At 38.0% G+C, this 72,089-nt stretch overlaps 2 protein-coding genes across 2 annotated transcripts; one reads left to right on the top strand and one right to left on the bottom strand.

Annotated features, from left to right (window-relative positions):
• Nucleotides 1-10,833: 10,833 nt before the first annotated feature.
• Nucleotides 10,834-36,039, top strand: ptgs1 (prostaglandin-endoperoxide synthase 1). Its single transcript, XM_053480955.1, has 11 exons — nt 10,834-11,133; nt 11,242-11,337; nt 13,052-13,168; nt 19,366-19,506; nt 21,872-22,015; nt 22,196-22,377; nt 22,554-22,637; nt 23,552-23,798; nt 29,063-29,349; nt 32,763-32,910; nt 34,098-36,039. Exons 1-11 carry the CDS (start codon nt 11,127-11,129, stop codon nt 34,439-34,441), a joined length of 1,797 nt encoding a protein of 598 aa, XP_053336930.1. The 5' UTR covers nt 10,834-11,126; the 3' UTR covers nt 34,442-36,039.
• Nucleotides 36,040-36,562: 523 nt separating this feature from the next.
• LOC128509705 (uncharacterized) lies at nt 36,563-40,674 on the bottom strand. Its single transcript, XM_053481537.1, has 13 exons — nt 40,615-40,674; nt 40,430-40,527; nt 39,872-40,046; nt 39,661-39,779; nt 39,414-39,575; nt 39,196-39,312; nt 39,066-39,091; nt 38,808-38,874; nt 38,140-38,722; nt 37,899-38,056; nt 37,679-37,748; nt 37,381-37,579; nt 36,563-37,222 (listed from the first exon to the last, which is right to left on the bottom strand). Exons 9-13 carry the CDS (start codon nt 38,661-38,663, stop codon nt 36,818-36,820), a joined length of 1,356 nt encoding a protein of 451 aa, XP_053337512.1. The 5' UTR covers nt 38,664-38,722; nt 38,808-38,874; nt 39,066-39,091; nt 39,196-39,312; nt 39,414-39,575; nt 39,661-39,779; nt 39,872-40,046; nt 40,430-40,527; nt 40,615-40,674; the 3' UTR covers nt 36,563-36,817.
• Between the last annotated feature and the right edge of the window lie 31,415 nt (nt 40,675-72,089).

A 72,089-nucleotide genomic window follows, 5' to 3' on the forward strand; every position in this document is an offset into this window, starting at 1 on the left:
GATTGTTTCTTCTGCCATGTCTGTGTCTACTACAGCATGGTTGCATAAATTGCTGTCAGTTAATCAGAGTTTTGACATTCATAATTGCTAGAGATATAAATAAAGGACTGCAATATAAATAAAGGACTGCAATATAAATAAAGGACTGCAAATTAAACCTACTTCAGTAGATATTTATCTTACCTTGGCTGGTCCATGTACATGTACATACAAGTTCTAATTAGTTTGATCTTAATTTACCTCTATGTACATGGTTTAGTTTAGCCACGCCTGTCAGTTTTTGCTTAGCTTGGGCCTCTAAAATGTGGTCTTAGGTGGACTGTATGTGCATGAGTAAATAAGGTGTGTGCTTTGATAAGATTTCTTAAAAACCCTAACTCAGCAATGTAAATGCAGTTAGGCATTTTTTTATTGATCTTGCCAAAAAGCTTAATATTAAAACTAGGTGTTACTAGTAATGTTATGACTAGGTGTGCGTATCCGGAATTAGATGCTGTTGGACAAAACAGATGACAAGTTTTGTCCACCCCCACTACATTACAGGTCACATACAAATCACACAGAAAGTGTCATAAGACAGAATATACTGTAGGTAGGTTTGCCAAAAATGGTCCACATGGAAACTGATTCAATTTCTGATTGTTGTTATCATTTGTAAGTGAAAAAATTACTTATTTTTTGTGCACGCTCTAAAAACTATTGCAGAAGTAAATCTATTGCAATGCGCACCAATGCAGAATGCAGACACACACACACAGACAAATGCACACACACGCACACACATCATGAGGCAAGTTTACTTTGACAGTCTACCAACTGGGAAGTATTTACTGGGAAGAATATAACCAAAGATACAGAAGCAGACATGGTGAGAACGGGCAACAACAAAAAAAAACTTATAGACAGTAATAGCATGGGGTTAAACATGGGCTCTCTGGCAGGACACAGACAAAGGGACACCAACTGGCACTAATACCTGTTACACTACGTTTAAGATTTGTAGCGAAACACAGGCTGAAGGGTGCCTAACACACGTCCTGTGGCGAAACACAGGCAGAAGGACGACTAACACGCGTCCTGTGGCGAAACACAGGTAGACGGATGCCTAACACACGTCCTGTGGCGAAACACAGGCAGAAGGACGACTAACACACGTCCTGTGGCGAAACACAGGTAGACGGATGCCTAACACACGTCCTGTGGCGAAACACAGGCAGAAGGACGACTAACACACGTCCTGTGGCGAAACACAGGCAGACGGACGAAACACGTGACAGGACACACAAACTACGCGGGGAGCTGAAACAGGACACATGACGAGACTAGACCCCCGACAAGACGGGAGACACGTAGAGACGAGAGACGCGTAGAGACGGGAGAGAGACCAGAGACAAAGAGAGACAAGTAGAGACCAGAGACAAGGAAAGACCAGAGACAAGAAGAGGCAGGAGGGACACATAGAGACATGTAGAGACAAGAGACAAGAAGAGAGACGGGACTAGGGCTAAAGACATGGCAATCAGCTAGTCATGGCATTTAGCTTAACATGGTTAAGGGCACTTAACCACGGCAGTCAGCTACACATTCACTTAGCTAAGCATGTCTTTAGCCCAACATGCACTAAGCTACACTTACCTAATAGCTCAACACACACTAGGGAATTGGGCATAGAAACACAGAGACGGAGGACACTCGGTGGACAGGCTAGGGGACACTCGGTGGACAGGCTAGGGGACACTCGGTGGACAGGCTAGGGGACACTCGGTGGACAGGCTAGGGGACACTCGGTGGACAGGCTAGGGGACACTCGGTGGACAGGCTAGGGGACACTCGGTGGACAGGCTAGGGGACACTCGGTGGACAGGCTAGGGGACACTCGGTGGACAGGATCACTGGGAAACTAGGGAGGCAGGAAACACAGAAAGGCTAGAGACACAAAGGGGCTATGGCTAGAAGCATGCTAGTTAGCTCAACATAGATTTTAGCTAAACACACTTCTAGCCAAACACACACCTATCTACTTACCTGCTCTAGTTAAACACACAAGAAAACAGGGGGACAACAACCACAATACTCACAACACCACACATGACATGACTGAATCAGCTTCACAAACACAGACAGAACATCGACAAAAAAACATTGCCAAACTGAGAGCCCAAGTCCACACAACTTAAATCAAAATATAAAATAAACAAAGAACAGAACAAAACAAAATGCCCACACAACTGACAGTAGTATTAACCAATACTGCTCGACCCAGTTTCCCAAACTAAACAGTTGGATTAATGGCTACCTTGGCTCAGGTGTGCACCCGCATCACCTGACCGAGGTGCCTTCTGGGAAACTGAGTCACCCAACAAAAACTACAAATGAAAAACAGCGACCTCTAGTGGTGGTCCCTTACAGGAACAAGATCAGGACTGTATGAGGGATGCAGCAATAACTCCTAGCCGAGTGCTCGTGAATGATTGTGTGTAAAGTTCCCACAGACAGATGCGTTTCTTTCTCAGTTTGGTAACAAGTTATCCATCAATTTTCACGGATCAGGTGTTCCACTGGCTGAATGTTCATTGGAACAACTTCGATGGGCACAGAGCCATCTTGGAGTCGGATTGTCATTCATGAACGTACTGCCTTCTTTAAAATGTTTGCATCATTCAAATGTTTTACAGTGGCTAATAGTCTCTGTACTGTGCTTGGTGTCTTTTGCAAGTGTCAATCGGTTTTATGCCCTTATTCACAAGAAATTTCATTGCAAGTTCCTCATACATTAAACGCTCCTCATACATTCAACACATGCTGTTTCCAAAATGGGGTTCTGCACAATAAATGCAAAACAAGCATAGCCAGAACGTGGTTTAATGTGCAAGTTAGAATGTGATGATTACATAAAGTTTTCCATGATGATACAGTATCTTGGACACCATGTGGCTTTCGCCCATACTGTACATGAAGGAGAACCCTCTTACATCGTGTAACATACTGTAAATCACTGGTATGATTCTGAGATTTTGTTTGTATCTGTTTGATATCTCTCTGCTCCTGTGTGTTGGACTTGTGTCTGTTTAAGTTTAAGTGTTATAATTTTTGTTGTCTTTGTAAAACCCAGGTGTAGTGGTTAGCACTGTCGCCTTGCACCTCCAGGGTCCGGGTTCGATTCCCGGCCAGGCTCGCTTCCCGTCTCTGTGTGCATGGAGTTTGCATGTTTTCCCTGTGCTTGGTGGGTTTCCTCTGGGTACTCTGGTTTTCTCCCATAGTCCAAAGATATGCAGGTTAGGCTGGTTGGCATTCCCAAATTGCCTGTAGTGTGTGAATGAGTGTGTGAGTGTGTGAATGTCTTTGTGCCCTGCGATGGATTGGAACCCTGTCCAGGCTGTACCCCACATCGTGCCCTAAGCCTCCTGGGATAGGCTCCAGGTCCCTGCGACCCTAAATACAGAATAAAGTGGTATAGAAGATGAGTGAGGGAGTGTTAAACCCAGTACGGAATGACTCTCCTGTTTATCTGGAACATTGCCTGTTTGACTATGATGTGAATTTCGATTCGGCTGAATATAAGCACTGATGCTTTGTAAATACTTCGTAAATAACTTGTTACCTCCTCTTTACATACAGGAAGTAGGGGGTTAGACGCCATTTCTTTTCATATATCTTTTTCACTCGTTGTTTACAGAGGTAGGTAAGCTAATTTGTATTTTATTATCCATACTTTCGTTTCAGGTTAATTAGTTTTAAAACAAAGTCTGTTTTGTTCATTGTTTTGGACTTGTTTGAGCTTGAAGAAAATCCTGTGTAGAAAAAACGCGAAAATAAACAATTGAACTAATCCCTCTGGTGTGAGCTCACTCAGTTCTCTTTTTCTGTTGTGGCCAACCCCTAGAGGTCATAACACTCTTTATAAAGTTTACTATTGATCAGTCAGAATCTTTTTTGGGACTCTGACTTGAGTTAACACTAAAGAGTGCCTTTGCAATACAGCAAATTCCTGTATAGAGGCACAGCTTCCAGGTATTGTATTGTGGAGGGTACTATAACTAGCACAAAGCAATGCCTACATGCAGTTCAATCCAATGTCTTCGAAGAGGTCTATGGTAGTTTTTTGACGAGGGAGAGGAAACAATGGTGGTTTTGGGGTGGATGATGGGGATTTACCAGCTAACATTCACCATCCAATGTTCCTAAATTATAGACGGACCACCCTTAAGCTTACTATGCACATTGCAAAGGGCCCTACATGTTACATAAGCTCCCGCAAAATAAACAAGCCCCTCCCCTTTAATGTCAAAACTGTCAGTGGACAAATTTTAAAAGGAAGAAGCGAAATTATTCTTTGAGTTCGGGCCACAAAAAAACACTACATGTACAGTAAGTGGACTGCAGGAACAGCAGTCAAGCAAACCAGCATTTTCCAGTTTAATATTGCAGTTTTCAATAGCTGCGTTGTTGCTTCTTAGTCTTTGTGCGTACTTGCTAGATAGTTTGTCGGCCTTATCCAGAGATTATGTGTGTGAAAAAGTTAAGATGAAGGACAACTATTTATTAAATTTGACAAATGCCAAATGGCAATGGTGTTTATATTGCAGCTGTAAAAGGTAACTGTGATGTGCATCATATGAATATGCATTCATGTTCGCCTGCACCGAATTGTGCTTTTCAGCAGCAAGGTGCTACACAATATTGCACTAAAAACACATTATCACTAGACTTATAAGGCTTTCTACATATTTTGAACTTTAAAATGACAAAGGATGTTAGCTGTCTTTTCTTTTCAGAGCCTCCCTGAAATTCCACTAGCTTCCACAAGCCTGGCACAATCCCCCCCCCCCACCCCCCCCCCCCCCCCGCCCCCCACCCCACCAGCACCCGTTATTATTATAATATAATAATAACAATAATAATATTATTATATATTATCGCCAAATATTCTTTGCATTAGCAAGAAAAGCTCAGTCAATCAGTTTCTGGAATCATTAGATGGCTGAGGTGAGGAGTAAAAACATTTATGCTTTTGTCTCCCAAATTTAATGATGACAGGCCCCAGAAGGGAATTGTGATCATCCCCAAGTACCCACCGCACCTTTTACAGCCTTGGTGGATTGAGATCTGATTACGACCAGGCCTTGGGGTACTCAGTAAGTAATCAGATCTCAATCCAAAGCACTTTTTGCGGCCTTGGATTATTGAGGTCTGTTTACGACCCGAGTACCCTAAGGCCTGGTATGTAGTCCTTTTCACATTGACCAGGACGCAGTATGTCCCAGCTTGTCAGGGGCCTGAGGCATGCCAGGATCCATTGTGGTAAACTCATCCTGAAAAAGCCTGGATTTTCTGCAATACCAGCAGACCGGTCTGGCCCACACCACTAAGAAAAGACTGAGGACAGAGAATGATAGACAAACACGTAGGAGGGGGCCACAGACCTTGGGACAACAGAGGGTGAAACCTAAGCGAACAAAGACAAAGACAAAATCCTGTAATCCTGTAATTAGGATTCATAAGTGGACAAGGATTTGTACATCTTGCTGGATCTTGCAGGTACACTAGCTTAGTGTACAGTTTAGCACTTATTAAGTGTGGTGGGTATGTCTGATCTACTCCAACTAACTGCTAATAGTTTATTGTTTTTTAACATGTCTTAACGTCTTAACATGTTAGACCCCTATTCCATAATGAGGGTTGTTACATAGACCTTATCTTAACCCCTGTCACTACATTCTCTCCTGGATTAAAGGTTAGTAAACATTGATTACTGACGCCTCTGTTCCTTTGCTATTGAATGCAGAGGCCTAATGAAGGAGTAATATTTCCGTTTTTAGCTGGCTGTGTGAATGGGTAAGAGACGCCATGTTTCCTCAAGCTGGTTAGCGAATACAAACATGTGGTTGTGCTTAGTAATGGTCAGGGTGCAGAATGTCAACTGGTAGTTGTTGAATTGAGCCTCATTGGTTTGGAGAGAATGCCTATAATGACTTGGGCTAGTTCTCTTCATGCTCCATGAATACTTCCACAAACTTCTCCACTATTGCTGCTCCCTCTGCTTGTTTTTTATTGCTTCCTGACTCACAACAACAGACAAACAACCCGCCCCAATGCTCTGTGCTGCAGCTTTAAGTACTGAATTACCCTAATAAATATAAATACAACGTTTTTAAAAAATATATATTTACAATACATTTCATTGTTCTTGTTTTTATTCATTTAATGCAGGAAAAGTTTAAAATGTCTATATTTAGTGATTGTTGGCTTGTTCTTAATTTTCCAGCATTGTTGTGCTTGTATTGGAAAATGTAAACAAATCCCATCTGTGTGCTCCCATTTTCTGAGGTAGCAGATGTTGTGATAATGCAAAGTGGTGTCTCATTTAAAGTAAAAATAAATAAATAAATCACTTACTGTATTGTACTCATTACTGTTTATTGATGTAGCCAAAGCAGGAAACATACCGCTGGCAAATGACAGTAATTACTGATAAAAAAATTTTTTTTCTTTTTTACTACAAAAATATCTTGCATTATCTAACAGTAATGAATTTTGCTCCCTGTTATTAAAACAGTATACTGAATACTTAGGTTTCAGTTTGTTTGTGTTGCATTTAATTCATTTACTTTACATATTACCCCAGTGCATGGTTCAGTCCTGTCACCTGGCCCAACATCCAGTCCCTGGGCCCCTGTTCAGTCTAATTGCTGAATTGTATCCAAAACAATCATTGTATTTGCATGAAGAACAGACTGGCCCCTGCTGTATGTCTATTGTCTAGACCTCCTGCTACATTCTTCAGGCCACTAATACTGAGATCCCAGCCATTCCTCATTAACAGTCCTAATTATGGCAGAACTATAATCAACTGTCTCATGCTCTTAACCTGCAGACCTCAAAAGTAATTACTTTGTACACCAGCCAAACCAAAACACAACAAAATCCTCAGCAATTAGCAGAGAATTTTAAAATGAGGACAAAGTTAGTGACAATGTGACAAAGATTTTTGGAAAATTTCCCAGTAGCACTGAGCACAAAAGCAAGAGTACACTTTGTACAAGATGCAAGACCATCACAGGGAACTGACACCCTCAGTCCACATAGAATGCCATCTTTTTCTGAAGAGAAACAGAATACATAAAGAAAACCCACATGGACAAAGTGAGACCATCTGAATCTCCTGGAGCAGTGATGAACCAACACTATTTGCTGTGCCACCATGTTGCCCTGTTAGACAACTACTTGGATGCAAGCAAAAGTTTTAGAGGGTTTAGAATTGTTAAGAATTTATTTTTTTTTGGCATTGCAGGTAAAAAATGGATCTGTAGAGGTCACTCAGGTTTTCACACTCCAGCCTTGACAAACTATGTTGTCACTCTGTGCACACAGCCATGCAGGAATAAGTATGAGTTCTTTACTTCCAGTGAAGGGATGTCTTAAGAAAAGAGCACATTACAAATGATAGCACATAAAAAATTGTTTTTGACAGTGTAACTGTTACATGTTATGCAGCAACTATACTCACTACTGTGAGTAATTTTAGCTTTTGTGGTCAGGTGAGCCCAACCTTAAACATTTAAACCATAATCACCAGTTGTATGTTTGACTTATCTTATTTCTTAATTATTTATTTAGTAAGAGTCAATTTAGCAGTTGATATGTTCTTTATCTGTTTATCCCTGAAGACGGCATTGCATGCTGTTAGTTTGACAAATTAGGAAATTATACAGAATTCAATTCAATTCATTGCCGCAAAGCAGCTTTACACAATCAAAAGAATTATTTAAGTTTGTATGAAATGTAAGTGTGTATGAATCAAAATGGTCAGTTTGTCCCTGGTGAGCAAGCCGAGGGCGACAGTGGCAAGGAAAAACTCCCTGAGATGGTAATAGGAAGAAACCTTGAGAGAAACCAGACTTAACAGGAAACCCATCCTCATTTGAGTGAAACAGAAAGCAGTAAATGATCTGCATTTATACAGTGTGTTAGGTGGCAGGCAGTTCAGCTACTGTATAATAGTTGATGTTAATTGATGTTAATATGGAGTCCAGGTAGTTATTGAAGACTCAGGTAGACTTGTAGGAAGTTCCAGTCCTGAACTATCGAACTGTCAAGTCCCCAGAGAAACAGTTGCCAACACCAGTCGAGGCCAGAACCATCTTCTAGGTAGAGAGAACCATCCCCAGACACCAGACGCATCCCAGAGAGACACATGGGGCATCCATGTGACGAGATCTTCAGCCAGAAGCGGGGCACCAGGATGGGTCAGACAGGTCTGGAGGGCAGAAGGAGTCTGGATCACTGGCAGCTCAGGAACGACATGTGTAGCTCGACAGAGAGAGAGAAAGAGTGAAAGGGGGAGACAGGAGGAGAGAGGAAAAGAGCAGTTAGGTATGGTCACAGTCACACAATGTATAATGTAAATGTATATTAACTGTAGAGTGCAAGCAGAGACTCCGGCAGGACTAACTATGACAGCATAACTAAAAGGGAGAGCCAGAAGGAAACACAAACATGAGGGCTTCCTGAGATGTAAAGCAACCAATCACCTCACCGTCAGGAAACCTGAGTGATCAATGAGAGTGAGAAAGACAGCATCCAAACATACCAGTTCACCATAATACTCACTGCCCATGAGTCCCCCAGATATGCTCCTTTACCTAAGGCAAATCTATTTATAAACATGCTTGGCTAAATAAATAGTTTTTTAGCCGCGACTTAAACACTGAGACTGTGTTTGAGTCCCGAACACTATTTGGAAGACTATTCCATAATTTTGGGGCTTTGTAAGAAAAAGCTCTGCCCCCTGCTGTATTTTTCATAATACGCAGTACTGAAAAGCAGCCTTCATCCTTTGATCAAAATAGGCGTGGCGGTTCGTAAGACATTAGCAGTTCGCTCAGGTACTGCGGCGCAAGACCATTTAATGCTTTATACGTCAAGAGTAGTATTTTAAAATCAATGCGAAATTTCACAGGGAGCCAATGCAGTAAAGATAAGGTAGGGGTGATGTGCTCATATCTTCTGGTTATAGTGAGGACTCTCGCTGCTGCATTCTGGCTGAACAACCAGACAGTAAGGCGTTACAATAGTCCAACCTAGAGGTGATAAAAGCATAAACTAGTTTTTCTGCATCGTTTAGTGACAATAAATTTCTTATCCTGGCAATATTCCTTGGTGAAAGAATGCTATCCTGGTAATATTATCTACATGAGCTTCAAATAAAAGGCTGGAATCTATAATCACACCGAGGTCTTTCACTGTTGCACTTGATGGAACAGAAAGGCCATCTAAAGTTACGGTGTGATCTAAAATTTTACTCCTAGCTGTATGCGGTCCTATGACTAGAACTTCTGTCTTATCTGGATTAAGCAGAAGGAAGTTCATTAGAAATTATACAGAATCACACAAGTTACTGAGTTTCTTTAATTGCGGTTTCAATTTTCAATCAAATTTCAGGATGCAGCTGATAACACATACAGCTGATGAATGATTTAATAGTTGATTGTATTGTCAGGTTACAGTAAATTAATCTTTTTCCTCTCAAAAATCACCCATATCTAATGTTGAACAAGTTAAGGGGATAAGGAGAATCTAATACACGGATATCGTTTGTGTGCATTATAGTTGAAAGGAAGCAAATCATCATAAACCAAACAATTAGACTGATATGAGTAGTACTTTGTCAGAGTTATGTAAACTATACCACCAAAAGTGACAATCAAAGCCACATGCGCCTTTAAGACATCCCATTTCAGATTAAGCCCACTTTTGGTGTCATATTAACCTCCAATCATCTACAGTAGTGAGACTTATCGGACTAGCTTTTGGAGCATGGCAATGGGGATTTGCTTACTCAAGTGCAGTTGCATTAGTGAGGTCAGACACTAATGTCAGGCAAGGAGGCCTGGTGGGAAGTCTGTGTTACAATTCATCCTAAAAGTGTTCAATGGGATAGAGCTCAAGGCTCTGTAGAGGTCACTCAGGTTTCCCCACTCCATCCTCGTCACAGACATCACTCTGTGCACACAGCCATGCTGGAATAAGTACGAGTTCTTTTGAAGGGATGTCTAAAGAATAGAGCACATTACAAATGAAAGCACATAAAAGCACATATGGGAACATTGATGGTCAGAACATTCACACAGTTTTTGGATATATAGTGTAACTGTTACATGTTACATGCTATACTCACTACCGTAAGTAATTTTAGCTTTTGTGGTCAGATGAGATCAACCTTAAACATTTTAACTATAAACACCAGTGGTGTGTTTGACCTGTAAGTGCTATAGCTTAAGAAGATATCCTAACAATAACAAGGGTAGTGCATATAGTATAACCCACTCCTTTATATCCGTTCATACACCAATTTATCTGACATCTTATCACTTTTAAGGTTACTACAGTATGTGATAAAGATGCATAATGTTTAAGACACCAAACCGAGAAACCAAACTTCAGAGTTTCCTTCCTGTACTGCTAAGTTGACCAATTTGCTATCTTCCTCTATAATAACATTGGCTTCTCTCACCAGCCGTCAGCTCTGAACCACAAGAAATACACATACTGTAAAAAGCCACATGTGCAAGAAATGCAGCAAATGCATACATTTGAAAGACACAAGGCCCTTGTGATTACTTGTAATCATTTGCAGCTGTTCGTGATTAAACAATTCCAACACCTTAACCACTGAGCTTAAAGCATCACAGCAAAAAAAAGATGCTTTTTATTCCTTCACTGCATTGGCCGAGGACAGCATGGACAAGACGTGTCGGAAATCCGGCGCGTGGTGGCGCTGTTAGTGCTCGAGTTTAAACCGCCCATGTAACCCGACACTCAGTCCTGCGCTTTAAGAGTTGCAGTCGGGCGATGCGCTCAGCTCAAGCATGCATGTGCTGCACACGTACTGTGTTTCTCAGCTGAAGGAGGAAGTTCAGTTTATCTTTGGTCATAAAGAAGCTTCGGTATTTACTGACTCGCTCGCTCGCGGCTTCCACTCGGCGGAGCATCTCAGTGTGACGGCGCGCAGCGAAGAACGAACGGACGGCAGTTGCGCACCAAATAGCCACCGTGCTTATTTCCATCCTTTGCACTACTCGCAGATCGGATTTGTTTAAAACTTATTTTTATTTCCTTACTCTACAATGAAAGGTAAGCACGGGCAGTCTTTCTTTCTTTCTTTCAATTTTTTTTTTTCGTTCTTTCAAATTAAAATTCTTTCTTTTTTAAAGCAATAACTTCTGTGTGCCTGATCCGCAGCAGTGAACAGTTTAATTCTCCTGTGGTTGTGCACTCTGCTGCTGGAACGGACATCATGCATCGCTGAGGAACAGAACTCACCCACGACAGAAAGTGGTAAGAGTGCCAGAAACCTCTATACAGCCTGTCTGGATAGCAAGCAAGAGATAGTTATCCTAACACATTTGAGGGGAAAAAAAAACATTCCTGCAGTAGGACATCTAATTATTATTATTATTATTATTATTATTAGAGCATTAATTTAAACAAGGGAATTTCATTGTGTGCTTACATACAGCATTTAAGAAAGAAAAAAAAAACCCAGCTAATTAATTCTTGACTCTTTAACCCACAATTGGTATGCATGACATAAAGAACGTGTCTGGTCTTGAGTGGGCTGGTTCAGATGATCATCGTCTGCCTAGATGTCTAACTTTCTCACCACTGTATCAGATCACCCAGCAACCGCCCCCCACCCTCTCAGGGTTGAAGGAATTTCTACACACACACACACACACACACACACACACACAGGTGTTCTTTGTACAGGGGATTGTTAACGGTTCTTACCTTCCAGTTTTTTTTTTATTTTTTTTATTTTGGACACCTTTCTGCTCGAAACATTGAGTTCCAATCATATTACAAGTTAGCAATTTTTTATGAACTGCTGTGGCACTCACAAGGCTTGCAGATTTGCAGGTTCGGGCTTAACATGCTCACTTTCCTGACTGCTTGCAAGTAGTTTGTAGTTGAAAATGCGAAAAATGCTATTGTCAGCTACTTGCAAAAAAGAATTATTACAATAACATATGATAATAAAGGTTGTGCTGCATATTAATCCTGTGTGTGTATTGTCCAAAAACATTCCAGTAAATGGATTGGTTATGCTTAATTGCCCATACGTAGGTATGAGTTTGTATGTGAATGTGTGTGCATGGTGTCCTGTGATGCACCGGCATCCCATCCACTGTGTTCCCCTTTGTCCCACTTGTTTCTTTAATATGTATTGATTTTTTTATTCCTAACAGTTCTTTCTAATATTTAAGGAACCATCCACTAAAATGTTCTAAGTACAGTTACTATAGTATTATATTAGTCTTGTAATAGTCCTATCTTGTTCCCTGAAGACCTACTGAACACTGGCAAGTTACTTCATCATTATTGCGATGTTCTCACAGACGGCCTATGTGACTAATAGATAACAGTGCACACAACCCAAGCCAGAAAGTTTGGGAAGCAGTAACATGTTGTAGGGTGTTGTAGGTGTTGTAGGTTTATTATGACATCATTTATCCTGCTAATGCATGCCTTTTCTATTACATGTGAAACTTGACACTGTGTTTTTCTTAATTCATTCACAAGTCTAGGTGCTAGACGGTGCCATGTGACCAGGGCAATAAGTAGCTGCACTTATCACCAAGATTATCACTCTTGAGCAGAGTTCCTGTAAAAAGTTTAGCAAGAGCAGATCCTAAGAACATGTGAGAGGAACTAGTTAGACAAACTGTAGGAGATTCTGGTTATCTCCTATGTAACGCATATAACCACAGTTCATTTGGAGGTTGTGCTATTTTAGGGTTATGCCAGAGAGGGGAAGTTATAAAACAATGTCAAGTGGGTGATCCATATGTGTTATATAATTTTATCAGGTTCAGTAATGCTTGTATTTCCATTTTCCCTATGTTACAATGGCAGTGTCAGGACAGTAGTATATTATTATTTTTTATATTATTTTTATATTATAATATAAATTCTGTAGTAAATGTGACTCTTAGGACATTGTTTGCAGTTAAAAACTGTTAAAAATGTTTATTATGTGTTTTGTTCACAGTGAATCCGTGTTGCTACTACCCTTGTCAGAACCGAGGAATTTGTGTGAGATATGGACTAGACAGATATGAATGTGACTGCACCAGAACTGGGTATTATGGGAAAAACTGCACTACCCGTAAGTAAACCTGAGTTCCTCTTTTTGTTTTCCTCTTTATAGATCCTGTTTTTGGTGGATTGATTCATAGAATATCTAAATATGTTCGAACACAAAATAATAAACATAAATTGCGGATTAGTACCTTAATTGTGTGTAAATTGATTTAGTATAAAATGGCTGAGAATACTTTTTAAAATACAAGGTAGCATTATTACCACCATAAACACAGAACACATTCATTGTTTCAGGTCTAACTGTAGTGTCTGTAGCAAATAAATAAATAAATAAATAAATAAAGATCAGCTCCCAATCGTAATGCTTCCAAATATATTGTAAGTATACATAAAGGACCTCACAACACTGATTGAGTGCTTGGTTAAGAAAGGAGGAGTTGATGGAGCTTGTCTAGGAAATGATGTAAAATAGTTATTAAGTACGTAGTCATTCTGCATTTTTGTTCTATTTACTTTGCTTTTAAGTGAGTAAGTTGGTCATGCTCAAATTATTCCTGAGCATTTTGGTGGGAACTGATGTAATTCTAATGAGATTCATTTGGACACAGAGAGAGTAGTTCAGATCAGTTGCGTAAGTGAAAGTTAAAATAAAACCAGCTGTGGATTTGTAGGTCAGGAAATAGACTTGGTAAAAGTATCTTTTTTGGCCTACAGCAGATCATGAGGATATTAAGAATATCCTGTTGTATGCAAGGTATTTCAGGTCAGGAGGTGAATTTTAAATTTGGTATTATTGGTTGTGGTGTTTCCTGTTTTTTTGTGCAAAGGTAACATGTAACATGTAACTCCTGGTTATCTGGTATCGAAAAGATGGGCATGTCTTTTACTTTTCAATTTTATTTTCTATAAATCTGCTTAGATAGCCATGGTTATACTTTTTTGGGGATGAGAGTAGGGCTGTACTCTGCAGCAACAAATTCCTCAGATGTAAATGTTGCTATGACAACGAAACAGTGTTCAAGATTGTAAAGTTAGGGTGTGTTTGGAATGTGAACAGAATTGTGAATAACTGTTTTTTTATTTTCTAATCTGCTTGGAGAGATTTAACAAAAACCCCAATGCTCTTAAGTTTGCTATTTTGTTATATGCAAAAGAAGCCTATCACAGGAGACTTGAGGCGCATGAGGCAGGGTACACCCTGGACAGGATGGCAATCCATCGAAGGGAACACACACATACACACACTCACACATTCATTTAAACACTACAGCCAATTTGGGAACACCAGTTGGCCTAATCTGAATGCCTTTGGGCTGTGGAGGAAGTCGGAGTACCTGGGGGAAACCCAGCAGGCATGGGGAGAACATAAAAACATAAAAACTCCATACTCCTTGAATCTAGCTGGGAATCAAACCTGGTTCCTGGAGTTGCAAGATGACAGTGCTAACCACAAAGTCACCGTGCCGTCCTATACTATAAAATATAATATTGTACAATATTACAATAACCTAATGCTAGCATCCTCAAAAAACCATCCATAATGATGTTTTGACAGAATTGTTTAATATAATTGACCATTTTAGCTGTTATTACCAAGTTTCCTTTTCAGATAAAAAATTCCATCGTTCCACTTGTAGAGCAGTAATCATAGAAATTTGATCACATGAACTGTGACATGATTATTTGTGATGTTGTGAACCACCTCTTAAAGGAATACAAAAGTAATACAAGCAAAAAAGCAGAATATTAAATAAGCTTGATATAGGTCACGACTGCATCCCTGCTGCATGTTCAATGCTATTAATGGTTCATTATGAAAATATACAGTATTTCACAATAAAAAACAATACAACTCGTAACATAAATGCAAGATATTTAACATTGAGCTAGCTAATTTACAGCGACAACATGCTGTTCATTTGCTGCAGCATAAAAAATAGTTTTGCAAATCTATACAGTATAAATGAAAGAAATGTTTTGTTTGTGAATTGGTCAGAACTCGCTTTTTCAATGATATCTTTATGTTTATACATTGGTGGACCGAACCCAGAAAATTTTTATGGCAGCACAGTATTGTACAGTAGTTAGCACTGTCGCCTTGCACCTCCAGGGTCCAGGTTCAGTTCCTGGTCAGGCTTGTTTCCTGTCTCTGTGTGCATGGAGTTTGCATGTTCTCCCCTGTGCTTTGTGGGTTTCCTCAGGGTACTCTGGTTTCCTTTCAAAGACATGCAGATTAGGCTAATTGGTGTTCCCAAATTGCCTATTATGTGTGTGCCCTGCGATGGATTGGTACCCTGCCTCGTGCCCTTAGCTTCCCGGGATTGGCTCCAGGCCCCCTGCAAACCAGAATACAGGATAAATCAGTATGGAAAATGAGTGAGTGTCTGTTTGTATGTATGTCTGTCCATCCAGATTTTGTCAAAGCATCATGCAAAACTGGCTCAAAAGAATTGAATGACACTTTGGCAGTAGTTAGATATTTGCCTGAAGTAAGACCTGCACCATAAATCAAAATGTTGAGTAGAAATTCTCAGCAATTCCTGTATGTGCCAGATTAGGCAACAGCATCTAGCACTTTTTTTTTTTTTTTTTATACAAATTAAGTGTTTTTTTCTCAAGGTAAGCATGGCTATAAGCATCAATCAACAGAGCCAACCAACGCAATAGTTTACTGTGTATAGGCAGAGTATGCAGAAGACACTGAAACAATGGTAATGCACCTAAAAGCCTACAACAGAAAACAGAAACAAAAGCGCAACACAGACTGGCTTACTTCAAATAAAGTAAACTGAATAAAAACTAAAACTTCAAAGATGAATAGACAGACTAGTGTATGATGTTTTTCCTGGAAGAAGTTTAAAACCAGTTTTTCTCATATGTTCTGAAATCGTGGCATTAATAAAGAGCAGTGATGTGAAGCGCCACTATGAGATAAAACATAAATTGTCAAGGAAAACATCCACAGCAGTCTCAGGTGAGGGCATGTAAAATACCTGAGAGCCCAGTGTTATGCATGAAAATGCCTGCCTGGCACGGATTGTTCCCCTACTGTATACAATCACACACACACACACACACACACACACACACACACACACACACACACACACACACATATATACTCAGCAAAAAAAGAAACGTCCTCTGACTTTCAACTGTTTTAACTTTCAGTAAACTTAATGTGTAAATATTTGTATGAACACTAAAAGAGTCAACACCATAAGACATAAACTAAAAAATGTTTCACAATGTGTCCCTGAATGAAGGGAGGCTCAAAATCAAAAGTACCAGTCAGTATCTGGTGTGGCCACCAGCTGCTTGAAGTACTGCAGTGCATCTCCTCCTCATGGACTGCCTATTGCGGACAGTCTGAGCACTGATGGAGGGATTGTGTGTTCCTGGTGTGACTCGGGCAGTTGTTGTGGCCATCCTGTACCTCTCACGCAGGTGTGATATTCGGATGTACCGATCCTGTGCAGGTGTTGTTACACGTGGTCTTCCACTGCCAGGATGATCAGCTGTCCTTCCTGTCTCCCTGTAGCGCTGTTTTAGGCGTCTCACAGTGCGGACATGGCAATTTATAGCCACATCAGCAGTCTTCATGCCTCCCTGCAGCATGCCTAATGCACGTTCACGCAGATGAGCAGGGACCCTGGGCATCTTTCTTTGGGTGTTTTTCACAGTCGGTAGACAAGTCTCTTTAGTGTCCTGCGTTTTTAGAACTGTGACCTTAAATGCCTACTTTCTGTAAGCTGTTAAGGTCTTAACGACCATTCCACAGGTGCATGTTAATTAATTAATTATGGTTAATTGAACATGCATGGAAAACATTGTTTAAACCCTTTACAATGAAGATCTGTAAAGTTATTTGGATTTTTACAACATTATTGTTGAAATACACAGTCCTGAAAAAGGGACGTTTCTTTTTTTGATCACTAGTTCTCTTACTTAGATATCATGGAGGGGTCTACAGTTTTCAGCATAGGTGAAACCCACTGTGAGAGAAAGAATCTAAAAAGAAAAATCCGGAAATCACATTGTATGATTTTTTTTAACAATTTATTTGTGAATTACTGTCAAATAAGTATTTGATCACTTGCTTATCAGCCAGATTTATGGCTCAAAGACCTGTTATTTTGCTTTTAAATAGTCCAGCTACACTCTGCTCATGATTCTAAATTGGTAGCACCTGTTTGAGGTCGTTAGCTGTCATAAAGACACCTGTGCACCCCACAAGTAGATACATGGGGTATCAATGATGCTAAGAATAGTGAAGAATCAGCCCAGAACTACACAGGAGGAGCTGGTCAATGCCGTGAAGAGAGCTGGGACCATCGTTTCCAAGGCTACTATCAGTAATACACTAAGACGTCATGATTTAAAATCTTACATCGCACGGAAGGTTCCCCTGCTTAAGTCAGCCCATGTCCAGGCCCGTCTGAAGTAGTATCATCCCACTAATCCCATACCTACGGTGAAGCATGGGGCTGGAAGCATCATGCTCTGGGGGTGTTTTTCTGCACAGGGAACAAGACGACTGCACTATTAAGAAGAGGATGAACGGGGCTATGTATTGTGACAAATTGGGCAAAAACCTCCTTCCCCCAGTCAGAGCATTAAAGATGGGTCGTGACTGGGTCTTCCAACATGACAATGACCCAAAGCACACAGCCAGGAAAACTAAGGAGTGGCTCAGTAAGAAGCATATGGACTATTTAAAAGCAAAATAACAGGTCTTTGAGGGTCAGAAATCTGGCTGATAAGCAAGTGATCAAATACTTATAAAACTTAAAACACAGTAATTCACAAATAAATTGTTAAAAAATCATACAATGTGATTTCCGGATTTTTCTTTTTAGATCCTGTCTCTCACAGTGGAGATGCACCTATTCTGAAAACTGTATCATATATATATAGTTAATAAAACTTTGTCAGTACTTGGGTATCTTACTGAAGTTTAACCTGCACCATAAATTAAATGTAAGTGTTGAGTAAAAGCGGTGTTATAAACAGTTATGTGGTGGAATTAATAATCTATTTTAAAAGAATCTACTTGCTCAATGTAAACAGAAACCTGCGCCAATAGATATTAATTAGAAAAGCTAAACTGAATATTTTTACTGGAATTACTTAATAATATTTTGATCGCTGATATACAGCGCTGATAATAAGTGGTATAAATGACGTTTAACATGCTGGAGTTATTTTAAGACAAAACTTAATCTTGATCTGATCTTCTTTTCTGATTTCTTATCACTGATTACTCTCTGAGTAACGAACGGGAAGTGGCTTTTAAGTTTATTTCTACGTATTAATAAGTTGGGCAAAGAGTTCTGCTGTACAGAAAGACTGGCAGACATGTACAGTATGTGGGCTTCAAGCTGAAATAGTAATATCACTGATTACATTAATGCTGAGCAGCTTATTTTTAGCTTAATGTTTTAACTATTTCTACAGCTAATTACTAAGAATTTGATTAAATGTAATGTTCTAACAGTGATCGTATTCCGACACCCAAACTTCTTAGGTAATACTGTATATGACCTTATATGACCATTGGTATTTTTGCAGCTTCTTGTTGCAAAATTATTTTCACTTAGTACAAGATAGTCACAATAGGGTTAGGTTAAACGTAGGCCAAAGGTGTAATTAAATAGCTTTTCCTTTGAGTGTAGGGTTTTTGTCTTTTTTCTGTAAGTTAATTACTGACTGTGTCTACACATTTTGTGGAATTTAGGTAACATATCTTAAAGCAGAGCAAAAAGCATATCATGCCAGTGGAACTTTGATGGCAACGAGAGTTCAACTGCAATATTAGAATAAAAGTTTACAAAAAAACTAACAAACTAGTAAAACTTTTTTATTAACTGAAAACGTACAAGTTAAGTACAGTATTTGTTTAACTAAAGCAGGGATCCCTTTCACACCACCAGTTTTTAGAATTAGTTTTATCACAGAGAAAAGTCAACCTCGAACTGGTAATGAAATTTTTCATGAATAAAGGTGTAAACATTTAACCTTTGAAAATGCCTAAGTCTCCTGGGCTAGGCTCCAGGCTCCTCTCGACCCTGAGTACAGGATGAAGCGGTACAGACGATGTGTGAGTTTTATATTTACTGTACATGTATTTTTCTAGGTAAAGTTGTTAGGATACATGTTACTGCAGTAAAAACAGCTAGACTCAGATCTCTGGTATTTACATGAAATTCATATCTTTAAAAATATTGTATATTTTACATTTCTTTCTTGTTTTCCTTATAGCTGAATTCTGGTCCAGAGTCTATGAACTCCTCAAACCCAATCCAGATGTCGTCCACTACATCTTGACTAATTTTTACTGGCTATGGAGCCTTATCAATAAAACTTTCCTGAGGGAATGGATCATGGCTAAGGTTCTCACAGGTCAGTTGTCCAAAACATGAATCCATTCACCTTTTTCTCTTTCCTTCTGTAAGATATAATTAGTATACCCTTTTACACGACATATAGTATAGTACTGTAACAATAGCTCTTTTACACAAAATATAACAACTCCTGGTGTGCAAGGATATTCCAATGTCATTAAAGCATGACTAATTTATAATGTATAAGATCTATGAGAAAAATCATGGTTATATAGTATTTAAGGTACACTGAACATATGCATTGTGGCACGGTGGTGTAGTGGCTAGCACTGTTGCCTTGTACCTCCAGGGTCCGGGTTCAATTCCTAGCCAGGCTCGATTCCCGTCTCTGTGTGCATGAGGTTTGCATGTTCTCCCTGTATGTGGGTTTCCTCCGGGTACTCCGGTTTTCTCCCACAGTCCAAATACATGTACAGTAGGTTAGGTTGATTGGCATTTCCAAATTGCCCGTAGTGTGTGTGTGTGTGCCCTGCGATGGATTGGCACCCTGTCCAGGGTGTACCCTGCTTAGTGCCCTAAGCCCCCTGGGATAGGCTCCAGGCCCCCGCGTCCTTGAATACAGGATAAAGCGGTATAGAAAGTTAGTGAACATATGCTTCACATCTGATGCACAGTACAATGGTTCAGCTTTTAGTCTGATACCCAATATAAATATTTGTAAAAGAAAAAGCTTAGTCATCTCCTTCCTCAGAGAACCATTGTGTAACTTTTGCTTAAAGTTAACTTTTGTGTAATCTCGTTTGCTACATTTATTTGTGTTTAATTCCAAATCATTCATCCCTACAGTACAGTAGATAGCAAAGTCTCAAAGCTTATACCTTTAAAAATGAAAAATAGTACATTATTAAGCCTTACAAAACACTAAATTGTGATTATGATGACGATTTTTGAATGAAAAAAATGTATTACTTTGCAAAGACCATAAGAGTATAGATGCCTTCTGGTTTTCAAACATTATGTGGATATCTTTTACAGATAATGTTCTAATCTGAAGCATCCTCATTTTACCAGGGCGAAGAGTGCCCTGTTCTTAAAATCATACCAAGAAAAGAGGAGGAGCAGAGATAAATTTGTGTAAAAGAGTTGAGATAACTGAAGGGTGTTGACTTCTCATGTATGCAGCTGCTTACAGTTGCGTTTCAATCTAACACAATCTAACCATGAAACCAAACACTATTTTAGAAAAGTGCAAGTAACATTTTTTTTTTTTTTTTGAGCGTCTGTTTCTGTGCTGGGCAGCACTTATTGCTTCTGTGTGGTCTGACACTGGCATTGCAAGATTTAGGCAGTTTAAATCTGGGTAGTAGGAAAGCAAAAGACCACACAACTGCACCTAGGGGATGAAAAACTGAACATCAACAATGAAGGGGCCTGTGTTTACATAGAAAAGAAGTATGCATGAAATGTCTGCAATGCTTTCTCAGTTTATTTAAACTTTCTCTTCTTTTTGCTACTGTGAATCTAGGTAGTAGACTACTTTATATTTTTCGTGTGCTACAGATCTGAGAAACTGTGCACATGAACTTCCTGCTAATATTTTCTCAGCTGCTGTCTGCTTTATCACTTCCTGTAACAAGTCCCTCCAATAAAAGTGGCCCCATTCATCAGCTTACATTCAATTTGGTGTGAGAACTATTATTTTCAAAGACTCTCACATAGGGCCTACAGCTTAACATAATTTACATGTTTTTTTTTTTAATCTTAGATAGTCCAGTGACTTTCAAGTCTCTACTGCAAAGTAATTCGTGTTGTTCTCAAACAAAAAAAAAAAAAAAACCTTTGTCGAATTCCTTACACCCCTCTGCTACTGCTGCCAAGAGTTTTTGGCACTTATGCCTATACATTCACTCTCCACTAACATTTCCGAGGTGTTCACAGGAGATGTAATGTAAACATAGTGGAGAGAGAACTGCATTGCTCTGAGTGAGGGAAATTAAAACACTTGCATGCTTGTATACATCTGTCTTAAGTTCCCCTCATACACACAGAATAAGAAAACCTACACAATTCGAGACGTTTCATCCTAAAATTGCTGCATTAGTCATAAGGTGAAAGCAGAAAAATAAGAATAGTAAGACAAGCACAAAAAAATTGAAATGACGTAGACAGGCCCGTAGTTTTTTATGTCGAAACTCTTCGTAGTCTTTTATTGTTAAACCCAAAAAATAAACATATACCTATGATAATGACAAGACAGCATGCACAGTGTTCAAACCTCCAAAGTCTATTAAAACAGCAGAAGAGGGGCAGCATATTTCAGAAAGGGGGGTTAAGTGGTTTGCTGGTTTGCAAAGACGCCACAGGATTGCTAGAGATGTGTGATTTTTTTGTTCTCGTTCCCATAACCCTGTTTGCTATTTCAGTGAGATCAGACCTGATTCCTAGCCCTCCCACCTATAACTCCAAGTATGGCTACCTGAACTGGGAATCCTATTCCAATATCACATATTACACCCGACTCTTGCCTCCAGTGCCACAGGACTGTCCAACACCTATGGGTACCAAAGGTAGGTTAATCCAAAGGAGCAACCATTAAGAATTTGTATGTAAAAAACAAGTTCTGTACTACATTAACTTTAAATGTGTTTTTTATTTATAAATGTATGTAATTATTGTTTGTTTGTTAATTATCAGTGGTGGCCCAGCTTAATTATTTCCCCAGGTGTTAATGTTTCTTTCCTTGGCAGGAAAAACTGAGCTTCCTGATCCCAAGCTGTTGGTGGAAAAGTTCTTACTGAGAAAAGAATTCAGGCCAGATCCTCAGGGTACCAATTTAATGTTTGGGTTTTATGCTCAGCACTTCACTCACCAGTTCTTCAAAACACACAATCGGATGGGGCTTGGTTTTACCAAAGGTCTTGGCCATGGGGTGAGTTTTTGCAGAAGATCTGTGAAGAAAATGATTTTTGATTCTAAAATAGTAACGAACGGTTAATAGTTAATCTAGATTTATTTTTTTTCCATTCTGAAAAAAAAAGCAATCCCACAAATAATTATATTGTAAGTGAGTAAAAAGCTCATTCTGACATTTGGTTCCATAAACAGGTGGATGCTGGACATATCTATGGAGATAACCTTGCACGGCAGCTGAAACTTAGACTTCACAAAGATGGGAAGATGAAGTACCAGGTACCGCTACAGTTGTGAAATGTCTGGCATGTTTTTAAATCCGCTTAGTATTCATTTTTGTTGAGGATGTTTATGCCAGCTCTGCATTAGCTTATCATCCACATTTAGCTGATATAACCATATCTATCTTGTAGAGATTATTATCAAATGATGGTATTTTTTGCCTATAGCTGTGACCCACTTTCAGCTTGTGAATCTTGTAGGCATGGTTAAACTTCCTTCTGAGGTCTAAAGATTAAAGTTGGTAACCTCCCACAAATAAATCCAAAGATAAGAATGATAAGCGAAGGTTCCTACACCAGTCTAATACTTAATTTTTCCATCCTCACTTAGAAAAAAATTGATAGGACAGTATAGTTATTATATATAAAAATAAGCTTGAAGATCAGGGCCACAATGATGGGAAAAAAACCTCCCTGGAGATGTCAAGAATAAAGTCATACTTTCCTATAATTTACATTATAATATTACAAAATAAATACAAAAAAGTCATATAGGTTGTAAAATACTAGCAGTGAGGATTTGATTTAGGTTTAAAAACAAACAAACAAACAAAAAAACTAATCTTTGGAACACCAACACCAGATTTTCATAAGCATTAGGACTTGTTCGGATTATGCAATAAGAGTATTCCAGAGAAAGAACCATATGGGGTTGGAAGAAATTGTCTCTTTTCTAGAGGACAAATTAGCTGTCAGGGGTTGAATTTCTGTTGTAAAATTTTTTTTCTGTCCTATTATAACCTTTTTTTCCTTAGAATATTAAACATTTTTGATTGTTAAATTATATATTTATCGTCATAACATTACAAAATTATTTTTTTTCTCCAGCAATAAACTTTTAGTAAAATTATAACCTATTTTCCACTTCATTTTTAAAACGTCCCATTTTTCTGTTATTCTTTATTGTTACAGATGATAAATGGGGACATGTACCCACCTACAGTGGCAGAGGCCAATGTGAGCATGCACTACACTCAGTCTGTTTCACCAGAAAAGCAAATGGCTATTGGACAGGAGGTGTTTGGCCTATTGCCAGGCTTAACCATGTATGCCACCCTTTGGCTACGTGAACACAACCGCGTGTGTGACATCCTTAAGAAAGAGCATCCTACCTGGGATGATGAGCAACTCTTTCAGACCACAAGGCTGATTATTATAGGTGAGGTTTTATCATACATCACTTATTATATACTGTATACTGTTGGAAGCAAACAAGATACAGAAGTTAACGAAGGACATCATTAGCGCCATTATCGTAGATAGGTTAAACACATATATAGTGGAGAAGATTGAAAATTGAAATTATATATTATATAGGGTATTATAATATGGTCTAGGATTATTAATTAATAACATTATAAATTCAGACACTGTTCAGGCAGTTTTCAAATATTTGCACATATGGAGCAGTGATTGACGGAGGCATGTCTCATATTGAATTTGAAATTATATCAGCTCTGGGGAGCAATATTAAGACCAGTGGCACTGTGTGACAGCAACAACACTATTTTACCCTGATATCAAAATTTCCAGCATAAAACTCACAAAACACTAGGGAATTCACGCAGGACTTCTGAGAAGATACCGTCTAAGATTTTCAGTTTCATGATCTTTATTTTGTGTCATGTTTACATTAAATTGTATACATAGTTAGGACAGTTAAATTGAAAATGTAAAGATATAAAATATTTTTAAAAATATAAAATTAGAGGTGGTGTAGTGGTTAGCACTGTCTCCTTGCACCTCCAGGGTCTGGGTTCGATTCCCGGCCAGGTTTGATTAATATCACACAAGAGGGAGCACTATAGGCATCACAGCCATGCTATATCCAGCAACATAGCATGACCTAGAGTGTAATACTGCTTTTATACTTAAGTTCTGTCAATCACCATTTATTATAAACAGATCATAACTAATGAACTGTGACTGTTGGATCTGGCAACCAACAGGTAGTGACTGACAGTTACAGGGTAATTAACAGAATTTGAAGTTTTTATAATTGTATTATAAAAATAATAATTTTCTAGCAGCTCTATATAGATTAATAAATAACGGAGGTGGTGGAAAGTCCTGTAGACCTTGTACTGTAAGTTTCTCTTTATACAGTACTTCATCTTATATTGAGAAAAATATATTTATAGAAGATAGGACAAAATATACAATGTTGGAACCATATAAGAAAACCCAGCTATACAAATATGGAAAAGAGATGATTTCTGTACAACTATAGCAAAATATAAAGACTTTTTAAAATAAAGAATCTTATAGGGAATATCAGCCGTTCAGCAAATTTTATTCCTTAAATAGTCCACAATTTATAGTCCATATTTTAGTGAATAGACTTAGGAAAAGGAGGATTATTAAAACATTTATTTGTGTGTGAGGGAGAGAGAGAAAGAGAGCGAGCGAGAGCCTTTACCACCACTTTTTAGGACCCAATTTTGTGGATTAGTTTCAATTCTTTTATGTGGTTTTAAGATGAAGTTAGAATGGAACTTTAGCTAAAACCTTTCAGTCCTGCTTAATGATTTTACATCTGTGTGTGTGTGTGGGTGTGTGGGTGTGATGGAAACACACCTGACTCAAACACACTCACACAGTTAAACAATGCTAGGTCTGAAATGGTGCAACACGCTACTATAATCGTATGCAGGATGACTGTATGTTTTGAGTTAACTACCTCTTCGGAATTAACTTTAAAACGTACTCGTCCTCGTAAATCTGTTCCAGTATTAGAGCACGCTGTAGCTGTACACTTACTGTGCAACCAGTGTAGGTTTCTGAACATTATACAAGCCTATCATTATCGATAACTTCGATAAGAGGTAGAATAATCTTTCTGGGCTTGAAAAAAACAAAACAAAAAAAAAACATTATAAACTGCACTCAGGTCAGCTTGTGTTTCTCACTTTAACAAATAAAAGTAACATTACGTTGCTGTGTCAGCTTGGAATCCTTTTTCCAGTGGCTTTTTACGTTGTATGCATATTTTCAGATTTCTAGTTCAATAAGCTCGAGTTGGATCCAGGTTTATTACTGTATCGTGTCCAGGTGCTGAGATAAGGAAGTACAGTGGAGCTTTGGTTCACGAACACTTCTGAGTATGAACTGAGCATCAGTTTTGCTCAGCCTGCAGATCGCGCACATAATAAAAGAATTTTGTGCAAAGTGGAGTGACGTTTAAGTAGCATTCGAACAATGTGAAGTTTCATCAGAGTTCTACACTTTAGGAATGATAATGCAGTGTTCTTTTTGTGTAGTGCAGTTGTGCAAGTGTGTAGCGCAGAAGAAACAAATTTTTCTGGACAGATTTTTTGTAAAACATGGCAGCCACATACAGGCCAGAGGCCAAGAAACAAAAAAGAGAGAAAACCCCTGAAGGAGAATTACCCAGTGTTATTATGGAAGGGGATTCTCCTTATAAACACAAACCTCCTCACCACCTATCTTCCTATCTTCCATTCCTTCATGTCAGGAAGTTTTCCTGAGCATGAACATTAATTAAATTAAATTAAATTAAATTAAATTACATTAAATTACATTTTATTTGCTTTTAACAGTTGACATTGTTGCAAAGCAGGGAACCCATCCTCATTTGGGTGATAACGGATGGCAGGGATTGATCTGTAGTCATACTGTGTGAGACTGGAAGTTCAGTATAACAGGAGATGTGTTTAAGTTTAAATGGAGTCCAGTTTGTTATTGGAGGCTCAGGTAGACTGTAGAAACCTCCAGTCCTGAACTATTGAGCAACTAAAGTCACAAGTCCTCAGAGAACAGCTGTCTGCATTAGCAGAGGACAGCGCTATCGTTGTGGAAGAGTGTAACCGTCCCCAGTCTCCAAACGCATCCCAGGCAGACCACACGGGGCATCTACAGTGGTGTGAAAAACTATTTGCCCCCTTCCTGATTTCTTATTCTTTTGCATATTTGTCACACTTAAATGTTTCTGCTCATCAAAAACCGTTAACTATTAGTCAAAGATAACATATTTGAACACAAAATGCAGTTTTTAAATGAAGGTTTACGTTATTAATGGAGAAAAAAAACTCCAAATCTACATGGCCCTGTGTGAAAAAGTGATTGCCCCCCCTTGTTAAAAAATAACTTAACTGTGGTTTATCACGCCTGAGTTCAATTTCTGTAGTCACCCCCAGGCCTGATTACTGCCACACCTGTTTCAATCAAGAAATCACTTAAATAGGAGCTACCTGAAGTAGACCAAAAGCACCTTAAAAGCTAGACATCATGCCAAGATCCAAAGAAATTCAGGAACAAATGAGAACAAAAGTAATTGAGATCTATCAGTCTGGTAAAGGTTATAAAGCCATTTCTAAAGCTTTGGGACTCCAGCGAACCACAGTGAGAGCCATTATCCACAAATGGCAAAAACATGGAACAGTGGTGAACCTTCCCAGGAGTGGCCGGCCGACCAAAATTACCCCAAGAGCGCAGAGACAACTCATTCGAGAGGCCACAAAAGACCCCAGGACAACATCTAAAAGACTGCAGGCCTCACTTGCCTCAATTAAGGTCAGTGTTCACGACTCCACCATAAGAAAGAGACTGGGAAAAAACGGCCTGCATGGCAGATTTCCAAGGCGCAAACCACTTTTAAGCAAAAAGAACATTAAGGCTCGTCTCAATTTTGCTAAAAAAAAACATCTCAATGATTGCCAAGACTTTTGAGAAAATACCTTGTGGACCGACGAGACAAAAGTTGAACTTTTTGGAAGGTGCGTGTCCCGTTACATCTGGCGTAAAAGGAACACAGCATTTCAGAAAAAGAACATCATACCAACAGTAAAATATGGTGGTGGTAGTGTGATGGTCTGGGGTTGTTTTGCTGCTTCAGGACCTGGAAGGCTTGCTGTGATAGATGGAACCATGAATTCTACTGTCTACCAAAAAATCCTGAAGGAGAATGTCCGGCCACCTGTTCGTCAACTCAAGCTGAAGCGATCTTGGGTGCTGCAGCAGGACAATGACCCAAAACACACCAGCAAATCCACCTCTGAATGGCTGAAGAAAAACAAAATGAAGACTTTGGAGTGGCCTAGTCAAAGTCCTAACCTGAATCCTGTTGAGATGTTGTGGCATGACCTTAAAAAGGCAGTTCATGCTAGAAAACCCTCAAATAAAGCTGAATTACAACAATTCTGCAAAGATGAGTGGGCCAAAATTCCTCCAGAGCGCTGTACAAGACTCGTTGCAAGTTATCGCAAACGCTTGATTGCAGTTATTGCTGCTAAGGGTGGCCCAACCAGTTATTAGGTTCAGGGGGCAATTACTTTTTTTTCTCCCTAAATAATAAAAACCATCATTTAAAAACTGCATTTTGTGTTTACTTGTGTTATCTTTGACTAATAGTTAAATGTGTTTGATGATCAGCAACATTTTGTGTGACAAACATGCAAAAAAATAAGAAATCAGGAAGGGGGCAAATAGTTTTTCACACCACTGTATGTGACGAGATCTCCAGAAACGGGGCACAAGGACGAGTCAGACAGCTCCAGAGGGCATAGGGGGTCTGGATCACTGGCAGCTCAGGAACAACATGTGTAGCACGGCAGAGAGATAGGTAGAGGGAAAGAGAGAGGGAGAGAGAGAAAGGTGTAGAGAGACGAGGAAAGAGCAGAAGAGAAGGAGAGATGGCATTTGGGTATGGTCACAGTCAAACAATCTAAAACGTGAATGTATATTTAGTGCAAAGGTGTAAGCAGGGACTTTGGCAGGACTAGCTATGACAGCATAGCTAAAAGGGAGAGCCAGAAGTAAACACAGACATGAGGTCTCCCTGAGATGTAAAGCGAATTTAAAATGTAAAAATGAAGTGTTTGCCTCTTTCCTGTACAGTTTATATTTATATTTAGTATTAACTTTCTATAATTAAAGCTTTTATACTTTGTATTATATTTTGTAATATAAGCAAAATGAATCAAACATTAAATATAGTTCATAGTGACAGAGAATGGACAGACATTCTATTTACATGTATTTCTATGGAAAAAAACTGAATCAGTGTACGACCAAATCGGGTTACGAACTGACCTTAGGAACGAATTGTGTTTGTGAACCAAGGTTCGACTGTACTGTAATTTTTCTCTTGCTTGGTCTATCAAAATTGGTTTTAATGCATCACTAGTTTGTAGAGTAAATCATGTGACCTAGCCTCTTAATTTAATTAATAAGGGTTAACAGTACATAGTATTGCAAGTTACAGCAGAACACCAATCTGATTTATCAGTTTACAGTTTCTATCCCATAGTTTTTAGGCCTTAAACACAAATGTTTGATGTAAATGTGGTGATTAACCTTCTGAGGTATGAAAGAAAATAACAAATAGCAAAACATTAGAGACCCAGAGCTAGTCTCACTGCTTTTATTTGGTTATTTAATTCGCTCAATCTGCTTGCTTTCCAGGTGAGATCATTCGGATAGTGATCGAGGAGTACGTACAGCACCTCAGCGGATACCACCTTAAGTTGAAATTTGACCCGACATTGCTCTTCAGTTCCAAGTTCCAGTACCAGAACCGCATTGCTGTGGAGTTTAATCAGCTTTACCATTGGCATCCTCTCATGCCGAACAGCTTCTTCATTGATGGAACTGAGATCTCCTACGCTGATTTCATGTTCAACACCTCCATACTCACTCACTATGGAGTAGAAAAGCTGGTGCAGGCTTTCTCAACACAGTCAGCAGGACAGGTGACATTTGCAACTCTTTTGACCTTAAGGAAACAACTTTATTTATTATTATTTCTTATAAGGAGAGTTAATAAACTACAGTAAGTTAATACTTCAGACTCAGGTTTTGCTGGCATAATTACCCTGAAGTTTATGATCAGCATTGTGGTTGGTTTCGGTATAACTGGTGTAATGAGTGTTTTGGAAAGGAAAGTGCTTTCTTTGCTCTTTTTGAAAGTTCTAGTTGTTGTTGAAACAGACTGTGAAAACCCGAGGTGCTACTTGCTGGTTGTTCTTCCCGTGTTGTGTCTGTTCAGTGATCATGAAAAAAAAAGGGCACTCATGAAATTTTTAAGACTTTCACAAATCTTGCTTTGCCAACATTTGAGCAAACCAATTTATTAAAGTTGTACACTTTTTGAATAATTGTGAAGTTATTAAAAGAAGAAAATAAATATTGATTTGTGTTGCATCCGCACTTTCGCCCTTCCAGAAGCCCGAACTCTCTCACTCTATACTGTCAGCAAAGAATTTGCATATGTGGTATCTGATCGCATTTAAAAATCAGCGCGAGTGAAGATGGCAGAAAAAAAGCAGCCACAGAAGTCTTTGGTCAACAGAAGAGGTAGAAGCAATTCTGTTGTTTGGGAACAGTTTGGATTCGAAGAAACGGACGTGGATTAAAAACATTAGGTGCAAGATTTGCTACGCGGTTGTGTCGGCATTGGTTGGTAACACCACAAATCTGACATATGACCAACTAATAAAGAAACAGAAAGAACAACAAACAACCCCCACAACATCCTCTGCAACACAGTCATCCATTAAAGACAAACAGACTGTTTGTCTTCAGTGCAGCTCCGTATCCATCCAACTCAGAAAGACACAAAAAATAACAGACTTCAATAAAAGAATGCTTTTTAGCCAAAGATATGTGCCCTATTAGCACGGTTAAGAACGGAGGATTCAGGAAAATGATAAATACTCTGGACAAGCGTTATGCTTTGCTATCTCAACACCATTTATAATAATTTATTATTTATAATTTATTTATAATTTTATTTAATATTTATATTTTATTTATTAGTTTTTTTCTAAAGATTGTGGAGGTGCACTACATTGTTGATCTTGTTGGCCTTTATCTGTTTTATCTGTCTTAATCTGTTTTAAGGAGAATTCACTGTTCGTGATTTCAATCATGACCAAAATAATCGTGATTATGACTTTTTCCATAATTGAGCAGCCCTAGTATGATGGGGCATCTCCATTATATACCAATAAATATAAGCTCGTTAGAAAGTTTATTAAACTCTATGGCATCTACTGCAGTTTCACACAATATTGCCCAAATGAGAAGTGATATTAATGTCTGGCAATAATCACAGTAATCACCTTAATATTATATCTCCATTCTGCGAAGTAGTGCAGATATTTTCAACTCAGGCAGTCAGATAAAGTACAGTACATTTGCATTAAGGCCTTCTGCTAAGGGGCGATACACAAGGTAATTTTAAGTCAAACCAGGTGATGAGACTTTTAGCCACAGTAAAACATTTGAATGTTGCGAACACATTAAAGAAGACTGTATGTTCTTGATCGACGATTACTGCAGTCGTTCTCGTGAACGTTCAGAGAGTGAAATGCTTATACCTTGAAAATTGACAACAACTTGTCACCATCTTGTTGGGGCCATTAAAAAAGTTCCTGGGAGGCCAGTGTTTCAGGATTGAAGCATGTACTGTAGTTTGACCGTGGCTTCGGCAAACTGAGAAAACTGTCTATATTGATGGTGTCTAGTGTGGTGAAATGCTGGCGTTGGTCTAGCAGGGGATTATATAGCGTGATAAAGGTACTTTTTGCTTTTAGAACTGTGTTCTGTTATTCTGCACTATGAAAAGTGCCAGATTGACTTTAACGCCCACCGTAGATTTAATCATATTTGCTTATTTTAGAAAGTATTACTGTTTTTTTCACTGAGCCAAGTTTGTATTGGCTTAGACATACTTTTTAATGTGGCAAAAGAGTACATGGTAGATTATGATCAAATTGGTGGTTGGTGTCGGTTGAATGGAAAGGAAGGGGTTTTTATTATTATTTTGTAATTGTAAAATTGTATTGTTTTTTTTTAAGTGTTCTATCTTATCAAATATGGTGGGCTGGAAAAACCAGAGATCTACTTAAAAAGTGCTACTTTCACCTAAACTATACTGTAACTCTTATAAGAGTTTGTCTTCCTGTTCAGCGATCATGGGCAAAAGGGTGTTTGTGAATTTAAAAGAAATTTTGCACATAGTGCTTTGAAAACAATTAAGTGAACCTATTGATGGAAATTTTAACATTTTTAATGATTGTGAATTATTGTAATTGTGATCATTATTGTTCATTTAAGGCTGTTTAACTGAATTCCAGCTATATGGACAAGTTATAAGCTACTGTATATGGAGTTTGCATGTTCTCCCTATGCTTGGTGGGTTTCCTCCGGGTACTCTGGTTTCCTCCCACATTCCAAAGACATTTAGGTTAGGTTAATTTCAGTTCCCAAATCGCCCGTAGTGTGTGTATTTGTGTGCACTCTGTCCAGGGTGTACCCCACCTTGTGCCCATAGGCTCCCTGCGACCCTGAATACAGGATAAAGCGGTATAGACGATGAGTAAGTGAATGAGTGAGTGAGTGTTTGTCAAGTCACTTCTACCTTTAATAATGAATTAACTTTTAACATAACGTGTGTGTGTGCTTGCATGCACTAGCAGTGCCTGCAAGCACACGTGTGTGTGTTGTCTACACCACACTGTAGATTATTATCGGCAATATGGTTTTAGAATGACTGGTGTAACATTGGGTGGTCTGAAACAGGAAGGGGTGTCATCTGTCGTTTCAAAATGTGTCATTATTTTTGAACGAGCAAATGTGAACCAAAAGTGCTACTTACTTGTCATCTTCCCCTTAAGTGTAACATCAACTATTAAGCTTAGGCTATTTATTTCTGCTAAACAGGTTGTGTGGTCAAAAGTAACTGTTATTTATTGGCACGAGACAATAATGAAGTAATGCAGTCTCATTCAGGGTGATTCACTCGAAAGAGGCCCCGGATATTCTGTAATAACTTAATTCGTTTAACCGATGTCAGAGTGAATTTGGAAAGAAATATGATCTCTTTTCATGGCATGGGCGGACTGTCTGTCAGGCAGAAAATGGAGATCACTTTCAGCATTCATTTACACATATGTCAAAGTATGGAGCATATTTGCCTGGTTCAGATTGCTTCATCATTGCAAGAAATATTACAGAATAGTGGGGGCCTATTTCAAATGAATGACCTTGTAGTATATTCAAACATGTTTATTGCAGTCGAAGAATTGTTACTTAGCACTTTTCACCGTAGGAGGTTTATTGAGGGGACTTATTAATTTGTTTGTTTGTGTGTTTTTTTCAGGTTGGAGGTGGTCGTAATTTACCACATGTTGTAGCCAAAGTAGCTGAAGGGGTCATTAAAGAATCTAGACAACTCCGGCTACAGCCATTTAATGAGTACCGCAAAAGATTTTACCTGACTCCGTACAAATCATTCTATGAATTTACAGGTATTTGTATTTGCAGCCCTTATGTGCACATATTATTCATATCAAAAGAATACAGTAACATTTAATGTTGCTAACCCAGTTTACTGTTCTAGTATATTGGTAAAAAAAAAAAAAAAAAAAAAAAAACCTCTTCCCAGTTGTGTTGGACTAATGGCACGTAGTTATTAACCTAGTTCCTACATGCCCAGTGTAAGCATGTATCCAGTGATGTTAACTTTGAAGCAATTTTTGTAAGTCGCTCTGGATAAGAGCATCTGCCAAATGCCTAAATGTAAATGTATGGTTTAGCTTAAGGAGATAGTCCAGCCTTTTCCATGTCTGTTTTAAATCGAAATTGAAGTTCATTTCAATAGCTCGTAATTTTGAAAGATACTAAGCTAAATTGAGTTGGTATCTTTCAAAGTAATGACTTACCAGAACTAGCTGTGTAGCTAAAATATTGGCTGTGGAAAAAATAAATTTTATTTTGTATTAAATATGTTGTAGATTTAGCTCAGCAGGACTGTAGAAGCTTCATATATGTCTAGGCTTCTTTTGTACTGTTCATAGTTGTTCAGGTTAAATGCCTCACCTTCTCCCCTCCAAACATACAGTACCTTTGGTCAGAAATGTTCTTCCAGAAGACTTTATTTGTCTGTTTGGTTAGGTGAGGTTGACAGTCGGGGTCTTTTTCATTACCTGGGATACCTTTCGTTGTATTGCTACAATGACAGTTAAATCTTTATCTTTTTATAAAGTATAGAAGAACAACTTGTACTTAAAGTTGTTTGAACAAATCTCAGATTTGTACAGTTTTTTTTAGACATTTTGGTTTAAAAAGACAGTGTATCCAATGACTGCTGTAATGTGATGTTTTCATGTTGATACAGGGAAGCTGTCAACTGTACACAGGCAGCTAAAAGGCCTTGAGCTTGGCAAATTAGAGATTTTCCGGAACGTTCTGCACCACTGGTTTATAATATTAACCCTAGATTTTGGCCCTGTGTTAATATTAGGAAGTGCAAAATAAATGAAACCTTATACACCAAATACAATCTAAAAAGTATTTTATACAATTATTCTTTATGAGAAAAATAGTTTAAAGAAATCTTTACAAGCCCAATATTGCCATGAATTCTTGTGTTTACACTGTTAAAACTACTTTTTTTTTACCTTGTGTTTGCAAGTAATTTGAACTTCCTTTTTAGATGATAAGGAGGTCGCCCGCGAGTTGGAAGAGCTTTATGGAGACATTGACGCGATGGAGTTTTATCCAGCTTTGTTGCTAGAGAAGACACGGCCCAGTGCCATATTTGGACAGAGCATGGTAGAAATGGGGGCTCCATTTTCCCTAAAAGGTCTTCTGGGAAACCCCATATGTTCACCTGAGTACTGGAAGCCTAGCACATTTGGAGGTCAGACTGGCTTTGATATCGTCAACTCTGCTACACTGGAAAAACTGGTTTGTCTCAATACTAAGTGGTGTCCTTATGTAGCCTTCCATGTCCCCCCACCAGGATATCAGCAGAAAGAAACTCATGGTGAATTGTAGCTAAAAATAAAGTTAGGATAGAATAAGACATGCTAGAACCAGGCTTCGTTGGATGCTGCATCAAATACATGTTTACACAGTCGGCTGACTTAATACGTTAACAACATAATAATATTTAACTACTGTATTGATATCTGCTATAATAAGTGCACTGGGCTGAATGTCCTGATATAAATTAGGTGTATTGACTTGCAAAACCCTTACTGTATAAGGCTGTGGTGTATATGTTTTTAAAGCCACAGAATTTTTTATTGGCTTTTAATAGATTAGATTAATGTTGTCAGTGATGGCATAAATAAGTAATGTGAGTATAATGTCACCAATCACAGGTTGATGTTGCTTGTACTTCTGGAAAAACTACATATTTATGGACTATAAGCAACCTAGTGAGTGATCCTATTCAGAAAAAAAATAAAATGGTAAAGTACCTCCCTGGGACATTTCTAATAGCATATCCATGAAAGTGCAAAGAAAATGGTGATAAATGTTTACATTTTAGGCACAATGTAATGTTTTGTAATAACACTCGGGCATAAAAGAACATGATTGTGGATCCCTAAAGCTCTAACACAATACAATCTTTGTAAGGTGCAAATATCACCCTGAACCTTCAGAGTATAATTGACATTCCTTCCCAGTTTCTTTGGAGAAATAAACTTAACAGGCACTTTAATAGGTGTACCCCTGCTCATACATGTAGCTGCTCAGTCATGTGGCAGAAATGCACAAAACATATGCATACAGATTACAACAGTTTGAGATCATATTGCCTTGCACTTCTGTCAGCCCGATACATGAAATTGAGGCTACAGTGGGTAGACTTAAACAGAAATACACTGTAAAGTAGTTTTAAGATTCCTGTTCTTGCCTGCCATGAGTGTAACCCAGTGGTTTTCTGTTGTTATAGCCCATTTGTCTTAAAGTTGCTATTTACCACGGATGTAAAAAAAAAAAAAGGGCTATTTGAATTAACATTTGAAAGTGGGTTTTGAGAAAATGCTCAAAAAACAAACAAACAAGCGGTATATAGTTTTCGAAAGCTTTTAAACAAGCATTAATCCATAAAGCGTGACAAGGGGAATTTTGAATCTATGCCCAGTCTTGCAAAATATCCTCAGCTGTGATGTAATGTCATGATTATTAGATTTGTATTAATGATTCCCGTAACCTGCAATCAATGTTCTGCACAGTCATGCACTAAAGCGCCTAGTCAGTGAATTAAGGTTAGGGATTTTTTTTTTCCTTTTTGATAACAGCCACTGAGGATTTTTATTATCGTAAATAACCTTTCAGAAGCACTGGTTTAAAATTAATAATAAAGATATAATAATTTGTAGAAACTCCTCATTTTTAACTGCTGCAATTGTGAATAAAAAATGAGTATGTAATTACTTGTCATTTATTGGACTGAAAATAAGAATATATGTTGAAAACCAACAAGGTATGAGAACATATTATTATGAATGTTTGTTGTTTTTGTTTTCTATTGTTGAACTACTCAATTGTGAGTTTTTGAAAACGAAACACATTTCTTGAAATAAATGGATTGACTGATGGTAAAAATGTATTAATAAAATGCAGCTTTCTTTAATAACTTACAGACTTTGTTGTGAAAATTATTTTCTTTGTGAAATGCCCCTTTGGGATATCATTCTGAAGCTTGGTTATGAATGGTTACTCCAAACCCCATAAAAAAAAAAAGAAAAAAGAACAACAAATATGAAATCAATTTAGTGTTATTAAATGAAAACACAGTACAGTCTAGTCTAAATGTACATAGTATTTTGATGAAATTATTAATATCAACATAAAACACATTAGTTCAAGGGTAAGCTAGCACAACCTTTGGTTATATAAATATAACAGTCATGTTATTTGCACTAGAAAAGTTATCAATCTTGATGCTAAATCATTCATTAATTCATGCACTTTTCATATATACCAGTACAACTTTCAAACCAATGCAGGTAGTTTTGTGGCATTTATTCTTTATAAAAAAAAGTTACGATCCTAATATCATGTAAAAGTGCTGTAATAATAAAAAAAACCATTACTAATTCATATGATTTACTGACATTTACTAAAGCACGCACATATAGACAGCCTATACTTTTAATACATATTCTTGGCATCTGATAGACATTATTTTGTTTTGTCTCCTAAATAAATGTATGATGTACTCATACTATCACCAGGAAAGTAAAACAGGAGAATTGTAAATGCAGAAAAATTTAGCAAAACAACAGCACCTTATAAATTAGACAAAAATGAAGTTTAATTACATCTTTCCTTCTGAAGCGAGCGAGGCATGTCTTTGCTTATCTTTAATGAGCATTCAAGTAGTTAGAAGCTGTGCCAAAGTTTATTTCCCATAATTCATTTGCCATGGTGGGCAGACAGAGCGTTTTGTTCATGCTCATGCCGGGAACCGCTCTGAGGTCTCAGCGGTCCATATTGCGCAGGTGTGGATGGGTAGAAATGAACATCAACAGCCACGGAGGTCAGGCCTAGGGTGACACAGTGGGACAGCATTAGTGGGCAGGAGGCATGGGAGAGGCTGATACTGTGATGTACTGGGGTAGTGGAGGAATCACTGGTCTGCAGGGTCAGAGAAGAGCGGAGAGCCCCTTCCTGAGTGCCCAAAGGATTGGAAGGGGGTGGTGAAGGAGCATCTCTTTGGCACTGTCCCAAATCCTGGCTCCTCCAGTCCTCCATACACTGAAGTTGGATGTCAGATGGGAGAGAGGGCGTGACTTTGCCTTCCTCTAATGAGGTCTCTAACTGAGGTACAGAAGTTATAGAATTATTTATCTGATTTTGACCTTCATCTAGAATAAAAATCTGAGCTGTGATTTTGGATATAAATTTCCCATCTCATATTAGCACTATCCATGAAATGTATACTAAAGAACATACACATAAGCTGAAACATCACTGACCTGCTCCTCCTCAGAGGGCTCTGGGTGTGTTTCCACTACAACTGGCATGTCTTGGCATGGCTGGACTACTTCTTGCGTGTCATCATAACATGGTTCCATTAGCAAGGTGGATGGACTGGAAGCTGTGGGATGGGCTCTCATCTCAGACATGTTTGGGCTTTGTTCAATAACAGCAACCATGTTGTCATCTTCAAATGCTCTGCAGCAAACAAAAAGTAGAAAATACTATTTAAACACCATTTCAGATAGCTGGCTTGGGATAAATTGGTAGCGCCATTATAATATTAACCAAACTCACTTATTATCATATGTTCTTTCAATTGCAAGATGTTCACCAGGTCTGCAGCGCCCACCAAGGCCTCTGAGAGCTTCAGAGAAAGAGTGTTGTTATTTTTTTTTGGTCATTTTTAATTTAGTAATGACTAAATGGTATTGGTAGGACATTGAATTTAGCTGAGAAATAACATTTACCTTGTCTATTCAAGTATTAATAATTTTGCGCAAATTTGAAGTCTTACCTGCTCGTCCAGGTTTGGCTGCAGGGTCATTTTTCTGAAGCAAAGAGTAGAAAGCCATGGTAATCAAAATAAATGCCAGGGAAACTCCCACTCCTAGCACAATTGGAATATCATGTTTTTCTAGCACAGGCAGCCAACTCTGTAACTTCCTCTTCTCTCTGATAACAAATGGAAAAAAAAAAATTTAACAGAGAAAAAAGGGATAAAATAACCCAAACTCACACACCACATGATACACTACCTGGCCTTGTTGTCTGTGGTCCTCATGGGGGCCTTTGATGTGGTTTTATTTAACATTTCAACTAATTCAGTATTATTCGCCTGTGGTGCCTTCGTGGCTGTAAGTTGCTCTGCAGGCTGACTCCAGTACCGTTGAATTCCCACAGGAGTTGAACTGGTGATGCTGTTCACATTATTCAGCATGAACCCAGAGGTCTGGGTCAGTTTAAGATCATGAACAACCGAGCCGGGAGAAGATTGTTCTTGCTTTGACTTGGTAGGCTGGTCAGAAAATCCTTGAGGAGGCATTTGATCATTGAGCGCAGACAATGACTCAGGTTTTGTATGGATTGGGTGCATTGTTGGCTGATCTGGAGGCGGGTTTGAAGTAACATGCTCATAATCTTTTTCTGTAGGTGTTTCTAGGAGTTTGGGGTAAGAGGAGATTGATTGTGGCACGAGTGATTTAAGAAGGTCTTTCGATTTCTGATTTTCTCCTGTGTCCATACTGTCATGATCATTGAAGAGAGCATAGGAGGCAAACATGGTCGGAATGATTGGATGTGTGAGTGAGTTCTCCGGGTCTCTAGATGTGAGATGTGTTTCTGTAGATGTTAGAGAGGAGAAAAAATAAACTATAGACACATGGTTTCTGTAGTGGTAATAAACTGTTTAATGGATTTGTGTTACCTTTATAATATTTTAGATTTCTTTCATTGGCTGGATTTGTAGGTTGTTCTGGCTTGATTCCTGGGATCTAAATAGTTGTAAATAAAACAAAAGTGTTTACTCAAAAGAAATGCAATCCATCCATCATGTTTGTAGAGTTCACAGAACCACTGAACATAATCGTGATGGTGTGTGGTGCTGTTTACAGTTTATGAACAGGACAAACGAAGAGGTTACAGAGGGATGGGATGACAGCATTGACTTTTATTTGTTACTCACTGTAAATAATGAATCCTCAGGATCAGCTTAATGTTAGAAGATTGAATCAATTAGAGCAAAGTTATATTACTATTTATGATCGCATGGCTAAGGTAAACATTTTTTAAAATCTCTAATAAAATTAATTTACCAGAGACAACTCTTATAGTGGTCTTTCTTCTATCCTGACCTATGTTGTTTTCAGCGGTGCAGTAATAATCTCCCGCATCTGACTGGTGGGCATTAAAGATGTGCAGTGTCTCATTATCTGTGGGGCAAAAATGCTCTTCAAAGTGCAAAACAATCTTGATGAATAAAAAACACATTCAAAAGAAGATAGTCAATAAAAAGATTTTCAGAATCTCTTGCCATCAATGTGTATGCGTGCTGAAAGTGATAGAGGTGTCTGAAGAGCACTTCTGCGCCAACTGTATTTCAGTGGTGGATTTCCAACGGCTTGGCATGGAAGAGTGATAGTGCCTCCCTTGGAAACGTTCACCGATCCCACAAATATCACAATGACCGGCTTTGCTGAAAAGCATTTTAAGCACATGATCAAGAAAGTCATTTTCAGCACATTGAATTACCTTACATGGCCCGACTAGGTAAGATTTACCAGCTATGTGTAGGCTGGTTGTTTTTTCATCCTGTCCCACAGAATTGGATGCGGAGCATGTGTAAAAACCTTCATCATAGTTTCTTACTGAGGAGATGTAAAGAGTTGCATTTCTCACTCTGTGAAAAAAGTAGCACCGTGATCACAGTCACATGTAACACTTGATACTGTTTATTGAAATATCCCATGATAAAGAAAAAATCTAATTTACATGGAATATGCAGATGTATACCCCTTGTTTATCTTGCCTCCTGTTCTCACAGACTGGCCACGTTTTGACCACCTAATAGAAGGAACAGGGTGTCCTGACACCTGGCACTGAATAACCACCTCCGCTCCCACTGCGGAAATCACTGCCAGGGGCCAGATAGTCACGGATGGAGGTGCTGTCAAAAGGCCACAAGAACTATAAACAATAATCCCAAACTGGCAGAATATTTGTTGAGAAATAAATTAGAAAAAATAATCATGCTTCAAAATAGTTTATTAAAATAGTTAATTCAGTGAAGTGGAAAGCCATGCATCTACAATGTAAATTCAGTTTACAGTCTTCAGTATCTACAGTACAATGAATGTACTAAAAGCAAACTTAAATCACTTGTAAGGATAAAAAAGCCAAATAGTGAGCAAGTTAACGCACTATTTTTTAAATTCTTATCTTAAGATTTAAAAAACATTTTAGAAAAACATTTACCCACAACTTTTAATGCACTTTACTGTAATGCAACAATATGAAAAAATTAATTCAAAACTATTTGTTATACCATACCTAAAACTTCCAGAAAGATCTTTCTAGAAGTTATAACCCTTTGTAGAAAGGAATTAGAAGCCTGACAATAATAAGATCCCCTGTCTGTCTCTCGAACACTAAAAAGAAATGGTTTACAAAATACATTATTAAAACTGGAAATTTAAATTATGTACACTTTGCGCCTAAGCAAAGGTCAGAAGCACCTGTGAAAGAGCAGGTCTCCTGACGGCTGAGCGGTGATGTGCGGCCCGGATTGAAGAAGCTGGTTGTTTCTAAACCAAGCCACTTGTGCAGGGGGTCTGCTGTGTGGAGGTCTGCAGTACAGAGTCACTGAGTCACCCTGCCTCACTGTTTTATTGATAGGCTGGAGAATAAAGGTCCAGTCCATGACTGTAGAGTAGAAAAATATACTACTAAAATAGCACCCTCATTCTAAAAAGTACATACAATTTCTAGCCTCTCAATAACCGACTTAATTGTAAAAGGATTGTGACTGTCTGGCTCTCTGCAGAAAACATATTCAGAAATAAGACAGCAGGAAAATTTACAATGAGACAGTACCAGTTAAAGGAACCAGTTAAACACTGAACTGTGAAATAAAACATATGATGTTAGGTATTTAAGGATTAACAACAACACAACAACAACGACAACAACAACAGTCACAGTCAGTTGTTATTTTAAGGTCAGTTGTCCTGGAACAGTCCTTACAAGAGCAGTATCATCAGGTGCATTTGCAAAAACCCATCAAGCGCCATGATGAAACTGTCTCTAATGAAGAGCATCCCAGGAAAGCAAGATCAAAACTTACCTCTGCTGCACGACTAAAAGTTCATTTAGAGTTACCAGCCTCAAAAATCACCAATCAACACCACCTCGGATTAGAGCTGTTATGAAGGCCTTACAGAACATAAGACACATCTCAATATCAACTGTTCAAAGGAGATCTTTGCATATTTTGGGTGCCGTCAGCATTGTTTTACAATGTAGAATGAAATATAAATCAGGAAAGACCATGGAATTAATTGTGGTGTGTCTAAACTTTTGACTGGTAGTGTATATCTGGGAGAAAAACCGCTTGTAACACAGACATTTTGACTACAGTATGTGCATTCCCCCTGTGGTTTACAATGCTCTCTGGATTACTTGCAATCTAAATAGACTGTAGATCTCTATTGTATTTTCTCCTAGACTGAGAACTTATTTCCTATTTCACCATAGAGTATGTCACTAGCCAAGGGCTCATTAAAAAACAAACAAACAAACAAAAGCCACCGATTTCAACACTCTCAGTCAGCTGCTTTTCATAAGGTGATAAAGACAATATTCTTCTAAAATATTGCATGGATATTGACAAACAATTGCATTACATCATGGTAAAGGGAGGAATATTGCTATGGAGACCATTAAAAAGAGAGTGAATGTTTGTGATTATTTGCCTTCAATACTAGGTCATGCCTATCTAATGTTTAGATCTGATGTGCTATCTAATGTTTTTTTTTTCTCTCCAGAGACCTACATTAACAAATACTTTATTGTCAACAGGGACTTCATGAATTATGCTTAAACAACCAGTTCACAAGCACCTGCCTCTGAAGAGTTACCTCCCATTATTAAGGGTTATGTACTGTGTCTGTTCACACTTGCATATTACACTGGGTACTGGGTATGCATGCGTGCACAAATTCTTCAGAAAAAGACATGGTGGTACCTGCAGGAAGAAGGTAGGCTGGCTGTGATCTGAGTCTTTCCTTGTTATTGTCAACCTCACAGTGATAAAAGCCTTCATCTTCTTGCAAAACTCTCCTGTGGGGCACAAGCAACAGATGTTTTTATTTGTTATATTAGTGCAAGTGTGACACACTCAACTGTTTCTCAATGAAAACAGTTTGAAGTTGCAATTCAGCTTATATAAAAATAAAATTGTACTAAATAACCTAATAAAAGGAAGTGTTTATTTGTTGGGAAGGGCCTTCCAAAGTAATAAAATAAAACCTATGTACTGATGAATATGGAAGTAAAGATCTCACTCAAAGACAAGCAGTTGTCCATCATCATGCACTTCCCATCGTGATGCATTGGGCAACATTTGGTCATCTTTGAACCAATGCACTTTGGGAGTAGGGAAGCCGTGAACTACACAGTGTAGGGCTGTCTCTGTTTCCACAGCAACTGTGATATTTTCAGGACCCTGTATGATTTCAAGACTTGTACTTAGACCTATAAGTAAAAAAAAAAGAAACCAAACAACAAAAAAGTATGGCAGCATGCTTAACAAAAATCGATTAGACCAATGTTTTTTACCCCGTTTACTGGAAGGTATAAACATCCACATACCATCAACTATTAGCATAGCGGTGCCACTTTCTTTGCTTATGTTCAGTAGAGGATTATGGGTAACACAGACATAATGACCTTGGTCTGCCTTGGTGGCGTTGGTCAGGTGCAGAGTGCCTGAGGTCTTTCTCTGACTCCCCCCTCCGTATTGACCCTATAAAAGAGAAAATATCTCAACAATAATGACAATCTCAAAATAACCCTTTTGAGAAAATAAGAGAGGTTGAAGATACAGTACAGTACAGTGCACCCTGGAAAGTATTCGCAGCGCTTCAGTTTTTCCACATTTTGTTACGTTACAGCCTTTTTCTAAAAGAGATTACATTTATTATTTTCCTCGAAATTCTACAAACAATACCCCATAATGACAATGTGAAAAAGGTTTGTTTGAAATCTTTGCAAATTTATAAAAAAAAAAAGAAAAAAATATGTACATAAATATTATTTTTGACTCTCAAAATTCAGCTTAGGTGTATCTTGTTTCCACTGATCATTCTTGAGATGTTTCTACAACTCGATTGAAGTCCGCTTGTGGTAAATTTAGTTGATTGGACATGAATTGGAAAGAAACACACCTGTCTATACTGTATAAGGTCCGTCTGTTCCCTGAAAAGGCGGGAACTAGATGCTGCGTGAAAACGCTATGGGAACATCTTTTTGTGTTACCGGTTGTGAAGCATGTGTGTATCAAACACGCCAAATTTTGGCTTATATAACCTCGGTCGGGTGACGTCATCTGATGAGACGCACCTGCAGGTTATAAATAGGACTGAACTGGAAACATTTCTCAGATTGATTTGTCTGAACGGACGTCCGGTCACGAAGGCAGTGTGGCTTTGGGACACAGCATCTTGTTCCCGCCTTTTAAGGGAACAGGGTTACAGCAATGTAACCCGAGACGTTCCCTTTCAAAGGCTACACTCGATGCTGCGTGAAAACGCTATGGGAACGAGAGTACCAACGCAGCCACACTGCAAGTGTCTGGACCCCAAGGTTGTGTAGCGTGTGCGCACAAGGCCGAAAAGGTCTCAGAACTATGTCTGGGAAGTTGACTCGAGGACCTGTGAGCCTGGAGTGGCATGAACATCCAGACTATAAAATCTAACAAATGTGTGCGGTGAGGCCCAACCCGTGCGTCACACACTTGCTGCAGGGGAATACCTCTTGTTAGTGCAATAGATGAGGCGATCCCCCTGGTTGAATGAGCCCTGATTCCTAGAGGCGAAGTGAGCCCACTCGCCACATAGGAGAGAGCAATAGCATCTCTCACCCAGTGTGACAAGGTCTGTGTAGTGGCGACCGCCCCCTGGTTGCGGCCTCAATAGCATATAAAAAGTTGTTCTGACTTACGCCACTGGCTAGTAGGTAAAGTTTCTCCTGCACCGAAGCTGTGAAAGGCGGAGGGCAGAAGGCTTCAATAACAATAGGGTACATGGTGAGAATGGAACTTTCGGAAGATAGTTCGGGTAAGGATGCAAAATGGCCTTGACTAGCCCAGGGGCAAAGTCTAGGCAGGATGGAGAGACTGACAACGCATGCAGATCTCCAATTCTCTTTAGAGAGGTAAGGGCCATCAGAAAAAACATCTTAAGGGTTAGAAACCTGTTAGGCGCTGACTCTAGTGGTTCGAAATGGGTGTCAATTAGACCTTTGAGCACAATAGATAAATCCCATGAAGGGGCCGTAGCTCTAGTGGGTGGTCTTAATCGTTTAGCTCAACGAATAAACCGGGCAACTTAAGGGTGTTTTTCCTTCGATCAGAACGTGGCAGGCTGAAATAGCGGCTACGTACGTCCTAAGGGTACTAGGGCACAAACTCGAGGACAACTTTTCCTGCAGGAAATCCAGCACTGAAACAATTTGGCAGTGGACTGGGTCTACCTGCTTCGTCATGCACCAACTTTCAAATACATTTCATTTGAGGGCATAAGTTCTTCTAGTGGAGAGTCCTAGCGTTTAGGATAGTGTCAATTAAGCTGGCTGGAAGACCAGCTTGACTTAGTTGGTCCCGTTCAGGGGCGAAACGTGAAGGTTCCAAAGCTCGGGCCGGGGATAAAATATTATCCCCTGAACCTGAGACAGAAGATCCCTCCTCCGTCGACCCAGGGGAGCTGGACGAGTCAGAGAGTAGTAGAGGGGACATTGTGCTGTCTCTTGGGAGGCAAAGAGGTCCACCTCTGCTATAAAGAATCTTTCACCACTTCGGGGTGAAGCCTTATTTGTCTTCGAGGATTGGCCCTCGTATGAAATCCCCTGGCTCTTAGCCACAACTAAAAAACTCTCATGTGCAAAAGGCCCATAGGTATCACCGTGGATGCAGCTGCCATGAGGCCTAAACAGTACAGTCACTTTCTGGTCTAGTCTGATTTCCTTCAGGGTGTTGAGGATGGATTCGATACGAGCGGGGGACAATTGTGCCCACATAGTGGTCGAGTCCCACCTGACACCCAAGTATGTTGTCCTCTGAGCTGGAAGGAGAACACTTTTTGTAGCGTTAAGTCTCAATCCTAGCTAATGGAGAGGAGCTTCCTGTGTTGTGTCCTTCAAGTCTATTGTCACAAACCAATCCTCTGATTGGATTTGTAAGACAATAATTTTGACAGTTAACATCTTGAGATAGCGGTTCAGCCCGCGAAGATCCAGGATTGGACGCAGCCCCCCGTCTTTCTTTGGGACCAAGAAATAATGACTGTAGTAGCCTGACTCTATGTCTGGAGGAGGAACCTGTTCTATTGCTCCCTTCTCCAGCAACGCCTGAAGTTCAGAATTCAGCAGATGCGCCCTTTCTGGTATCACTGAAGTAGAGACCATGCCATTCAAACGCGGAGGGCGATGTGCAAACTGAATCCTGTAGCCTTTTTCTACAGTCTTTAACACACAGGGAGATATGCCTGGCAGTAGCTTCCACACTGCCAGCTTCTCCGAAAGGGGTACGAGTTTTAGTACTTCGGCTGCACGGGTGGGGGAGGAGGGGGTTGTGTTAGTGGTTCGGCATCCTGGAATAGAGCAGGATATGATCAAAGGACTAACATGCTGTTGGGGACTGGTGTTGTCCGAAACACCAAAGGCGGCGGACACTGAACTCCGACCCCTGGGGGGGTCACCCCCACGGTCCTGGGCGCATAAGTTTCAGGACTTCTTCTTAGAAAAGAAGACGGTGCGGCGATCTGATCTCTTAGCGGCGGCCTGTGTGGGGCTGTGAGCCATACCCCAGTCCGTCCGGGGGGGTGCCCGGCTGCTAACGCTCTCCTTCTACGCCTCTCGTCTGGCAAGAGTCAGATCTGGTCAAGACTGGGTGGCTGATGGCCTCGACTCTTAAGCACGACGTGGGAGCTATTTTCCAAAAGCCTGTTTATACAGCCTAGCCTCTCGAAACCTAGTGGCAATGGAATTATGACATTATGAGGGGGACATCTCACTCTAAACTCCGCCATTATTGCTGGTGAGTTTATACACTTTATCTGCTTAATTTGTTATATTTTTGTATGCTTGTGACACACGCACGCACAACGTCACCCGACCGAGATTATATAAGCCAAAATTTGGCGTGTTTGATACACACATGCTTCACAACCGGTAACATGAAAAGATGTTCCTTTAGCGTTTTTTTAACGCAGCATTGAGTGTAGCCTTCGAAAGGGAACCACAGTTAACATGTCAGAGCACAAACCAAGCCATGAAGTCTAAGACAGGATTGTATCGAGACACAGATCCGGGGAAGGGTACAGAAACATTTTTCCAGCACTGAAGGTCTAGATAAGCACTGTGGATAAGCACCACCAGAAATCTTCCTACACCTGCCTGGCCAAGGTGAGCGATCCAAAGTGAGCAATCAGGGGGGAAGATCCTTAGTCAGGGAGGTGACCAAGAACCTGATGGTCAGTCTGAAAGAGCTCCAGTGTTTCTCTGTCCTTTAGGTGCCTTTTGGCAAACCTTTTGTCATGTGACTTTTACTGAGAAGTGGCTTCCACTTTACCATGCAGGCCTGATAGGTGGAGTGATGCAGGGATGGTTGCTCTTCTGGAAGGTTCTCTTCTCTCCACAGAGAAACATTGGAGCTCTTTCAGAGTGACCATCTGGTTATTTGTCACCTCCCTAACCAAAGGCTCTTCTCCCCCAGTTGCTCGCATTTTCCAGATGCACAGTACATTCTTAACAAGAAAAAGCTCATATTAACCACTTTAATTTCACCCTATCCAGTACATCCAGATGTATACTGTATGTAGCCAACAATGAGTAACATTAGAATATGATCCACATAAAGTACTGTGCTAAATGTCTTAAGCCACCCCATATTAATTCTTATTTTGCTTTCAAAGAGACACGCATTGGTTTTTTTATTCCTGTATTTTAATTTACATTTTTTACACTAATTTAAGGGTATTTTGCGACTGGGTAATTAAAACTTATAATAACGTCTAATGAATTGTGAAAGAATAACGATTATGCGAAGAATGGAAAATCCACAAACGATCAAAATTTGCAGCACCTGTATCTGAGTTCCTCTGGTAAAAGCTCTGTTGTTCTTCAGCCATGAGATGTGGGCAGGTGGAGAGCTGTCCCCTGACACACACTGGAAAAACACATCCTGACCCTTAATTACATTCTGAGACTGAGGACTGAAAAACACATTTTCCAGATCTGCAGGAGACAGAAACCAAAACCCAGTCAAAACTCAGACCACACATTTTAAAAGTACATCATAATTTTACATACTGACACTTATATATAACATGTTCTATAGATAAAGATTATTCCATGTACCTTCCGTCTATATATGAAAAATGCAATTTAAGTGACTAATAAGGGTGCCAGATAAATGAGTATTTACAAAACCTTCTTACTGTGGAAAACTGAAAATAAACTATAGTATAATTTTGGGTGCGGGCCTTATAGTTACAGTCACCGTAGATTAACCTATTCAGGCTGCACAGCTAGTTGATGGTACATACTGTACATCTACATACATACATGCTTTGTTGACCTTGACAACACTTCTGATCTGTTGGCTTCCCTTCCGAGCACTGCAGATGTATTCTCCAAGGTTTTGTTCTTCAAGCCAAGAAAAGAATAAAGAGCCATTGGCCATTTGATGAACTCCAGTTGTCAATGCTCCATTTTCTTTCTCCCACTTCACCGGTAGTGCCATCTGTGGGCTTGAGTCATACACTGCACAATGCAGCATCAGCGGCCTGTTCAAAACCCCAACACCATCTTTCGGTTGGATTGAGAAAACTAAAAGATAGGAAAAGATTAAGTATATTAAAAGGTAGAAAATAATGTAACTAATGTAAAATAAAGTTCATGCCGTTTGGCATAGTTTTATTAATCCTTAAAATTACTGATTTTCATAAACAAAAATAAACGTCTTATTTGCAAAAGCAGAAGTATAATTTTAGCTTTTTAAAAATGTTTAAAAGTAAATATAGACAAAATTGCATTTAAAGATTTCCTGCCCCATTATACTTGGAAGAACAACATTCCTGCCAAGTTAAAAAAAAAAAAAAAAGGCTTAATTTACAGCTGGAAATTAGTCAGATGTTTTTACATTTTTGTTTGTTAAACTATATGTACAAGTGTCATGTGTCATGAAAATATGGCCATAATTTAAAGAATAACCTGGCAAAGAATGCTCACGCTTATGGCTCACTCTAACTTAACTCAAAGGTTTATCCACACAGTTATGTAGGTCTTTGAGGTAAACAACATTTCTGATTAGGGGATAATGTCCCCCTTATGCATTTGATCAACTGATATGTTTCTACCAAGCTGCATTTAAAGCACTCATCAATATTTGAGATTTAAGGCTCCTTTTTTATTGCTATTCAGTATCGTTTTGTTGTCAGGGTTCCTCCCTAGCAGTGCACAGCAGCAGCTTCACTCAAGAATTTGCAGGTGCTCTTTGCAAATTTGTTTATAATGCGGCCTTCTGTTTCCCAGCATGCACATTACCTCATTGGCCCACGGTAATCAATGAATTTACCTGCACCTGGTTGTGTCTGACTATAGTCTGTCTATTTAAAGTCAATGTTTCAGCTGGTTTCTGGTCTTGCATCAGTTTAGCTAACCATTTTCCTTAAGTTTTGTTCTGTTCTGTTTGCATCCCAGCAACCCTGTCTATTCCTGCCTCTTTGTTTTCTTCTTATGTTTAATAAAAGCACGAATACCCTTAGACCTTCATCAGAAATTAGTGGTCACCATTGATGAAGACTTTGACACCAGACTGTGCAAGTTGGTATTTAATGCCTATTCGTCTTCAAAAGAATGTAATTATGGACATGGATGGTGCAAATGGGCAGGATGCTGAAGTAACGTCAGACACAAAAAGGTTTCTCTTCCAGTGCTGTGTCTGTTTTGAATGAGCCTGGCAGATCCTAAACCTGAGACCCGCTGAGGAAGTAAGGACAGGAATGCTCCTCATACCTCACTGAGATGAAAGGTTCACAGCTCCCCTCTGCTCAGAAACGCAGTAACACTTCTGCATCCAACCACAAGCCCTGGGTCATCCTGTGAATTTTAAGCTTTAGGTCTTCGCAGTCATGCTCAAGGCCCTACTGCCTACAGAAGTCAACCTGGTGATCCTCACAGCCTAATGCGTTTCAGAGGTCAGTGAGTCAGTCTTCTATAAATGGGGTTATAAATAAATTTTTATAAAATAAATCCCTACTATGCAATGTTCTGATATGCCATGTTCATGCCCTCTTATGCCCAGGCTATGTGCTGATCTTCCTGATGTATGCCCTGCTCTGCCCAGCTTTACCCAACCTCTTCAATGCTTTAACCCCTAGCTTTAAAACATCCTGTTTGCACCACCTGCCAGCTTTGAGGACACTATATTGGCTTCATTGTCCAGCTTAGAGAAAAGTCAGACACCACCACAGTCTTTGAAAACAATGTGACAATTTATGGACATTACACATCTACACAGTCATGCACATTTGCACACACCCTGGACATTTCTATTACTATCTTGAACATTTTTGCACATTGCACATTTAAAGAAATTGCATCTATAAACCATACCACCACTGTTGGGCCCTTGAGGAAGGCCCTTAACCCTAAATTGCTCAGATGTATAATGAAATAAAAATAAATAAATAAGTCGCTCTGAAAGAGGGTGTCTGCCAAATGGCATGTGTCAATAATGTTTAAAATTTAACTGTTAAAAAACATAAGAAATATAAGAAATTTGCTTATAATAATCATATATAATAATCATAAATAATCTATATGTTTCTTATTCTGCTATATAAACATTACAAAAACATTTTCAAGGGAAGGTTTACTAGTGAGCACACATCCCACTCTGATGAAGCAGGTAGTTTGAAGTCTGCTGTTGCTAGGTTACAGTCACAGCAACACCATGTTTTGGCAAACAAATGCAAAATTAGCATACGACACATTCTGCTATCAGGGCCTTATCATTACAAATGCAATCAAACTCTAAGAAAATACAATCATAGATGTGCAAATGTGTCCACTGCTCAATAAAATGCTGAATTTTTTTTGCAATAAAACCTGTGCAATCCAGAGACAGGTGCAAAGTTTAGAAGATGTATTGGGCATGTTTAAAAACCCAAACACACTAACATTGATTACAAGACACCTTACATTTGATTAAAAAACCAAGCAGGTCACCATGCTTATTTGGACAAGATGAATCTGTTACTGTAATATAGAGTACGTTGTTGTGTTATAATACAAACCTAGTTCAGACTGAGATGGAGTGATGCTGATAGAATAGAAGAAAAGGAGCAGCCAGATTGGGCAGGTCATCTGGGCTGTGGTGTAGAGAGGAAACACCATGCTAGCCCTCGCCCTCTGTACCTTTCACTTGTACATACTTATAGCTCATCATCTGGATGGTGGTATCTGTGCTCTAAAATTAATCAGTCACAAAAACAAACAAACATACACATAAACAGAAAACACATACCAGTCACATTTCATTTACCTTTTTGTTATTATATTTATTCTTTGTTATCATTGCATCTTATACAGTATTTAATCTACATTAATATTGCATTCCTCACTTTTAATACTTGATTATCAATTCCTTATTACTTCTAACAATACAGGTTTAATCAGTAACCAAATGTTTATAATCCTGAAACTTAAGCATGATTCTAATTGTGATGACCAGTCCACAGAGTGACACCATCCCAGCAGCTGGCCTCTCCTCTCTGGCACACTGAATATTCCTATTTTGGCTGTGTGTTACAAGCACCATTATTACAGGCCCTGCTTTGTACACTACATGCCTCTTTAGTGCCTTCAATGGACGGACCACTTTAGGCCCCGCAGCCGCAGCCCCTCCACTTGCCGATTGTGACATGAAAAGAACAGCCTGCTTTGTACCCAGAGGATCAGTTAGCAAACCTGTTAAGAAACGCTTGTTGTCTGATCATGTGCGCTTTCATAACTGTGTTTCCATGTAAGGTGCTCACAGACTTAACGATTGCCTAATATGACCAGTGCTAGAGCAGAAGTGTCCATCACACTTAACAAAAAAAAGAAGAAGAAAAGAGTCTCTTAATTCACCAAATATGAGTTGACAATTTTAAATTGTTTTTAATGTTAAGTAAATTTCACAATCCTTCATGTGTCATTTTGGATTATTTGTTTGGAAACATATGATAACTACACATGTAATAACATGCACGTTGGTTGTTTAATGGTAGATTTACTGCAAAGTTAAAACATTCAGGTTTCTCGACAAGGCACCACACTTAGCCACTGTGTCACTCCACTTTGGCTGAACTCAAGCCCAGATAAAATCGAAGGGTTGTGTCAGCATGAAAATTGTAAAAAAAAAAAAAAAAAAAAACTTCGAGTAGTTACAAAAATTTAAAATATGCAGAAAGCAATATCTGCTGTGACAATTCTTAATGACAAAGGAGAAGAACAAAATAGTATAATGCATTTCTCCAACTTCTCACACAACCATCCATCCATCCATCCATCCATCCATCCATCCATCCATCCATCCAGTACATTCAACGATGAATGTTATATTTGTTATATCATTCAGCATGTTGATGAATGGCTATGATCAAATCTGTAGACAAGTATACTAGTAAAAACAGTTGTATAGCTTAACAAACACTGATTTACACTTCTGCATAAGTATATGTTTAAAAAACAACGGCTTTTGACAGTACTTTAAAATTAATTTTAATAAACACTTTGGCTCATTTTTTATTTTACTGTTTGTAGTACAGATTAGTTATTGAAATTCAGAAAAAAATTAGGACATACAACCACATCATGCACAAATGTCTGAAATAACAGTGATGTAATCTCTCATACTGTACCACCACACACTCACGCGCTCATTCACACACTGGACAATTTGAAGGAGCCACTTATCCTAATCTGCATGTACTGTATTTGGACTGTGGGAGGAACCTATAATACCCTGTGGAAACCCAGTGTAATAATCATATTGTCAAAATGTCTCTCTAATAACATTTTGTTCAAAGAATTGTGTGAAGTGTGAGATTTGTATAGGGTAGTATTACTATACTAATGCATAGTATGGGCTACCATTACTATGTTATGGGAAACATGTCTCAATGTCGTACAATCATTTAGTATGTGGCTTGGAGTGCTTAGTCTTGTAATGGTTGACTGCAGCGTCATGAATGAGTACTTAAGAACCATGACTCATCTAGAGTGAAGCAGAGACAGCGGGTGGGTGAGCTAATGGGACTTAATGGCAAGAGCTCTGTGTGTGTGTGTGTGTGTGTGTGTGTGTGTGTGTGTGTGTGTGTGTTTGTTATGGCTTCACAACACCCAATTAAGTGAAAGCTGTCACCAGTTCATTGATGTTATAATTAAATTTACTTTTCATAACCATAATTTAGCTTTTGGGAAAAGGGTAACTATCTCTACAAAAAAAAAATAATAATAATAAAATAAATAAATACTACAACACTCTTCTTAAAGTATTTGTTCTAGGGATACTGAAAGATATTTACAGTTACAGTATGGGCTTATAACAAAGATAATTAATGATATCTGAGGGTTTTGTAAGTTAAGACCACCAGTGGTGCAGTGCTGGTAGCTACTTTTGGTTGGTTTGATGCTGGTGGACATGAATGCTTAAAGGTCTGGTGCGCTCAGAAAATAAGATCCCCAGGTGATTGTGCTGTGGTGAACTGCTATGATCAAAGTTCAAGTACAGCTGTATGGCTACACACAGAATAAAGATCATAAATAAAGGAGCGGTGGTCATTTTCCTGGTTGATTGCAATGTGTTTGCTTATTGCAACCTGGTTGGTCAGAAAATTTGTGCTAGCGTGTTAAATTTTTATGTTTTCATTAAAAGAAAAGAACGTATGTGTTTGTGATGTATCTGATTTGCTTAAGTTCTGTTAGAAGTAAAGTTCCACTAATACAGGTTGGTTCTCTTAACAAACAGCTACTCTGACTATGATATGTTTGGTAAAGAAATACTCACCATCTATTTTAATATTAAAACCTGTTCAATTATTTATTGATGCAGTTATCCAATCACACCAGCAATCAGATTACACCAGAGAACTCAGATTAATCACTTAATACAACTGTGGTAAGCAGAAAAGCATCTCAGCATCTACAAAAGGTAAATAAATAAATAAATAAATAAACTTAAGGTGGATGGACATTGGGTTCTCCTTTAAGCCAGAAAAATGAATCTGAGGTTTCTGTTTTTTTGCTCTTGTCCAATCAACCTCTGTGTCTGATGTTCTGTGCATCCTGAGATGCTTTCCGGCTATCAAACATGCTACCAGGTTTGTAAAGAGTGATTACACTATTGAAGTTGTGGCAGGTTAGATCAGTCTAGTTATTTTGATCTCTTTTGTCAACAAGGAGTTTAGTATGCAGTCCCTCTGGATACAGGATTTGTATTTTTTTTTTTGTAAAGATCAGCAGTTTATGAAAAACTCGAATCAGCCCATCTGGAACAAACAGCCAAGATAGGATCAAAGCCACAAGTAACAGTTCTTCTTCATTCTGATGTTTGATGTGAACATTACCTGAAGCTCATGACCTGTATTTGCATGATTTTATGCATTGTTCTGCTGCCACACAAATGGAGCATTGGATAACTGCATTAATGAGAAGGTGTATAGCTTTTTTCTTTTTATTTATTTATTTATTTATTTATTTGTTTATTTATTTATTTGTTTGTTTATTTGTTTGTTTATTTATTTTACTATAACTAATGTGTACAATGCTTTAATTGTGTGTAGGCTTCCAAACTGTGTTTATGCTCATATAGCAGTCCTATACATAAGAAGCACATTTACTACAGAAAGGATTTAAGTATTCCTGTAAAGAGATAGAGCATACATCTACCTCTAAGTAACTTTGGCAAGCTATAACAAGCCCATAATGCATCTTCAGTGTGTCTTTGCCCATATTTCATTGGCACATTTCATATTTCATGTTCAAAATCCCCCATAGGTGTTCAACTGAGATTCGTGAATAACTTGTGGTATCATTTTCAGTGACTGTTCTCACTGAAAGAACACAAACCTAAATCATAAAACAATTTTGTTTGTTTGTTTTTTGTTGGTATCTGTGCATAGCAGCAAAATATATTTGCAAATGCTACATTGTGGCTTTTTAAATATTCTATATTAATACTATTACTATGACTACCAGAACTCCACATTAAAATAACCCGTAGCAGATCAGATTAACAGCCACCATCTGTATTCTCCTATTTATAGCAGCGGGATAATTGTAGATAGCAATATTAGCATATCCTTTGTAGTACAGTGGTGCAGGGTATTACATATGGTGCATAATTACAAATAGGCCAATGCACATTGATCTCCAAACAGCTATGTAAGGCTATTTAAAATAATTATGTAATCTTGACACATTATTTGCCCAAGATGCTATGAAAGCAAAGCTCCATTTCACAAATATCACACTAAGCCAGCTCTTTTAAGTAAAATATACTAAATATAAATATATGTTAGTATGGCTCATAACAACAATAAAGGCCTTTAGATTTGTTATTTTCATGCCTTTTCATGGTAATCTATCTATCTATCTATCTATCTATCTATCTATCTATCTATCTATCTATCTATCTATCTATCTATCTATCTATCTATCTATCTATCTATCTAATCTAATCTATCTATCTATCTATCTATCTATCTATCTATCTATCTATCTATCTATCTATCTATCTATCTATCTATCTATCTATCTATCTATCTAATCTAATCTATCTATCTATCTATCTATCTATCTATCTATCTATCTATCTATCTCTCTCTCTCTCTCTCTCTCTCTCTCTCTCTCTATATATATATATATATATGATATTATTTAGATTATTAATTTATTTGTTTGACCCTTTCTTTTCATTACTGAATGAAAAAACACACTGATTAACACAAAACATCCCTGTCCACTGAAACATGTGTATAACTACCATATAAATGATTTTAGTAATGTTGGATATTTAGACAAGCCTTAAAAAAAAGACAATATTATAAATTTAATTCATCAAGTTAATTTAAAGATATACAATTTCTATATAGCATAAGGCATATAAAGAAAAAAAATAGATAAAGAAAAAGCAACATTGAAGAGTACTTACCTGTATATGAGAACATGTTCAGCCTCAGTGCAGCATCTCTGCAAGCAAGCTTGTTCTGCCTCTTCTCGAGTGTGTAGGGTTAGATCTCATCAGGCGGGTGCGCACACAGACACACAGATACAAACACAGGCATACAACACAAGGGAGATGTGTTCATCTCACAGACTGGAGATGTTCAAAAGGCTTGGAATAATATGAGAGCACTAAAGCGGCACTCATGCATGTATTCAAGCCTGATTTCCACACTGCACAAAATGACAAGTCCACAAATGAAACACTCATTTACTCATTTTACAAGAAACATAGAATGAATGCATCTGGTATGATTCATAGAAGTATTCATTCAAGTTAGATTGAGTAAAAACGTTTTTCAAGATTGGCCTCTTTTTTTGTTGTTGTAAAAACACCACTTTTACAATAACAGGGAATATATACAGTATATCAATTGTCAAAGTAAATAAATATGTCATTTTTAGTAAGCTTTTTTGATTTGCAGACTAGCTATTTATTTTGTGATTGTGCATGCTTTGGCAGTGATAGACTTGGGTAAGAACATAATGTGAAGGCTCAGTTTCAACTTTTCCCAAGGTTTATGCACATTCCATTATGAGACTAAAGTCTTTAGTCTGTTAGTCTTATCTGACTGTGTCTTTTAACAGTGAACATTTTACAATACATCTGTCATACTTTTATGTGATTTTACACAAATGTCTTTCTAATTCAACCAAAACATGCTACCCTGTGCTTTATCGAGGCACATAAACGGTAATTCATTAAAACATATGTGGAATTGCATTTTAAAACAACAAAGACTAGATTCTCAAAAAGAAAAAGAAAAAAAGGATATAATCACCACCATGGTTGTTGTTTTTTCTTTCATTCTGTCAGTTGAAGTCTTTGCAAATGTAAATTGACTTCTTTTGCCCTACCAATTCAGCACAATCAAATGTAAACTAAATAGGCAGATTTCTAATCTATGCAAGACTGCAATTTTAATTAACTGAACAAAGAGCAATTCTGCTAGCTAATGTGATGTTTGCAGTGTGGAACATCAAACACACAAACTCAGCTTTAATAACTATCACTCAGATACTGAAGACAGAAAGAACAAAAATGACAATATTTATTGATCGAACAGGACCAATATAAGCAAATAATAATAAAATTTATTGTTAAAAGCAATAAAATAGTTTGGGAGTCATTTCTCTGCAAAATTAGCTTAGTCTAAAAAAGTAAGAATTCAAGCTAAGTTCACCAAATCCAGCCTAACATTTGCATATGTAACAACAAACATCATTTTAAAGTGTTCCTCAACACAACCTACACTGTACCTTTAAATATACTCTTTAAAACTTGTCAAAAAATCCTACAATTTTAGCAACACTATTTGTTTGTTTAGGAACACTACTAAATCCTACAATTTTAACCAGCTGATCAACAGTCCCTGCTGAAGAAAAGCATCCCCCGCAATGTTATGCTGCCACCACCATGTTTCATGGTGGGCATGGTATGTTCAAGGTAATGTGCATGTGATTTTGCAATTAGGCCATCTTAGGTATTATCTGACAAGAGCACCTTCTTCCACATGTTTGCGGTGTCCCTTACATGGTTTGTCGCAAACTGCAAATGAGACTTTTATGGCTTTCTTTTAACAATAGTTATTATCCTGCCACTCTTTCATAAATACCAGATTTTTGGGGTAACTAATACTGTAGTTGTCCTGTGGACAGATTCTCCCACCTGAGCTGTGGATCTCTGCATCATGGGCCTCTTGGCTACTTCTCTAATTAATGCTCTCCTTGCCCGGTTTGTAAGTTTAGGTAGGTGGCCATGTCTTGGTAGGTTTGCAATTGTGCCATACTCTTTCTATTTTCACACGATGAATTCAACAGCCCTCCGTGAGTTCAAAACCTTTATACAGCTTTATCCGTGACCTGTCAGGTGTGTTCCTTGAGCTTCATGATGCTGTTTGTTCACTAATGTTCTCTTACAAACCTCAGGGTGCTTCACAGGACAGCTGTCTTTATACTGAGATTGCATTACACAAGCTGACCCTTTATTTACTTATTAGGTCACTTCTGAAGGCAATTAGATCTACTGGATTTTAGTTAGGTGTATCTGAGTAAAGGGGGCTGAATACAAATGCACACCACAGATTTTTATTTGTAAATAATTTTGAAAATCATTTATCATTTTCCTACCATTTCACAATTCTATACATATTACCTAAATATTTAATGGTTTACATTAAATCCCAATAAAATACATGTATGCTTGTGGTTATAACTTGATAAAATGTGGAGAATTTCAAAGGGCATGAATACTTTTGCAAGGCTCTGTAATCCCTACACACATTCACCCCTATACTGTATACCTAAACAGCAGGTTGCATCATCGCATTTATCTAAAGATTATAATAAAAAGAAAAGTAAGTTATCTCATTATGTTAACAGAAAACAGAGGATTCATGCCCTTTTAATCTAAGGGGGCACTTGCCCACTCAAATGTTCCAGATGTAGAACCTGTTAAATTATATTTTGCCAGTAGGTACGTTAATTCCTCTTATTATTACAATTTTGAAGCCATGGGTGCTATTCTATATGTTAATATTCTCATTTGAAATCTGGGTTTTTGGTTCATTCTAACTGCAGAGCGATGTGTATTATATAAAGACCGGTGCAGTGTAAGGTAAAGTATGAAAGACCTCAGATCATGACATGAGAACAGTAGTACTTTAATAAATGGGAAAATTGCTAATAATTTCAACCCTTTACACTTTTATTCACTAAAATTTTACACTTTTATTTAATAAAGTGTAGTGTGTTTAGCATCAGTGATTAAGTCATAAGTGATTAACATTAGTGGTAATATTAGCTTGTTAATTTTTGCTATCATTATTTCTTTTTTTTTTATAAAATCAACACTACAGCACTAAAAAAAAATTGGGACAAATAATAGATTTATAACTGGAAACTAGAACAGAAACACGTCTGTATCTTGGACCTTGTTGACTACAACATTCCCTCATGGCCACATTAGCATAAATAATAACTATTGCTCATTAAAATGTAAAAAAAAAAAAATTTAAAGTGATTGCTTAAAAAAAACAATCAAATGCTTAAAAATATTATTATTTCTAAGTTAGGGAATTACAAGGGATAACTAGCACCACAATCATTTAATTACACACTCAATAATATTGTAGATTTGAACTGTTAAAATTATTTAAAAAATTGTTGAACTTTGGAAGAGTTGTCTACACCTGTTAATTGCACCCTCTGGCCAGCTGCCTACATCCATGGAAGCTGCAGGAAATTACATGTGATGGTACATGACATAAGAATCATTAGGTGTGCAGGAAAAAATGTGCTTGCCAAATCATGATCAGAAGAACAGAATGCTTGCTCAATCAGGTGATGTGTCTCAGCACTAATACCTATAAAAACAACATGCCAGATTTTGTCAGCAGAATAAGCAAGATGCACAAAAATGCAACGCATCATGTTTTTGCAAGTGTTGCATTATTTATCTATTTATTTATTTATTTATTCATTTATTTTTACCATTATGAATCCACTCATTCCAAGAATGCAATCGGTCACTGTCATTGTCTACACTGGTTTCAGAAAATTCTTGATCTGAAATTAACAGCAACAGAAAAACACCATTACATTTTGCTTTACGTAAAAGCATTAATTTGTCACCAAGACAACAGAATAGATTTTCATTGTCACTTTTCAAATTTGTATATGTATAATGGTGGCAGCATGAAATAGTTTTATGTACAGTACACGTTGTGCTCACCTTTTGAGTGATCCAGGAGTTTTTTCAGCTCACGCAGTGCTTGGGTGAGGTTTTCCAGTCGATGTTGAAGGTATGCATTTTCACTTCTAAGCATCTTAACTGTATCCTGAAGATCATATGCGAAGGCTGTTTGTGCTAAAAATGAAATAGTCAGCATTCTGATGATTAATTGCACAAAGATCATCTTAGAGTTAAGGTACACTTATGAAAAAAAAATAAGATAAAGTAACTTTATGGTTAAAATTTACTAGCATAACCCTTTAGTTAAACTGAGCTTGGGGTAATCTTTTTAAAAACCACATTACACACTGTCCAGGATTCCACTGATGTCTGTTTATTAAGCACTTTTTCTAGAGCAAGTCAATTTTCACAGCCTGTAGCTGTGGGTCATTTCAGCCTGGGACATGCATTTATAAATCAATTCCCATTCCATTCACCATTAAGTATGTAAGAATTATTGTTAGACAAATGCTGGTAAATTGGACCAAAAAAAAAAGTCAGTGAATGTATCTAAATAGTTAAATTCATGTTATATGTCCTATTAAATAACATTAAAATCAATTATGAGATCAATAAATCTAATGCTAGCTTGATTTAAAAAATACATAAAAATTTTTAAATACTATTTATTATTCTAAAAGCAGTTCACTCACTTATCTATAACACTTTATCCTGTATTCAGGGTTGCAGGGACCTGGAGCCTATCTCTGGAGACTTATGGCATGAGGCAGGGTGCCAATCCATCGCAGGGCATACATATACTATGGGCAATTTGGGAATGGAAATTAGCCTAATCTGTAGGTCTTTGGGAGAAGACCCATCAAGCATGAGGAGAACATGCAACACACAGAAATGGGACTTTTGAGCCCCATTGACATTGAGCCTGGCTGGGAAACGAACACAGACCCTGGAGGTGCAAGGGAACAGTGCTAACCACTACACCACTGTGCCATCTACAAGCAGTTACTTGTGGTTAAGGCATTGGGCTATGATCCAGAAGGTCCCAGGTTCAAACCCCACCACCGCCAAATGGCCACTGTTGGGCCCTTGAACAAAGCCCTAACCCTCAACTGCTCAAATGTATACTGTAATGTAAGTAAGTGTAAGTAAATGTAAGTTGTTAAGGATAAAAGTTTTTGCTGAAATAAATATGCATTGCCATAGGTTTATTAATAAAATATGTTCACTAAAGGAACATATTTTTATTAGAAAAGTTTACCATAATCTTATAACAGGAAATACAAGATATAATAACAAGATAATAACACAATAGCAATATTACAATAGCAATAACACAATAACACAATAACACACACACACACATGGAGGCATAGTCATAGGGACAGCCTGTCTAGTAGGTCAAGGTGACAATGTCAACCACCTAGTGGACCATTCTGTGCTTTTGCTCATAGAAAGAGAAAGGAATATTCTACAGTCTCACCATTATGGAACACTGCAAAAGTCAATCAAGCTGTTTAAACTACATGACCTTTGTCAGTTTTAATTACCCCTTAATTTTGCAATGTGTCAATGGCTGTAATTACTGTAACCTATCACTTGCCCTCCAATTCTAGTTTCTTCCTCTGGAAGAATGATTAGTTTACATTTTGTCTATGCCTAATAACATCCACTTCTGTTCTACCTCTTTATGGCAACATCACCAAAACTCTAGACTTTTTTCCTGCCTGTTGGCTTGATGACTGATGTTTTACATGTTTAACTGTGGTTTTAAGCTGTTTGTGCAGTAATATAAACCAGATCCCAGTTGTCCCTTCCATGGCTTGTAACAGTTGAGGTAACATCCTGCCCATGAAAGCTTCCAATAAAACTTGTTTTGGTTGGACGTACAGTAGGTGATATTGTCATAATTGAGAAGGGAAAGAGTAGGATTGAAAATGTTGGCAGGAGAAGCACAGTTAATAAAAATTCCATTTGACCCTCTGAAGGACTGTCTCAAGAAAGCTTACAAAAGAATTTCACATGTACACACGGATCATATACACATTAATAAACTGCAGGATCCGAGTTAAATTTAAGAAAGGATACAGATCTTGGTATAATCATATGCCTAAAAAGGATGTCTAGTTTGCTTAAAGTTTTTTCTTTTTTGATTTTGTCCGTAAACGTACAGTAAGTACGAATTCCCAAAATCCCAAAATAAAAGAGGCCTTCTTCTGTTAATAAGATGTCCACTATTGTTGTATATACCTTCTTACCTCAAGGTCTTTTCTGAGTTAATATATACAGTATATATCTATCCATCCAACCATCTGTCATCTTCCTTTATCACTCACTTACTCACTCATTCATCTTCTATACCGCTTTAACCTGTATCCCCTTATATATCCATCCAAGATGAGGCTGCAACTTATGCTCTGTAAAGCCTTCATAAGCCTTCAAAACAAAAGCGTGGTGCTATTTGTTAATTGGTGATTTTATAGGCTGGTGACTCTAAATGAACTTCTCCTCTGCAAGTTTTGGTCTTGCTTTCCTGGGATGGTCTTCACGTGAGCCAGTTTCATCATGGTGCTAGATGGATTTTGCAAATGAATTTGACAGTATGGTTCTTGCAGAACTATTCCTGAACAGCTGACGTTTATGTCTTGAAATAACAACTGACTGCTATTGTTACTTAATTACCTAATGCCATATGTAGATTTTTTTTCATAGTTTTAGAAAAGATCCAGAATTTTTCTTCATACATCCAAACTTGTGTCCAAACTTTTGACTGGCACTGTATATGCATAACATACTATGCAGTAGTTGGAATGTGCACTGATAGTTAAAAATGTTTGCCCGCTTAGTGCAACATTATTAAAAAGTTTATTTATTTGAGTAATCCATTTCAAAAAGTAAAACTCATTTACTGTATCATATGGATTCATTATACACAGACTATATTTCAAGTATTGATTTCTTTTTTTTTTCTTTTTAAATATTTTTAACATTGAAATGTTAGACTACTGAAAAGTACGAACATGTACAGTACAGTACTCAATACTTGGGCGGGACTCCCTTTGCATGAATTACTGCAGCAATATCAGTCTGTGGCACCGCTGAGGTGTTATGGAAGGTTCACAGACACATTTACATGTACAGATAGCATTTTTTACATGCAACCATTCACACTTAAGCCTCTATGCCTCTATCTCACTCACAAAACAAACATACCTTAAGATAAGGGCATATATAATCATTTCAAGCACTTTATACTGTGCAAACACCAAGAGAAACCATTTTAATGGCATTACCTTCCTTTGAGTGAGACACATTAAATAAAGAAAGCAAGTTAAATTAAATGGTACATTTATATCGATAAGATACAATACATATTAAAAATACATTCTTTATCTTAGTAAATACAATGTTATAGATGAGTAATACAATTAGTTTGTTGTATTCCTGGTTTTGGTTGTAATTGTTCTGCACAATTTTTACACGTCTGTGCTCTGATCCTAGTTGGGGCAAAAAAAAAATCTTTTTATTGACATTTCAATCTCACTCATTTTACTCCCATACTCATCTTCCTCCTCACATTCCATGCTGTCTCCTTTGCTGGGTGTGTCTCATTTCGGGGCCGGATGGTATGTGATCTCCGCTGACTTTATATACAGTGAAAGCTTAACTGAAATGGGAAGGTCTGGTCTAACATTGATTAATGTTGTTAAACACTTAACCAAGATGAAAGCAGATTTTATGTAAATTCCCTAATTATTATTATTTTTATTTATAAAATAATTATCAATAAAATCATTTTAAATACCATCATGTCCTGCATCTGCCATCCGATGGGTTGGTATTCTGTTTATTTCTGTCAAAATCTGTAAAGGATTTATGAATTACTTTGTAATGGGGTCCTAGACTCTATACAAATTATTCAAAACATAAAATTTGTACAGTTGTAATTACTAGTATTATGGAATATGCATACTAATCTGTATACAAAGTATACACGGTTTTAAACTTTTAAGCATTAATGACTGTCTCTCACAAAAAAACAAAAATTTTTGATTCTATGTTAGATGAGAGTACAGTATGATAGTACAGCAGTACTATCATTTTCACACACTGCTGTACTGTAACATGCACTCCTGTACACTGTGAAACAACTTGCACAATCCAAAAAGCAGTTGGCTAAACGAATTGCAAAAACAATTAAATTAATCATTGGTGTTAAATTTCTTTCAGTGACATAAACTATTTTTTTTCTTTATATTTTTCAATTACCCATTAGCTTTTGAAACTGTTTATGGTATAAAACGGTTACATTTTGGTTTCTAAAAATTTGATTTGGTGTTCCGGTATCCTATGACTCTTTACTTAATTCCCTAAGAGGACTGCCTTATCCACAATTTATTGAAGCAGTGTTGCTTGATGGAGGCTTCCCCACTTATGGGCTGTGCAGCTGCATCGCCTCAACATCTGGATGCGTTCTATGAGCTCATCATGTTTGTCTGTCATATAAACAATTCATCTCCTGTGGCTTTAAGTATCTTGTAATTATTTGTAAAAAAGAAATATTTGCACAATCTTGCTTTAAAGCAAAACATGGTTTATTGCAGTTGATTCTTTGCTCTCTTGGCTGAAGGCGATTAATCGTAAGTCATGGAAATTTTCCAAAATGGGGTGGTTTCTTATTGCGTCGGTTTATACTGAATAACATTTATTATTATTATTATTATTATTATTATTATTATTATTATCTCACACTGACTCACTCACTTATCATCATACTGCTTTATCCTGTGTGCAGAGCTGTGGGGGGGCCTTGAGCCTATTCCAGGAAACTTAGGGCACAATGTGGGGTACACTCTGGATGGGGTGCCAATCAAACTGAGACCCTGGAGGTGCAAGGCAATGGTGCTAAACACTAAGCCACAGTGTTGCCTTATTATTATTATTTTTTTTTTAATATTTTAATATAATTTTATTTTTTGCCTGAAAAAAAAACAGAGGAAATATTTGTTAAGGGCCTCTCCTGGACAGAAAAACAGCAGTAAAGACTAACAATGGTGGAATGCAATCTTCACCCAGCCTCCTTGCAGAACATTTAATGCTTCTTTCTATTCTTTGACAAATAAACACTAATATGGTGTTTAGAAATTTTCATAGTGTGTAATTTTCATTTTATACGATTTGTTGTTTTATTGAGCCACTAGTTTTACACTGATGCCTTATTAAATCACACAGGACATTACAGAAATATATAGTATAGTATAGTGACTATCCATCTTTACATCCACGTGTCCAGCCATGCCAGCAGCATGCTAGCATGCATGATTTTTGTAAGTAGATTAATGCCTCACAATGTAGCACAGGGTCACATAAAACATGAATCATGGGATGGGGGCTGATATTGAACCAGCTGAATGTAAATGCCAGTTTACTTAAAAAAAAAAAAAAAAGCCAGTGGTGACTAAACCACATATTTGTGTTTATTCTGATCTTTGGACCTAATGGACTCAAACATAAGCATAAAACAAGACCAACATTGTGTGTGTGGGCTTGTGGTTTATGTGTGGTTTAAGGAGCTCTTGTGCATTAAAACACTTATTAAGATGTGTAACTTCTAAATACATATCAAAATGTCACGTGACCAGTATAGTGGAAATATGAGCTATGCAACACAGAGGTTGCCATGAATTAAATGGTTTAGTGAATTTGGAGAAAATGTTAAAACCAAAAAAAAAAAAAAGGATGTTTACATTCTGTTACTTCCATTGCACTTACGCCAGCATGACACAGTGCTGTTGATGCATCTGATATGTTTTGCAAAATAGGTCATTATGCGAATTGTATGTGGTGCGAACACCATGTTTTCTACTACAGCTACATTCTAGCTGTGTTTGATATTGTAGTGTAAGCACTGTGCAAAATTTAGTTTGTAGTGCAATCTTCTGTTTCACTTCCCAATCGATACGTCTATTTTTTCCTCTTTGCTTCTGCTTTCACTTGCACTAGTTTTGCTGAGTGCAAAAGAATTTAAATAAAGCAGAGTAATACCATTACAATGCTTAAAAGATGCATGAGTGAATTGTTTTAAAGGTTTTTTTTTCTCAAAATTTAATCCAAAAAGGAAAACTCATATTGTAAGATTTTTCTTTTTTTTTTTTTTTTTTATTTCAATGATTTTGGCTTAGTGTGCATCGCATGTAAATGAAAAAAAATGTGGTATCTTAAAATATTAACATATTTCTTTTTAAGTTTGGATAAATGACAGTACTATTCTTAAAGTGTAAATGCTGGGTATATCTTATAGGGATCATGAGGAGGACTGCTGACTTGACAGTTTTCAGAAGATGATCATCAGTATCGTCCACCAGGAGTGTAGGCCCCTGAAAGTCATTGCTGAAATAGCTGGTTGTTTGCATTGTGCTGTATGAAAACATACTGTATTCATGACAAGTTGCCTGGAAGGGAAAAGTGTTATAGGAAAATATGTACAAGCAGCAGTACATTAAGAGCCACACCATATCAATGTCTTCAAATAAGCTACAATTCCTGCATTCTTAGTATCAAGCCTCTCCTAAACCAGAGACAAGGTCATGTCTTACCTGGGCTAAGAAGAAAATGAGAGACTGTGGTTTATCTAGTTCAAAGTCAATGCAGCTGTTTACTAGGAGATTTTTGAGCACTTCATACTCCTGTCTGCTGAGAAGCTGTATGGAGATGCTGATTTCTTTTTCCAGCCGGACTTAGCACCTGCCAACAGTGCCAAAACTACCACTAACTGCTTTGCTGACCATGGTGTTACTGTGCTTGATTAGCCAGCCAACTCACTTTACCTGAATCTCATGGAAAATGAGAGTTTGTAATGAATCTAGAATATATGAGAGTTTCTGTTTTTCTTTCTTTATTTAAATTATAAAAAAAAAAACCATAATATTTCATTTTATTTTCGTTTCATTTCACAATATTTCAAGATATGAAATGTGTGTGCTGTATGTGGAGAACCGATGCACACTGCGTAGGAAGCTGTTACAATTACTTTTTCTTGTTCTGTGCATTGTTACTGTAATGTTATAAACATTAAGTATGATGACTGATGGACATGCATCGAATATGCAACGTTATACTGTGCATACCTGTTGATAGGAAGCTGTCGTCATTTTCTGAAATAAAACTAAAACTGTAAGTGTAGGCTGAAAATGCGGTTAGCTTAAGTTGCTGCATTTTTTTTTTATTGTTTCTTATTAGCTTCAATGTTGTGTGCCATTAAAAAGATTTAATATGCAACAAAACTCAACTTGAATCCTTGATCTTTTTTGACTTTAGTACAAAGCAGGAGAGGAACTACCAGACCCCCATCATCAACAGGAGCCCAGTGGAGAGAGTGGACAGCTTCCGATACCTCGGTGTTCACATCACGCAGGACCTGTCATGGTCCTGTCACATCAACACCATGGTAAAAAAGGCAGCGTCTCTACCACCTTAGACGCTTGAGAGACTTTAGACTGCCCTCCAAGGTGCTCAGGAATTTCTACTCATGAACCAATAGAGAGCATCCTGACGGGAAACATTACGACCTGGTTTGGAAACAGCACCATGCAGGACAGACGAGCTCTACAGAGGGTGGTGCGATCAGCTGAGCGCATCATTCGCACCGAGCTCCCTGACCTGCACTTGATCTACAGCAAGCGGTGCTGGACCAAGGCCAGGAAGATCGTGAAGGACCTCAGCCATCCCAACAATGGACTCTCTGTTGCGGTCTGGGAAGCGATTCCGCTCCCTGAAGGCCAACACAGAGAGACTGAGGAGGAGCTTCTTCCTGCAGGCAATACAGTCTCTCAATCACATCACACCACACAGGAGTAATATCTTTTAAACACTGACACTGACTGGACAATCATGGACACATTCATGCAATACATATTTACATATCTGAAGCCATTGCACATGTCACTTTGACACTTTGACACTTTAAAACATTTTAATGCCACTTTAAAACATTTTAAAATTTTTATATATATATTTCCCCCCATATTCCTATATTCTATATTTTGTAATATTTTTAAATGTCCTTATTTGTACAGCTTGTTTATTTTACTAGTTACATTTATTTTCCTTTGTATTTTATTTATTTTTATTAATATTTATTCCTTATATATAGTTTTTTTATTTTCTTTTTAAGGTCACCGGCGGTCGTATAAGCATTTCACTGCATATCGTACTGTGTATGACTGTGTATGTGGCAAATAAAATTTAAATTTGAATTTAAATTTGATCTTATTTGTTAGCACTACTTTCTGTTTTATTTACTATAAAATGATAATTAAATAATTAAAAACATACACTGCCTGGCCAAATAAGTCATTCAGGATTTAAAACAAGCAAATATTTACGAGCCTTTGGCTGATTTATTGTAGTGATAAATATGTTTCAGCTGGCAACAATTCTTTTAACCCTAACCGATGCAGTGAGTAGCTTGTGATTTTTTAAGCAGCAGTGTTGGAAAACAAACGACGTAGTCATGGAAAGGATGTAGCTTTTAGAGCCATCAAACTTTTTGCCTAAATCGAGCAAAGAAAACAACTGAGGACATTACCAAAATTACTGGAATTGGGTTAAGAACTGTCCACACATCAAAACAACTTGAATATTACTAAGCCATCACTTCACTGAAGAAATCAAGTTTAAAAGAAAAAACTTAATGACCAGAAGTGGCTCAAATAGGTAAGGCTGTGGGTTACTGGGTTACCAATCAGAAGTTTGGGGGTTTAAGTTTCAGCAAGTTAAAGACATATAATTTCATATAATAAATTGTGAAGTTGCTTTGTAACAATCCCAAGTAGAAACCACAGCATTGCTTAATAGTGATGAGATCTCTCATACCCTAAGCAAGAATCATACCCCTAGACCAACAAGCCAACTGGTAGGTAAGAAGGTAAGAGCATTTCCACACAAACAATGTGACGAGAACTCAAGTAATGAGATTTGGGAATAAACAGCTGTTTAATGGTCAGTTTTACTGCTGACCATTAAAACCACTTGTTAGTGAGACTAATCAGGAAAAAGGAGATCAGTTTGCAAGGGAGCATGAGATTAGACTTTCAAGTAAACTGAAGAAAATCACATGGTTGGATGAGTCAGGGTAATTATGTACATTATGTCAGGGTAAGGTGGGAAAAGCATGAGTTGATGCACCCATGATGCATAATGCCAACTGTATAAGCCTCTGGAGGGAGGGTTATGATCAGGGTTTGCTTCACTTGGTCAAGTTTAGGCTCAGCAATCTTAAGTGGCAGCAAAGTCAGCTGATCTCCTGAATGTATTGAATGGTTATTTCTTCAATGTATTTTATTTTTTTTTGTCTTTTTTTGGTGAAACAATGGCAAAATTCATTGGGCTCAAATTGCAAAAGAGTGTTTCTGGGTGCACGTGGGATCATTTTCACACATGAATTTGTCACGACAGAATCCTGACCTTATCTTCACTAAAAAGTCTTTATCCTGAGTTGAAAGGAATTTTACAGAGTGTTTCTACTCTCCCATCATTAATAAAAGAAAAGAAAATCTTTAACTCTGGATGAAAATAAATGTTGCATAAGGTTGTTGAAGCAATGCTATGGAAAATGTGCACTGTAATCTAAGCTAAAGGGAGTTCAATTAAATTTTAGAGTATGCTACTTATTATAGATCAACATGGAATGAATAAATAAAGAAAAATAAATAATCATATTAAAACACATACCAAACATGTCCCTTACCTCTTTAGCAATAAAAACCCTGAATATTTCTTGTAGTATATCATCTCTCTTCTGTCCTGTGATGTATTGGCACCCCCTCCAGGCTGTATCCCACCTTGTGCCCTGAGGAATAGGCTTCTGGCCCTTTGTGACTCTGTATACAGGATAAGGCAGTACAGGCGATAATTGAATGAGAGAGAATAACGCTTTTCTGATTGGCTGCTGTCACTGTGTACTCAGACCTCCTTTACTGTAGGTAACAGTGAAATTGTGTTAGATGAAATACAGTAACATGGCATATGAGAACACATTGCCCATCAGTTAGTACTATGCAATGTATGCTCAAAAATGCCTTAATTGAAAATTACTGTATGATATATAAAATGAGTTATTCCAACCCATTAAAGTCTAAGGTTTTTATTTAACCCAGTAGACAAGACTTATAATTCAATCAAAATGTAATATTGTGGATAATATTGTTTGGAAACAAGTACTTTCAGTATTAAAAGTTAGCTAATTTTTTTTCATTCTGTTATTTTGAATGTTACTATTAGCCTTGTTTTGTTTTTTTGCAAGCTACTTTAGTTAACATAAGATTTTAATCTCAAGGAAATTTAAATAATATTGCTCTCTAAATATATACAAAATCAATCTTTGTTGCTACAGTATATAGAGTCAGAAAACAATTAACGTTTAATTACCTTTAAAGTCTACCATTAAATACAAGGTATTCCAAACATTGCTGGTATGTAGTGATTCCTGCTGGATTCTAGATCAGGTGCAGATGTAGAGTGGTCTTTAGAGATAGACCTGCTAGGAGAAAACCACAGTAATCCAGTTATTTCCATTTATCTCAATGGTTGTTGTAAAGGAGAAATTGCCATAAGTATGTCAGATTAGCAACATGAGAGCAAAAGGACAATTAATTGTCTCCAAATGTTACCTGCAGTAACTGAAGGTAAGATCTAAGAGTTCTCCAGAGAGATCACAATATCCTAACTTTTCAGTTGATGAGCTGCCATCCATGATGAGATGTTTGCCAGTTAAGCTGAGATCTAAGGGGAAACAGGTGTCTTGTGCAGTGGCATGAAGCCTCAGGTGAGGATATGACCTCACCAACAGATGAGAGCATAGAGGGAGAACAGAAACAGATCATGTCCTGAGCCCTGTGTGATACTATTAGAGAGCCTGCATGAAGGAGATGTGGATCTCATCTACATGAACTGATGTTACTGACTCTTCAGGTAGGATGCAAACTCTTACCATGCTGTGCCACAAATTCCAAGATCATGAGAATACGCAAAGGGAGTCCTGGGGTTGACTGTTGACTGAAAGGTAGAGGGAGATGAAGACTAACAACATTTTGAATGACCTGGCAGATGGTCAAAAGATGAGTTTCTGTGAAATATGCGTTTTTAAAGTCAGACTGGTTAGGAGTTTATTCAGAGAAATATTGTTGAGTTCTGACTGTGCATTTAAGAATTTTAGAAAGAAAATAGAAATGTAATAAAAAATTTTATTAGTAGTTGCTGATGTCTGAGGAATCTAGGTGGGTTTTTAATTGATGGGAATAACTTTCACTGTCTTGAATGCATTTGGTATATGACCAGATATCACAAAGCCATTAATAATAATTACGATAAAGTGGGGGCGGGGGGAATTGTGAAAGGCATTGAATTCAAAAGGCAGGCAGTAAGATAGCAGGATAAGATGAGATCACATGCAGGAGCTTTTCTGCTGATAGATTAGAAAAATATTCCAGTTTAAGAGAAGGGATTGTGTGAAGTGTTTGTGCTGTGGTAGGAGTGAAAGTCCTGTCATCTCTCCTTGAGGTGCTGACCTGCAAAGACATGTAGTCACAATTCACTTTTGATATAAATTTATTATGAGAAAAAAAAAGCTTGTTTAAGCCATATTCACAAAAAACTAATGCATTCTCTTGTAAAATGTATGCTAGGAACTAGTGCTTGCGACTTCAAATAAATTATTTGAACTTGTAACAGACTTTCAAAAATAACAGCAACAAACTTGCATTAGTTTAGAATATATAGGCCTACGTAAATCTTAATTTTTAACATTGAAGGTAGTTAGCTACTCAGACATGAAATAACTTGAAAGGATTCCTAAAATAGTGATAATCAATAGGAAGCGAAGCAAGCTTCCAAGGTGGAGTAGTCCTAAAGACATGTAAAATGCAGGATGCTGTACTACTTTTTACAAAGACATGTAAAAAGCAGGATGCTGTACTACTGCCTGCCAATTTATGAATATTTTAAAGCACATGATCTGTAGGGTTAATGAGGAACTGTAACACGTTACTGTAAGGGTCCACCACCAGAGGTCACTGTTTTTTATTTTGTAGTTTTTGTTGGCTGACTCAGTTTCCCAGCAGGCACCATGGTCAGGTGATGTGAGTGCACACCTGAACCGAGGTAGCCATCAATTCATCTATAAATAGCTGTTTAGACTGGGAAACTGGGTCGAGCATTTTTTGGTACCACCACTGTCATTTGTGTCGGCATTTTGTTTTGTTTTTGTTCTTTGTTTAGTTGATATTTTGATTTAAGTTGTGTTGACTTGGGCTCTCTTATTGGCAATGTTTCTGTGTATGTTCAGTGTGTCTGTGTTAGTGGAGCTGCTTCAGTCCTGTCCTAAATGTATGTGAGTTCCGTAGTTTTTGTCCTTCCTGTGTTCTTTTGTGTTTAGCTAGAGGGACAGGTAAGTAGCTAGGTGTGTGTTTGGCTAGGAGTGTGTTTAGCTAAAATCCATATTGAGTTAACTAGCATGCTTCTAGTCATAGCCCCTTTGTGTCTCTAGCTGTTCTGTGTTTCCTATCCCCCTAGTGCCCCAGTGCAATTAGCCTTAGGGTGCCGCCTAGCCTTAGGGTGCCGCCTCTCCTAGCCACTGGGTATCCTCCGTCTGTGTTTCTGTGCCCCCATTCCCTAGTGTGTTAAGCTATTAGGTAAGTGTAGCTTAGTGCATGTTGGGGCTGAAGACCTGTTTAGCTAGGTGTATGTGTAGCTGAGCAATCTTAACCATGCCATGTCTTTAGCCCTACTCCCGTCTCCTTCTAGTCTCTACGTGTCCAGTTTCAGCTCCACGCATAGTTTGTGTGTCCTGTTATGTGCTTGTCCTTCTCCTGCCTGTGTCTCGCCACAGGACGTGTCATTTGTCCCTCTGCCTGTGTCTCGCCACAGGATGTGTGTTCGTCCTCCAGTCTGTGTCTTGCCAGAGACCCCCGTTAG

Source organism: Clarias gariepinus, chromosome 21 (assembly GCF_024256425.1).
Source record: "Clarias gariepinus isolate MV-2021 ecotype Netherlands chromosome 21, CGAR_prim_01v2, whole genome shotgun sequence".
In the NCBI taxonomy this organism is placed as follows: domain Eukaryota; kingdom Metazoa; phylum Chordata; class Actinopteri; order Siluriformes; family Clariidae; genus Clarias; species Clarias gariepinus.

Excerpts from the sequence above, each read along its gene's own strand:
- ptgs1 (XM_053480955.1), top strand. Across the intron at positions 13,169-19,365 it reads TGGGAAAAACTGCACTACCC|CTGAATTCTGGTCCAGAGTC; the intron begins GTAAGTAAACCT and ends TTTTCCTTATAG. Across the intron at positions 32,911-34,097 it reads ATCATTCTATGAATTTACAG|ATGATAAGGAGGTCGCCCGC; the intron begins GTATTTGTATTT and ends CTTCCTTTTTAG.
- LOC128509705 (XM_053481537.1), bottom strand. The coding sequence starts at position 38,663 with ATGTTTGCCTCCTATGCTCTCTTCAATGATCATGACAGTATGGACACA. Across the intron at positions 37,580-37,678 it reads GAAAGAACATATGATAATAA|AGCATTTGAAGATGACAACA; the intron begins GTGAGTTTGGTT and ends TGTTTGCTGCAG. Across the intron at positions 37,223-37,380 it reads AGCCCTCTGAGGAGGAGCAG|TTAGAGACCTCATTAGAGGA; the intron begins GTCAGTGATGTT and ends TCTGTACCTCAG.